General features: G+C 39.3%; 1 protein-coding gene across 7 annotated transcripts; it reads right to left on the bottom strand.

Moving 5' to 3' along the window:
* Positions 1-42,889: 42,889 nt before the first annotated feature.
* PTHLH (parathyroid hormone like hormone) lies at positions 42,890-55,439 on the bottom strand. Of its 7 annotated transcripts, none has more exons than XM_015871172.3 (4): positions 55,306-55,439; positions 52,986-53,107; positions 47,205-47,627; positions 42,890-43,420 (listed from the first exon to the last, which is right to left on the bottom strand). In XM_015871172.3, the coding sequence occupies exons 2-4, from the start codon at positions 53,087-53,089 to the stop codon at positions 43,411-43,413; spliced, it is 537 nt and encodes a 178-aa protein (XP_015726658.1). In that variant the 5' UTR covers positions 53,090-53,107; positions 55,306-55,439; the 3' UTR covers positions 42,890-43,410. The 7 variants fall into 7 exon arrangements, with proteins under 7 accessions (XP_015726658.1, XP_015726648.1, XP_085399618.1 ...); XM_015871162.3 differs by lacking the exon at positions 55,306-55,439 and adding an exon at positions 54,175-54,259; XM_085543492.1 differs by lacking the exon at positions 55,306-55,439 and adding an exon at positions 53,973-54,086.
* Positions 55,440-72,089: the final 16,650 nt, after the last annotated feature.

The raw sequence follows: 72,089 nt of genomic DNA, 5'->3' as shown, positions 1-72,089 counted from the left end.
CCTCCTCTTCTCCAGACTAAACAATGCTATTTCCCTCAGCTTTCCCTTGTAAGACTTGTGCTCCAGAATCTTCACCAGTATCACTGTCCTTTTTTGGGCATGCTCCAGGACATCAATATATTTCTTGTAGTGAGGGGCCCAAAACTGAACTCAGTACTCGAGGTGCAGCCTTATCAATGCCAAGTACAGAAGGATAACCACCTCCCTAGTCTTGCTAGCTATACTATTCCTTGTTTTGTTGAAACTCATACAACTGGCCTCAGCCCATTAACCTAGCCTATCTAGATCCCTCTGTAGGTCCTTCATATCCTCACGCATATAGACACTTCCTCACAACTTAGTGTCATCTGCAAACTTACTGAGGGTGCACTCAATCCCCTAATCCAGACCATAAATAAAGATACTGCACAGGGCTGGCCTGTGGAGCACCACTAGGAACTGATGGCTGGATTTAACTCTGCACTTGATCTTCCATGAAGAATGCACCTGTTCAAGCTGTGAGCTGCTAGTTTGTCTGGGAGAATACTGTGGGAGACGATCAAAGACTTTGCTACCAGCACACTAGTTAGACTCTAGCTAGTCTACACTCTAGGTAGACTAAATCCACAGCCTTTTCCTCATCCACTACTTTGATCATCTGGTCATAGAAGGAGATGATGTTGATGAAGCCGGACATGCCTTTCATGAACCCATTCTGGCTTGGCCGGATCTCCTTGCTGTCCCACACATGCCACATGATTGCATTCAAGGTGATCTACTCCATGACCTTCCCTGATACCAAGGTCAAGAAGAAAAGTAGGTAAACAGAACTTGGTGCTTCTAGAGTGTGTGGAGAAGGAAAGAGTACAGTCTGCTCTTTACAGCTTACTGTCCAAGAGGTACCCAGCAGTGCAGTTTAGGTGGGAAGGGTTGAACAAAATTGCCCCTGCATGTGGGATGCTGTCGTTCCCAATCTATCTCCCTGTTCGTTTGGGCTTCCTCCAGCCTCTTAAGAGGTGTTTCCTCTAGCCATTCAGCCTATGCTATAAGCTGGAATAGGACGGGATGAACTGTAGAGGAAAGGAAGCTTTGTGGTTCAGGGATTGGCTAATCCACTGGCAAAATTCCTCTGCCCTCCTACTCACTGCACTTACCACTGATGCCCATGGTGTGCTTACCACCTGCTGCTTGAATGCACCTTGTGCCTGCAAGTAGGCAACTGTTGTGCGTTGCAGTAATTCAAACCTGCATTTAGGCAGTCATTGGAGACCATTTAGGCATGAGATTGAATATGAAACATCCTATACCCTATCTCCAGCCCTGCTATTTGCTTGCTTGTGCTGAGGGAAACTGATTATTCTGACTACCATGCTCCTCAACTTTCCTGTTTGTGCAGTGGAACTGATGGTGTTTATCATGAAAACGTGAGTGTCTTGAAGTTTTCATTGTGTTTGGAGAAAGTTTTGGTTTCTTGAATTTGAGATCCCTTTGGAAGTGTCAAGTAGTATTAACATAAAGAGAATATAGTGGTTGTTTTTTGTTTCTTTTTCTTTTTCTTCACGTATTACTCACTGCTTGGCTTCAGGGATAATGTTGCACATCTTTTTCTGTGCCAGTGTTCAATATTGTCTGTGCCAAGAAGTGTTATAGTGTCCATATTTACTATGTAAAGCCTACATACAGCCTCTCTGAGTAAGTATGGCAGCAAGGGGAAGCAGAGGAGTATCTGTGTGTCTGTATATAAGATCATATATTTGTACAAAGTGTGCGTCTGTGGGCTTCAGAGACTGAGGGGAGTCTGTGGTTCAGACTGTCTGCCTGCTTTTGCTTCCTTTTTTTTCTCCAAAGGCAGCAAAATATGTTGATATGGATTTTTTATTTTTTTTACAGGAGTTTTTAATGTTCTAATATATTTCCCTCACATCACATCTTGCCAAACATCACTTATTTACTAGTACTGTAAAAGCAGGTTACCAAAAGACAGTGAGTACCATTTCCCTGTAGCTTTCATCCAAATTGCTCAGAGACATACTGTAATGGGACTCCTAGTTAAAAACAACAGAATATCAGTATGAGTAAGAGTTGAGCAAAAATGCCTGTGCTTGTGCTACATACATGCTTAATTATTTAGCTGAACTAGCAGCAAGGCTGTGTTTTATACAGCAGAAGTTGCTCTGTGCAACTGTGACCCAATAACTCTGTGAATTCTGTCCAGTGTTATGTTTTGGTTCAATATCCCACTGATAAAATGAGGCTTTAATCACAGTTCAAATGAATGAACAAGAGAATCTTCATTGAGGCTAGTCTACAATTAAATATATATTTTTTTACATTTACAAGAATAATGTGATATTTTTTCCCCAGAAATGAAATGCTTGCACGAAAAAAGTACAACACAAAGGAAGTGAACTCTTCCTGACTGCTGAAAGTTGTAATTGCTTTTCCCCCTTTTGTTTTTTTCTTTTCTCTTTTCATAACTAACAAGATTTCTCGGTGGAAATAAACTATTTAGCCCATGTGTAGGTGTTCATCAGAGGGATTAAAATACATTCTTCAAAAGCATACTCAACATGCCCAGCCACTAATAACAAAATTGTTAGTAATGCATAAAACAAAGGGTATTACACATTTCCAGTGGGGAAATTGATTTATCTTGCTTTGGTTGTTTGTTCACGTTAGGAAATGTCACACATATTTGAAGTGCTTTGCATAGCTACTGTCTTGTGTTTACTGCACAAAAATCTCTGCTAGACTACATCTTGGCATCTTTTTCCTCATTTCAGTGTGGAAAAAACTTCGAATGAGTTACATTAGCCGTTTTACTTACATATATTTCAAGTATATTTTTACCTTATATATAAGTATATATATATGTTACACATATATATGTAATTATGCATGTGTTTAGGTATTTTGATGAATATGTTAAGCTAATAATAAATTATGCTTTCTTATTTTTTCCTAACACGGCCACGCTGAGATGTATACACATCAAATTTGCTTACAGTTTCTCACCAAGGAGAAATTATTGGCATACGGGAAGACTTGCTGCTTCTGTGGGTAGAGCTATGGAGAACTTCTATTACGGGAGCATACTTTTTTCTATTGAAATCAGTGAATTTAAGATAATTAAAAGTTGATATATGGGCTTAGAAGATAGCTCACAGAATGGTGCACAGCCCCTACAAGTGGAAATCTGTTTGTGTAGGTCAACAAAGCTACTTGGTGCACTGTCAGATGAGTGTAAGCAAACTGGTTGAAAAAAATGTGCAATCCACAATACAGCCATAGAGGCAGGATACAAGGCATGTTATGGCAATAGACACTGTTTTTTAGAGCTGTATGAACACATTCTATGAAAACGGTGATGCTGATTATCCCACTCTAAATATTTATAAATTTTCGAACTGCACCTTCAAAGACACAAAGTATTAAAGTTGCATCCTGGAGGTGAAATTTAAAACTTACAATACTGAATTGTTCAGTTTTGATATTTGGCTTGAGGTTTTCATTTTGTTTTGTTTGCTTTTCTAAAATCATTGAGATCAATGATATGTACAAACAAAATTTGGAATTCTTTACTGTGGCTGAATTTGAGTTCATTGAGCAGAAAATGTCTGATGAGAACATATACTGATTTATATATATATATATATATATATATATATATATATTTTGCTTTTGTGGCTTTTTTTGTTTAGGATGCTAACATAAGTAAACTTCTTAAGCAATTTTATATAAACTTAAAAAAAAAAAAACAAACACAACAACATCAAAAAGAAAAACACAAAAACTCAAGCATGGAAAATTTCGGCCTAAAATGGAGTTTATTTGAGAAAATTATAAGCAACAGAAAAAGAAGGTTAGGATGGAAATCTGAACTCCTCATTAACTAGAGCTAAGCGCCAAATCCAGTGCCAGGTTTTTTCTGTTAATATTTGGTTTAAAGTTACATACAGGTTTGGAAGAACTTAACTCTTTTTAACCTCTTTTTATTACTGTCGCTGACTTAGTTGTGTTTCAAAGTGATGTCATGATTTCAGGGCTTAGAAACTATCTTCACCATGGCAGGAGACATACTTTCTAACATTTTCTTTCAGATCATTGCTTGAAATCATGTTCACACAGCCTTAAATTCTGACTAAATCTCTCTGTGTGGTATTCACTGTTGGTCAGCTCTAAGTTACATGTACTGACACAAGCCAGTAGAGATCATGAGGATAAGGAAGGCCTTAAGTTGTCGGATTATGGCTTCTGGTTTCCATTACATATCTGTGGCAGTTGAAGAAGAGAGAAGTTCTAACTAATACTGAAAATTTGTTAGAATCTATGCATGAAACTCTGTAAAACACAATGTAGCAGTAACAATGGAGTACTGTGTTTTTAAGCTTCAGCTGTGGTAGAAACCTGCAGAATTTCATGTCTGAAAATGATGACTAGTAATGTTTTGAGCACACGTCATACTTTTCATCTGGAAATCTCAGAGCATTCAGTAAAGTTAGAAGATGGTTAGTATTCGACTACTTTTGCTCTTGATTTAACTAAATATGGAGATTGTTGTGGTCTAATGGATAGGACCCGTGCCTAACTCCTTAGCAAGCAAAATTCTGTTCCTGGCTTTGCTGTAAATTCTGTATGTAACCTCTGGCAAAAGTTCCCTTCCTTTGCTGATTCCTTTGGAAAAGTTCTCTGAATTCAGGGGGGCATCCTGTTGGGGAATGCAGGATGAGGAGTCACTTCACCAGATTTTAAATCTCTTGCATCTTGAAGACTCAACAAATCAGTTCTGAGACCAAAAATGTTTGTCTCCACAGCAGTTCTTAAGAGAATTATTTTGTTTTCTAGCAATGTAAATTTTATTTCCATTTTACGCTCTCTGCTTTTATAAATCTTCCTGATTGGTCTATTTTGTCTCAAAGATCTTAATCCAAATGGGCATTGAAATCAATGAAGTTGTCCATTCCAAAAGTAAAGTCTCCAGTTTATTTCCATGGAAACCATAGTAAACACAAAGATCACAGTAAAGCTATTTGATTGAGCTAATTCCTAGCTATGAAACAACATTTTTCAATATAGTTACCACCGTTAGCTATCGTTTCACCAGCAATGGACAAGAGCTTGTATGCTGTGCTCATCAAAATCTGCATTAGTGGAGATGGCCCACTGTTGCTTTCACCAGTGCTGAAATGCACCACGTCCCATTTCACTGTGCTGACATCCACTGCTTGGTCTTTACAAACATTCAGCAAGCACTGATGAATTCTTCCATGCAGGGGAATTCAATCCCATATCTTTACTACATACGCACATCCATGTCACACTTTTTGTTAAACTGCCCCTCTGCTGCCATCTGTTGCATGACAAAAAATGTTCGTGGTTCAGTCTCAACTGCATTTTCAACAACATCCACCTCTGATGTTATGGGCCAATATAATAAAATATGAAGAATTACTTCTGGAGCAGCATTTGCATAAGAAACCTCAATTCTACAAGTGACTGTTGAAAATATTCACAAAACATACAAGGGGTTGATGAAGCTCTATGTGTGTGAGTGCACAGTGATTTTTAAGTTACAAAAACTTTAGAACTGCATCTCTGAAACAGAGCTCCCTGCTGTGTGAAATAAAAGAAGACTTCTGTCTAGCACTGACAGATGATAGAAGCATGCATAGAAGCTAAAGGTCAGTACGCTTACACACTAAGGCCATAATCAGACAGGCTAAATCCCATGAGTGCCTCTGCCTGGCATTTCCCATTGGCTGGTTTCCAACATCTCCAAGCTCAGCTTACTTCAGTCCTCTCATTCTTACATCAGAGATCTTCAGAAATCCTTGGCTCTCTTCACCTAGTAAGAATAGGGACTTAAGTAGGTTATAGACTGTCTGAATGTGATCCTTAGGGACTTACATTCTCACTGATATTAAGCTATTACATTTAAACCTTCACTGCTGTCACTGAAAGCTGAAATGGTCTCTGATCTGCCCACTGCAACAGTTGTTATAAAGGACAATTTACTCAATCATTTGATTAGCATTTTAGATGAATTCAGATTCTTCTGGCATATAACCCCTCATAAATAGGTTAAACATATTTCTAGATTTCTGAAAATGCTCTAAATTTTCAGTCATTTCTTCACTAGCATACTCCTCTTCAAGGGCATCTCATTATGCAGAAAGTTTAAAACTGTTGTAACAAGCTGTATTTTGCTGTTTCCATTTGTTAGTAATGGGGACAAAAATACAACCTAATGAGCAAAACATTTACTTTGGTCCAGGATTCTTCCTGCTTCCTAATGCTCTTTCCTTCTGCTATTTCTAGACTATATGGTTTTTCACATTGGCAGGACATGTGTGGACTTGGGCTGAATATGTATTTAATCTTCAATTTGATAGCAAGCACTAAGATACTGAACAACAGTGCCTACATTAAGACAAAATTATGCCAAACCATAGATATTTCTGATGGTTTCTAAGCTTCTTGTACAGACTCCATCTTGCTTTCAAAGAGTCCAGCATTTTTCGAGTTAGCAATAGTTTTGTTATGAACACCTAGTTTCAATAAAATTCTAAATAAAAATATTGTTATTCTTGTGAAGAAGGAAAAAAAAAACAACCCCAAAACTAATGGAAATACGTTTTTGGTATATATTTTTTCTCAACAAATGGTCACTGCTTGAGCATGGTCAGTACAGTCATGATGATTAATGTAACCTGTACTAGGAAATGAAGTGGCGATTCAAAGATTCTGTGGGACATGCATTGATTAATGTGGACTTGGGATATTAATAGAGACACAGGTTTATGTGAATAATCTAGTGCATAGACACTTGGCTGCCAGCAACTCCTTTTCTGATCCTAAAACAAATCTTATGTACAATTTTCTCCACTTCTTCATAGTGTTTTACAGCTGGGAGAAATGTGGTGTGTGTGGCTGCTCTAAGAAATAGTCATAGATGCCAGTTAGCACACTAGCATTCTATGACTGGTACTATGTACTCATTTACATTTGAGATATTTTCATACCCTAACCAAAAATTCCCAACTGAATCCAAGTTTTAGTGTTCATGGAAGAACCCCTCACAATGTTATTCCACTCACTTTGTGGTCCACCTGGACCCACAGCTTCTTTGGTTCTGACTTATACAACTTGATACAGTTATTCCTCTGCAGATGTTTCCTTCTTGTGATGAAAATAGCTCAATCTGTTGCCTTTGAAATTAGTGTTATCCTCTCACAAACACTCTTGAGTTTTGGCTTGGGAGAGTGCAAAGTCATGGTGAAGGAAATTTGACATTCACAAGCTTATAGCAACACAGTTTTTACTCATGCTGTCATTGTTCTCAGTCTTTCCCAGATGACTGGGTACGCCCCAAGAGAGAGTTGCTGATGGTCTGCAGAGAAGGAACAGTCAACTAGAAAGCAAACTTTAGAATTTTAAAAAGAGCATTCACAAAATGTAACGCAACATTTCAACTTGCTTAGTTGTATCTTACATTTATTGAAAGGCATTGGATTTCTGAAGGTTTTTAGAAGATTAAAAATCTAGTTATTTAATAAAGCCCTAGCAGATCTCTCTGCTTATTTAGGTGCTTAGTTACTTTTACAAATCTGATCATCAAATTCTTCTTTCCACATAAATTTTGAGGTACTTTTTCCTGTGTTGGAACTTTTATCAGCTGTTGATATGTTGTCACCCACAACAGAAGGGCACATCAATTGCTCAGAACTGCTAGGTATCCTTTCAGAAAATGTAAGGAAAGATGAAGAAAGATAATGACATATGGTTGAAACATGGATGTAATACTGATGCTAATGTAAGTGACCAAATGCCTGTAAGTAATATATAAGATGCCTTCTTTTCCTTGTGGGGATCTAAGGATGAAACTCCATCAGTGTAAGAATGAAGCAAAGAAATATGACAAGTGAAATGTGGTTATGGGAATTTCTAGCAGGCTTATGGCTCACATGTGCATTTCATGTGAAAGAATGTCATGTGCCTGTCCAGGCTGATCTTGTGAGTCTGTTGAATGAAAGTATGTAAAAGAAAGCTAGCATACATTTTTTTAGTGTGTGTGTTTGTGTGCCTAAAAGGTGTGCTTTCAGCCCAGTAGATGCAAATTACTGGAGCATGGCAAAGAACTTTTTCTCTGAGGAATGGCAGGTTTTTCCACTTAGAAAAATTAGCTTTTTATGTATCTTTTTGTTCCAGAATTTATAGAGCAATTTGTTGTGCATATTATTAAAGTTTGAATTGTGATGCTGTAAGCCAGCAGGAAATCTTTATATTTCTAAGAGAAAAGGTTTTATAAAGTGTACTGATATTTTGCATGCATACATCTATCAGGTAGGGTAGTAAGAAATACTAGCAAGGTCATCAGAAGAAGAAAAACAATTCAGTTCTTAATTTGTGTACACTATCTTTAATTGTTGTAATAGCTTTCCATTATCTGAAAAGGAATTTATCATGCCAGTCATGAAAATTGACATTCTACTTCATGCCTGTAAGCATGTCCTTTTCACCATCAGAGTTTCTCAGAGGTGAGTCACTGTAATCTGCAAAGATGGATTCAGGCACTGTAATTTATTGCTTATTTTGCTTATCAGAAATCTCTGATGCTTGTTGTGATATAGATCATACACGAAGTTGCAAACGTATTATTCAGGTGACTGTCATAGTTTCTGCGTCTGTGCGTATTCAGATCATCAGTGTGACCTGAACCCCTGAACTTCTAATAGTGAAGGCATGAATCCTGCCAGACTGAAATAAAGAGCTAGACTTGTAATGGGGTAGTTTGTGTTTAAAATCTTCTGCTGAACATGCAAAATGGTCAAAAAAGGTAGGAATAAGAATCTTATAATGAAGAGTATGCTTTTCCTCTGAGATTCTGTAATTTGCCAGGTAGGTGGAAACTACCTCTTGTCTATGACTAGTTGGTTTAGGTAGAACAGATGATATTTTCAAAAATATCTGTGCTTATTCTGACTTCAAATGATTGCAAAGTTTTGAGAAATTGTAATTGTGAGAGAAACGAGGAGGGAAGTCAGAAATAATGGACAGAGAAGAACAGGTAGGCTTGATGCTTTTATGACCATCCTTAAATAATAAGGAATAAATAATCTATCCTAATAATTCTGATCTCTTACCTTAGTCAAAAAACAAAAGTATTTTTTCTTGAGGAGATGAACATCGAAAAGCCTTGATTTCTGAAGTGAAATCCTTTCATGACTCCTCACCTGTAAAGTTTTCCTGATTTTGAAGTTAAGATATAAGTAAAAGTCAAGATTATCTCAAATGCACTGATTAGGCAGATGGATTAGAGAATGTTTCTCTCAGCCTTACTGATGTGACAGTCTGTGTTTATACGGAGTCAAATTTAGGAAGTCTTAAGAAAACAGAGAGACGAACCAAAGAAAATTTTAGTCCATGACATTTCCTTCCTTCCCCCACTGAATTTGTATTATATAAATACTCCCTGAAAATATTGCTTGGAGTGGCCATGGACAGGTTCTCAACCTCTGATGAATTGCTTTCAGGTTGTATTTCTGAGCACTTTGCAAAACTGATATTCTTGGGGGATTCCCTAGGAAGATCTGTCTATCTTGTTATGGAGTATATTTCTTGTACTGCCACATGAAGAAATGAGGGGCTCCCCTGACAAATATATAAGCTATGTGACAACCCATCTATTTTTAGATGGTTTAAATCAGTGAAGAAAGAAAAACATTTGTTTCCAAGACTGTAATTTTCCAGATGACACCATTTCATTGCATGGTGCCATACCATGAGAAAGAGCATTCTTGTGGCTTTTGAACTGGAAATCCTGCAGAAATGCCGTTTCTGGCATTTATTTGCTGTGAAGCCAGGCACACATGGAGAGCAGTCAGACTGACCAGATACAGTTTGTGGTATTAAGGCATTCAGAAAAGTCCCTGCTGCACAACCCTTTTCCAGTATATGAAGTGTTGAGTGAAGTTGAAAAATTATCAATGAAGATCAAATCTGAAAACCATGATCTGTTCAGACAGCCAGGCTTTCATGCTATTACTGTATTCCTTCCACTTGCAAAAACATTACTTTGCAAATTCAGCTTTTCAGTCCTCTTACATTGATGCTTATAACATAGTTTTTGGTAATTAACAAGATTTTGATACAAAGTGGGAATGAAGATCGAATGCATGCTCTGGTGAAAAATGAAATGCACTCACTCCATTTTAACTAGGAAGATAATTTTTTTACTGACCTGAGTACTGCATGTGATCATAAAAAGAATAGTGTTAAGTGAAGAATGAATAAAGAGGAGTCAGCTTGGGCCCATTCTTCAGTAGCCATCACACTGAGTTTACTGTGGTTACCCATACAAGAAGGCTTTGAATGGATAAATGCTTACTGGAGGAAATGCTCTGCAGTGCAAAGATTTGTATCTTCAGGTATATTCTGTGTTTAGATAAGTAGGCCAGATTTTTTGAAAAAAAAACCAAAAAAACAAAAAAACCATACTGTTTAATTTCTCTTGAATGTAGCGTCTCTCCACAGTCTCTCCCACAAGAACTGTTCTAAAATGATAGTCTGCCTGAATGAAGAAAAAACCCTAATAAATATGGTGCATTCCTCTTTAAAAAGTGTATTTACTTAGTAAGTTTAGAAACCACTCTGAGGTTAGGTTACAGCTATTGGGATTAGAGGGCGTCTCGTGGGCAGTTCAGACATCAAGTTATAGGTCCATGGAGCGAAGCTGAACTGTTTCTTGCCTGATGTCTGAATTATGAATTAGGTTCATTCTAATTCCAATGGGGTAAACCTCAGAGCAGTTTATATACTTATGGCTAAGTGCTCCTAAAATATAAGCTATTTATTTAAAACATACATGTAAAATTTAATATCTAAAAAAGATGTCTGGCCTAGCAAAGCAGGAGCACAGCAGCCCAGCCAAATAAAATCTGAATTGCAGCTTTGGAACCCTTCAGAAGGGGATGGCATAGCTGGCTTTATGCCAGATGCTAATACTATCAGCTAAGTCAGATCCCAGTCTTGGCAAAGGATGAACTGGAACAGCCACAAGGCTGAATTAGTTTGCTTCAGCTCAAGACACTTGCTACTTCCTCAGCCATGCTGATGTTAGGAGAGCTGTGGGTCATGATACCTTCTGCTGGCCACTCAAAAAAGTTCCTCAGGATAAGAATACTCTGCAGGGTTAGCTCCTACCATTTTCTGTTGCTGGAGTTGTGTGAAGAAGCCCAAATCTATTTTGATATTAGGAGAGCATGATGGAGCTGTAGAGAAAGCACAGGAATTATTTATACAATCAGCAACAATTTCCATGGCCTCTGAGCTCATTTGAGCAACAGTGCTAGTTGGTGAACCTCTCACCTTAGTCATGTTTTTGACCCCTGCTGCTAGCAGACAAGTAACTGTGCCAAGCTGCAGAATACAGCTGGTTTTCCACTTCTGACTTCTTGTGAGGAAGAGCAGGAATGAGTCTGTGGGAGACTACGCCTTCCTTTCCTCTGTTAATTTTGCTTAGACTACTAGAAAATCTGAGGGAGAGACAGTATCTGATGTGATTTTCCTGGGAAGGGAGCGAAACAGAAACTACCCATCATATTTTAGAACAGCTGAACTGGCTTCATTATTATACCAAAAAATAAAAAAATAAAAAAAAAAAAAATCAGCTTACACTTTGGTTCCCTCTTCTCTCCTTGGTATCCTCCTTTAATTTTCATCCCAGGACTGGGATAGGAATAAAAATACCTCTTGAGTTATAACTTTTGCCTTGGTACTGGGAGAGAGGTGTAGAGAAATCTGGAAACAGTCATTCCCGGGTTTGATCAGAAGGGGGATCTGTTGCAGATGCAGAAGAAGCAGGATCATAGTGGAGGCAAAAGAACAAATTCTTTGAATGCAGGAGAACTACCATAGAGTCGGAGGAGTGTGTAGTTAGTTAATTCCCGTGGGGACTAAAGATCACTTGTTACAAATTTGCAGGAGTTGGCAAAACTAAATGTCACAAATGAGCTAGTGGGAGTTAAAAACTGAGCATGCACAAAACCCGCTGTTATTGTTTTCTGTTTTCAAAGAAACTAAATCTTGCCTTTTTCCGTGGCAGCGGAGTGCTTACTCATAGTTCTTGAATGCCTGAGGCTGACCATGAGGCACTAAGTATGCATGAGAGTAATGACAATTTGGAATAATCACTCTTCCTCAGCTGCCTTTCTCCATTCAGAGAGACTTGGGAGACTATTTTCCATTTGGCATAAATGAATTTTGGGCTGGGCTTCACTTTGCGTAGGAAAAGAAGAAATGGAGTGCTTTCAGTCAACTGCTAGGAAAACAACAAACTTCCTGTTTCATCACTGAGTATGAAGGTAACTCAAATGAAGAGTTTTGGAGAGTGCAATAAAAGCAAATAAAGATCTGAATATTGGATATCCATCTAGTCCCACTTCTGTCCTTTGTTCTGTGATATGAAGCATTGCTCTTCTCTGGATGTTTCCACACATCTTGATTATCAACAACGTTTTACTGAGCTGTAGCACTCAAGTAGGTAGGCAGTAACATCAAGTCCATACTAATGCTTTTTTTTTTTTTTCTTTTTTTTCAGAAGTACTCCAAGTAGTGGAGAGAGATCGGGTCTAAAATTGCTTGAATTTTTGGCATGCTCTCTACCAGTAATATTTATGCAATATGGTTTAGTCAGGTGAATACGTCTTTGCATTCCATTTAGTTTTAAGAAGCTACCCATTTTTCTTCAGTTCTATCTGGATTAGCATCTGGGTTGCTTCAGAGGAGCTAGAAAACACATCTTTAGGGTATGGTGGCACTATAGAACAAACATTATTGCTTGGTAGAGATTTCGACATTGTGCCTACTATGAGTTATAACCAGCTACCATAGAGGTCATTCTGGAGATCTCAGCTTCTGCTTCTAAAGTGTTATTTTCCTTCTCTTTTCATGTGAGAGCATCCACTATTTTGTTCAAGGCGTGGGATTTGGTGCCCTGTCTTCAAGCAACGGCAAGTCACATAGAAGAACTGGAAAAGGACATTGGACATTCACAAAACAATAAAAAAATTCATAGTCATGAACATATAGATTGCAATGATGTTCCTTCAGGTTCTCTCTTGACATCTGGACTTTCGGTCTCTTCCATTCAAAAACTTAACATAACAGGTAGACCAAGATGATACAGTTTTGGAATGATAAGTCTACAGATGAACGCATCTACATAAGAAATAACATAAAGCATCTCTGATATCTCTGTCAACATGACTAATGTTTTGAGACAGTCTGGAAGGCATTCCATAAAACAGGCTTCCATGGCTCACTGCTTTATGTTGATTACCCATATTTTCTCTTTGTAGTAATGTTTTTCTAAATGCATTTCATTCAACATAGTATTTCTTTGGCTAGAAATGGCAGCTCATTGTTGAACAGCTATACGCTGCTTTGATGATTTTGTTACTTCAGTTTCCATTTGCATAGCAGAATCCTCTACAGAACTAAGGCAGGCCTTTGTGTCAAAATTTTTAGAAGTTTGAGTTTTAAAAGGGCACAACTTTCAACACAGGAAAGATGAGTGCTTCATTCAATGAAAGTGCTTGAGGTTCACAAAAGATTCCTTACTTTTTTAGTGGTGAGGCCAAGGAGAACTGAAAGACCTTGTAAAATATTTTTACACACATGTGCAAAGACACCTTGGGACAGCTAAGTCTACTTAGGGCACTCTTGTGGGTTGGCAGAGAATGGTTTAGTGGAGGTTTAAATTTACTTTTTTATATCCTAGCTGACAGTCTCAATCACTACGCTGTTGTCTACACTGAATTTATTTGGTCAACCTCTTGTGTGTCTCTCCTGTTTCACATCAGCATGGTCCTTAGTTTTCCTGTTTTCCAAGCCCTCTAATATCTGACACATGGCTAAAGGATTTCCATGTTCAATTTTTTTTCCACAAAGAGAAAAAGATTTCTACTAAGCTTCCAAGCAGAGTAGTTTTAACCTGTTTCAGACTACTTCTAGCTTCTAAACTTTTCACAAAATTCCTTTGAAAATCTAGGAGTGATTTCCTGGCACAAGTTCATTTTACATTAAGAAGTTCCCATTAAGATTTCTGCTTTCACGGAACTCATATTTTTGCCATTAGAAGGTATGGTAAAAAGAAGATTTATGATTGCTTTTGTTTTTCTGCAGACACAAAAGAAAAAAAAAAAAAAGGTAGGAGTTGTACTGAAGAACTTTGACATAGCGGCTCTAAGTTTTTAAACTGCTAGTGAAATGCTCCTTCTCAATCAAATAGATCTGGCTATACTGACTATACTTGGAGCTGGTTTGCCTCTGAAACGTAAGTATATTTATGGTAGCATCCTGTTTTGGTTTTGATCTATAGAAATAGTTCTGGATATCAGATCTTGTTTAAAGAGATGAGCACTCCAATATAGCACTGTACTCCCACTAACTTTCCTTCTACCCTGGGAGGACGAGTAGGCCAGTTCACATTTCTTGAACTTTCTCACATACATCTAAGATGTTTAGAAACTTCAGTCTTAATCTCTATTTTCAGATCTAGTGTCATAAACTAAAGAACATCCTGGTGATTAGGAGTTCTTTGTTACTAGGCCAGCTTTCCTTCTGTAGGATGGGAACTGACTAGGTTGTAATTAACAGGAGATTTCTTTTTATCTTAACATGCTAGACATTGCAAAATGCAGATTGTGTTTAGAGCTCTCGAAAGGCTATACTGTCTAAAGTGGCATCTAATCAACCAGTGGTATTTGTTGCTGTGGGACATGAAGGCAAACAGTTTGAGAATCAGGGTGAATTAAATAGGAATTGAATAGGAATCACACCTGCCGTTAACTTGTGATGTTAAAGTATTGTGATGTTTGTCAGTTCTTTTGCTTCTGGGCATGAACTGCCATCTCAGCTTGTGAAAGAACTTATTCCTGCTCCTGCTTTTTGCTCCAAGCTGTTTGTGGGATGTTTTTAAAGGGTGTGAAGCACTCAAGCAAGCTGGAGGGGGAGGACAGAAAAATGGATGGCCAACAGCTCTATTGTTGGACAAGCACTGCCCAGCTCATTTTCATCCCCATGGCTCTAAAGGATTCCAGAGCCCATGTGGGAGGCAAACAGCACAGCCAGTGGGCTGCCTCTTATTGAGTCTTCTTTGCAGAAAGTTGTCACGACTGCAGATGATTTATTATTCTGTCACTGTATGGCCACTTTTCCATACAAAATATAACCCCGCTTATGCATGTGTCTTCTGCCATATGAGTATACTAAAATGAATAAAATATTCCATCACCATTTACTCTATGATCGAGATTATCTGTATGTTATCTCTCTACCTCTTTGGTAAAGATAGAAAAAAAACCAAAAACAACAACAACAAAAAAACAACAAAACAACTTGAACATTCTTGTTTCTTAAAAACAAACAAATAAAAAACCCTGTTTATCCACAGATAGAGATGTTACATATGTGCATTATGGCTAGAAGTAAATGCGCAAGCATTAACTAGTGCAGCAGGTGTTTAGAGGATTGTTCACCGCTGGAATACTTGACAATGCTATTTGAACAGTTAGCTGTTTGCCCTCAAGGGCTAGGATTTATAATATGGAACACATTGTAGCAAGGGCGGCTCTGGCTCGAAATGCTACAAAAGGTTTTTTTATTTGCTTACAGCCTTGGAGCCTAAGACAAAAACTTTAAGCATTTGATTGTACTGAAGCAGATATTTACATTTAGATTTCAAAACTGTGTTTAGGCTGCAGGAGAGCAGAGAGACAATACTACTGGTAAAGACATTACATCAGGAAACAGGGCTGAGTGACTTTCTTCAGGCAGAGTTACCATGTCTTCAGACAGGCTTGCAGGAGCATCTGTTGGAGCTATTTCATAGAGTTCTTTAAAATAGCAGAATGGTGGGACAGCTTTGAATGATTAATATAGTCACGAGTGTTACCTAAAGCTCTAGCTGAACTCTAACAATAGAAAGTGATGCTTTTCTTTTTGTTGACTCCAGGGAGTCAGTTGAAGTGTTAGATATCCTGTTCTCAAAGCTCAGGATAAAAAAGGGCTAGGGAACCTAATCTAAACTGTTCTCAAATTTCCAAACTTCTGCAAATTTCCATACTCCATCTGCAGCCCTAAAGAGGGAAAGGTGTTGGAAATGCTGTAAATGTATCTCCCCTATTGAGCTGGGTATCCACATAGCTGGGTTTTGTAATGTACACTACTGGATTAGTGAATGGAGATAGATGGACAGACATTAGCTATCTTCATGTCAACTACTGTCTAAAAATGTAAAATGGATCTACTGACTTTACCAGTCCCTCAAGTGATCTTCTCTTTCAGTCACTGTGTGCTGCGATGAGTTGAGCAACTGGACAGGCTACTACTACAGGATTGTAATTTCCTCACATTACAAGCTCTATTTGCCCTGTTATAAAAGTCACAGTCTTGAGGGTACCAAAAGCCCTTTGTCACCCTAACCAACCTTACCCAGGACTCCACTCATGCAGCCTCAGCCTGTGGGCCCACAGTATCACAGTATCACAGTCTGATGCTGGTTGGAAGGGACCTTAGAGATTATCAAGTCCAACCCCCGGGATTCGAGCCCCTGTGTAGCAGAGCGGCACTTCTACCACTTGCACCACAGGAGGGATTCAAACACTGGCCCCAGTGTTGCAGCGCGGCATTCCTACCACTGCACCACCAGGGCACACAAGGCTCCATTAAGTTTAATCACTGGCCCCTAGAGCACCTGAGTGATGCTGCAGATGTGCCTGTATCTTGCTGTTCTGAGGTGCTGACTGAATTTCCTGGATGATCACCAGGCTTGTGTTGTAATCCTGTTTCCAATCCTGTCTCCAGCCTGAGATACTCTGTTAGTAGTCTTTCCTCTGGCTCTGTCTCCTCCAGTCCTTACTAGATGTCTTGAGTTCCTGGACAGACCTCATTCCATGCAGGTAGCCTTGTCTGTGTTTTGGTCTGCAGCTCTGTTTCCTGAGATTGTTGTGTTAGACAGGAAATGTGGAATAAACAAAGGTACATGTATTAATAACCTAAAGCTGTCAAAATTTAGAGAGTAAGTGAGAGAGAACTGCAGCTGTGGTGATGTGCTGCTTGATGTACTGTAAACTAAATTACTCATTGTAAACCACCAAGTGATATCTAACTTCACTGTGCCTATTCCTCTAGTCCAGGCATGTAGATAAAAAAAAGTCCTAATTCTAGTGCAATGCCAGAAAAGCAGCTTATAAACAATTCCTAGACAATGTACATCATTCTCCTTCCTTCCTGAAAAATCTGCTGGGGCTCAGTATGCCTGGTGGTTGTGGAAAAGAGGAAGAGGAAGGGTGAGAGGAGTGAATATCCTCTGCTAGCTATACCCAATGGTGAGAAAGACTGTAATGATGAATGATGAGTTTTATGATAGAAAGAAAATACCTCCATCCAATGATCTGCAGCTGTTTCCAAGCACCCTGGCCAAGGTTCTGGCTACCTGAGAGGAAGGGGTAGGTGGTTTGCTGTATTGGGCCTGATGAGAAATCTGCAAGATGTGGGGAGTTTACCCTCATGGACATAAAGTACTCAGAAGTGGTTCCTGCTGCTTGATTCCAGTTTATTGTTAGGAGGCAGAAGTGCAGTGAGCAGATGACGTGGTTGTATCTGGGAGTTCTCAGTTACAGACAACCCCTTGGAGACTCTCACTGTGAGCACTCTGGAAGACAGGGAATGAGGTGGCTATTTTAGGCTGTGTTTTTCTTATCTAGATAAGAAGACATAGGCAAGGAATTCTTCCAGGTCTTTGTGGAATTTCTTTTGTCTTTTTATGTTGCCTAAAATGCAATTTGAGTCTTGTCTTGAAATTATTATTATTATTTTTCATAATGTTAGAGGCATATCATGATAACTCCTATGAATTCCAAAGAAAAAGAGGCTTATGCTACATCTAACAAAGTTTACAAGAAAAAACACTAAATTTTTGCAAAAAACATTTTCTCTCAAACATCAGGGCTTTTTTTTCTCTCATTTCTTTTTCTTCTTCATTCTATTTACAGCCTGCCCTTTTCTTGGCTAACAAACAAGTAAGCAAGCCTTTTCTCTTCTGATAATAAGGTGGAGTTTGTTTATGGTACACAAGTTCTGAAAAAACAGCAGTGTGATTCTCACAAAGCACCACCTCACTTTCAGTGAGGACATAGGACTGCTTTTCTGCAAGACAAAATACTCTGGGCATTTCTAGACAAAGCTATTTTGTTTATATATGATTTTCCCTCCCTTTTCAACCTTTTCTCCTCCAAAAAGAAAAGGAAAAAAAAAAAAAAAAAAAAAAAAAAAGAGTAGAAGGAAAAAAAATAAAAAACAAAACTGACAGGACAGCTGGGAAACCTTAGTCTAAAGGATGGATCACATTTCAAAACACTGCAATCTAAAAATAACATTTCTAATTTCCCTTTTCCTCTCTCTCTCCTGTTCCCCTTCTTCCAGTGCAATTAATTTCCTTTAAAGAAAATCTGCATCTTAGGAATATATGAATTATGTAATCCTTCAGTGAGATTAATTTTATTTACAAGGCACAGTTGTGGTTTAAACAATTCGGAACAAGGATAAGAGCGAGGCTGAAACTCATGTGGCTTGTGCAACGTTGTTAATGTACATATATGCACACACATGCATGCGTGGCAATAGGATTAATAAAGATAAAATTCATGTCAGATTGTGTTAGGACTCATATTTTTAAGGTTTATCACATTAAACATTTGGGCTTTGTGTACGTTTTTCTAGTCCTAAAAGTACAGTTACTACTGAAGTTTATGTGTCTGCCCTTCTTGAATAAAGTTTATAGTTTTTCAGTTGTATGAATTAGATTAGAAAGTTTTGTTTTGTGGTTTTTTTTGTTTGTTTTTTGTTTGTTTTTTTGTTTGGTTTTTTTTTTTTAACTTTCACTGGTGTTTTCAAAAGCAAAAAAGAATTTTACACCTTTTTGAGTGTCTCTCTGCTGCAGGTAAAGAATGTAACAGCTTTTGAGAGTGCAGCTAGAGCCAATAATAATTTGACTGACATGTCTTGGCACTGAAATGCCTATTAAAACTCACACTGTTTTTTCAAGATGAATATTTTAATGCTGGGCACTTGTTTGAGCTGAAAATTCATTCCCTTTATAGATCCAAGGAGCCTATATCAATGCTTACTTCAGGGCTTAGACTGAAGATAGATTCTCAGAAGGATCTAATATTTCTGTTGATGATAGAATAAATCCTTCAGTGTCACGGTTTCCAAAGCATGGAAGTTTCCAAGCCCAATACATACTGAAAGCATGTTTCCATGCATAATTCATTGTACTTTTCCATACAGAATCCCAATGATTCCTTGGAAAACTGCAAAGCACAGTGAACTATGATAACATTGTAACTGTTTTAGACAAAAAAATGTATTTACTTTTGAGAATTTATAGGAAATAAATGCAGCAGTTTGTACTGGGAGTTGACAGTGGATTCTAGGAATAACGAAGTCCATCATGGGAACAAATGTCTTCAGATATTTCATGGGCATGATTTCAGTGAAAAAAAAAAAGGAAAGTTCTGTTCAGAACAGTTTGACAATGCATACAATCTTGTTTAATAGAAAAGCAGTTTATTTTGTTTTATGTCAAATGTGCATACTTTAAAAGCCAGTTCCAAAGTAAAAGCTCTGATATTCTTTCCATGGACTTGAGAGGGTTCCAGTAGGTGGGAGGTTAGCTCTCCTACCTACACTGCCAGTAACCAGAAGAGGTTTTTTGAAGAGCTGTTTATTACATGGTATGATAGAACAAATTTCTTCAGTGCAACCCCCTGTCTCCTGTCGCTTGTGTTGCTAACACAGGTTTGTGGTGCCTTCTGGAATCTGCCTGGATTTTAAGGCAGAATTTTAAATACACTATGTTTTTGTTTCTCTCTTTGCTCACAATCAAATAAAAGCTTGCATTAACATTTAGAAAAATCTGCATGTGTGAGAGACCATGGCATTTATTTACTTCTGTGTTGATTTCCCACAGCACTGATGACACTTTGTTGTGGAAGATACTATATATGTACAAGCGACTGTATATATATAGGCATAGCTCGTATAAAAAGACTGATATCCCAAGTACTCAGTCTTATTGCTCTCATTATCTACCTTGTGATGATGGCTTTTTACCTGTAAGTAAACATCATCGCCAAGTTTCTGAAACTGTTTTCCAATCTAATACCTGACAGCTGCATTACAGCACTGTGCTTTCTTCAGAATCATAGAATCACAGAATCATTTGAGCTGAGATAAAAGAGACCTTTAAGTTCATCTAGTTCAACTCCCCTGAATGAACAGAGGCATCTACAGCTGGATCAGGTTCCTCAGAGCCCCATCTATCCTGACCTTGAGTGTCTCCAAAGACAAGGAATCCACTGCATCTCTGAGCAACCTGTTCCCGTGCCTTACCACTCTTACTGAAAATACTTTTTTCCTTGGAAACCAGATACCTGTAGAAATTTGGAGCAGTATAATGCTTTACTGGATAACTCTACTAAAAACCTGTTGAAACAGAGATTAAATGACACTATGGAGAACAGTGAGGTAATTGTATACATCCAGAAAACTGGTGACTCTAATTGCTATGCAATGGCTTGTATTCATCTCTTTGCTGAAAAGTCAAATGTAATCATTTTAAAGAATTTTAGGTACTGAGTTGGTATGGTTAAGTTAGCTGTGTCCCTGGATTTCTTATATAGACATTCTGGGTGACAGGATTTTCCCAAGGCCAGCACAGAGAAGGAAGCTACACGAGGTCAGTGTAACTGCTTCTAGCAGCACCTGCAGAAGGATCCCAGCAAGACTGAGTGCTTGTGATCATGTGTCATAATGGCTGTCAAAATCCTGTATGACGGGGATCTTCTCATAGGAGGTCCTCCATGGAGCCTACTGAGGACTTTGCTTCTCAAAAAGGGAGAGTGATTATGATGCTGAACCATAAGTGGTCAGCCGTGAAAGACAGCACAAACAAACTTCTTTGAATAACAAACCTTTCTTTTCAGCAGTCTCACAGTTTGTCAAAACCCCCTTTTATTTAGCAGAGAAGAGCAATTGTTCCCCCATGTCAGCCTACAGGAGTAGCAGTAGCCACATGCAAGCTACCTCACTGCTCTGCAATTTGCACTGCTGTAGAACATCTGCATAAAGCACACTGAGACAGTCTTTGTGATTTCCATGAATTCGATTAGCATTTCATGTAGTCTAAGTTCTAGTTACAGTCAAGTATTTTTACATATTTGTGCCACAAGCAAAAATCTTTTTTTTTTTTCCCTAAGCAATAATAAAAACTCTTAAAATTCATTGTGCCTCAACAAGACTCCCTTGAGGAAAATATTTTATTACTATTCCTTTCCAACACAATCTAACAAAGATTTACAAACAAGTATTATACTACACTTATTTGGATTAGAAGTCATGTTTGTTAGAAACAAAATAGTAGACATAGTTTCAAAAATATTTTGGATGATTAAGAAGTGCATTTATACAAGGAAGTTTAGGCAGAATTAGGAAAAAAACATTTTAAGTTTCCAAAGAAATTAGTAAGTTTATAATTTCCTTCTATGAATTCAAGCCATATTACTCCTCAAACATTCTGAGTTTAGGCTGTTTTATCTTTGTGCAAAGAACTCTGACAGTTCTCATACGTTTCAGCTCAGTCATCCTACACTGTGGTTCTAACTGCACTACTGATACCCCTTTAACAGTTTCACAAGGAGGATAAGAATAAATTCTGAGGTAATTTTTCAAGAAAACAGCTAGAAACCCATTAGCAGAATGCCCCACTCTGTTTGTGGTAGAAGTAGCTGTTTATTTTTTTTCTATCAGTGGAATTTTTCTGCTGTTCCACAGACTTGCTGTGAACCATCTCTGAAGTTTGAATGAAGACAAATCTTGATCTTTGTTGTGCATGGAACTATGGCTACCCGTCATTTAATTTTTCAACAAAGAAAGTAGAATTGATGTAATTTTGCTGCCAGCAGTGCCATGAGAACCACATCTCTCTAGTATCAAATTGAAGACCATATCTGATCCCATCAGGCTGGACTGCGTTTGTAGTCAGGATCAAATCAGTATGATTACTGGTGCCCAGGGCATCATCTACTCCATCTGAAGTTAGGCAATTAATATTGGTCTATAAAAGTGCCACTTTCTGTTCGCTAGTTATCATGGGAGCTCAAAGTGACTGTTTAAGCTATCAAGTAACATATTCTGTGTGATGAGCTGCTTCAACTAAACTCTGCTGTATTTGGTAAGCACAGCAAATCTCTAATATAGAACACATACCAGCGGAAATAGACTTGATAACATTTATTGTGACAGCTGATGTTGATGATTTGACTTCTATTAAAATAGATGACTCATCTGTAGTTTGTTTTTAGATTGTGTAGATTATGTGTATTTAAAGTCCTTTGGAGATTTTAATTCTGAATTCCGTCTGTGACAAGGAAAACAGTAGGCATGTTGAACATATGAAGAAGCAAAAAGGGACAAATGTATCTCAGATTCTGTGAAAGAGTTACAAGCTCTAAGAAGCCAGATAATACACACACATATATATAATCTCTTCTTCATATTCTGTTTTCTAAAGTCTTCTGCTTCATTAAGCAGCAGCAGAAACATGCAGGTGGCCTTTCTGACAATACTGCGGCTACACAGTTATCACACTGGAGTTAATCTGCCTTCCTGAGAAAAGGCAACAAAAGAAATTCTATGGTTGGTGGTATGATCACGCGGTTGAAGAAAACCTCCTCAAGGTACCCTAATTTTAAGATAAGAAATATATAGTGAAACTCAACAAATAATAGCCAGCATTCAAACCTAAGCCAGTGTTCTTTGCATATACACCTGCTGGTTCTTCAGACATGAACTACATCCCGGGTGGTAAGTTCTCCTCTGTATTATTTCTGTGGTTTCAAACATTTCACCTTTCCTGCAGCAGTATGTGCTACAGTTTGGAGCACCTCTCTTCACTGTCTCCCCAGAGATGTACCTCTCTTCAGGAAAAAAAAAAAAAAAAAGAAAAAAAAAAAAAGAAGAAGAAGAAGAAGAAAAACACTGAACCTTCTTTCTTCCACACTAAAAGACCTTTGTCCCAAACCACACATGTAGATTTTAAACAGAAAATAATATGAAAGCACAGTGCTTCCTTTATAGCAGACCTTATGTGCCTTATGCAGTTTTCTGAGTTCCTGTGTCCATGGATTTATGATGTGCTCTACACTTTCCACATTCTCAGTGTTGTTTTCCCACATTTGAAGGAGAAATGATCAAGAGATTTGTGCTGGAGTGAAATTTATTCTGTCTTAAGCTGTGTAAAGGTTCCAAATTCACCACAGCATGGAAAATAGAAATGCTGTAAGCATCTTGGGCCCTTCCCAGGCATGCAGACACCGTGCTTTCTGTAGAAATGAACGTTATATTCTTCTAATTACTGTTCTTGTCAGAACTGCTTTTGCCTTTAATAGATCAGATAAATATGAATGGAGCATAGGCATTAATGCCATGGAGATGATTTCTGCATGGGAAAATAGCCCCTACCCCACTGAAAATTTGCCCCCAATGAAAAGACTGAGGAGCTTGAGCCAGCTTTCAATTTCGGGTGATCTGTAGATCTGGACTACTAGGACTCCAAGAGGATCTTTTGTCTGGGAGCAGGAAGACCTGTAATTTAATATTTTTAAAAATTCTTTAAGAAACATTTTCAGTTTGTGGAAAATGGGGTCACACTGACCAGTTTCCTTTGTGTGCTAGAAACCTGAGTGGCCACCAGGGCTTAGGTACTGAAGGCACTGTACCACTCTGTATAAACTCTGGTAATGCCCCTTTTCTACAACAGTTCCTAATAGCAGCACTGCCAAACTTACCTCCAGATTGCTTAACAAGGAACCTCCTCACTGCCTACTTCGTGGCTTTGAAATTGCTTGGAAATGGTGGTTATTACAGACATACTCCAGTACTCTCTGTTAAGGAATATTCTAATTTAGCTGAAATTTCTCTGTGCTTTGCCAACTGCTCTTTCCACGGAACAAACAGAAAAACACAAGTGAAAGTAAAGAACAAATTTCTTCTTATTCATAACAAAATAGAAGTACAGAATTGAAATAAAATCACACTTCAGATTCATTCTACAGATCACATATTAACCATGTAAAAGCACTCAAGACATTCTCAAGACATTCTCAATCGTAGCTAATCAATCATTACTCAGGATTCCTGGGCATTACTTACACAGAATTAGAGACAATTAGGAACTATTTATATATTTCTTTGCTCCTTCAACAAGTAGTTTCATATCCAAAGACCTTTTGTAGTTAATTAGGATGCCAAGTTTTAATAGTGTTAAAGGAACAAATAAATTGATAGCTATGCTTCATTCTCTTTTCTGTGTTTGCACATTAAGAACAGTTCTTTATTATCTCTCAAATCCCATCAGAATGTGACAGTAATCAATCAAATCTGAGGCAACAACAGGTTTAGGGAATAAATGTGTCTTATTTTGGCTTCAAGGGATATGGTGATTTGCAGCCTAATGTGCTCCCCATTGCATTCCTTTTCCTTTTTGTTATTCTGCGGAGATTTTGAGACTACAGGCACAGCTAGCTGAAATGAAAATCATCCTGTTCAGCACAATCTAGCCACATAGTGGTCAAGTGTTAGATAAGTAAATCTACAGCTACATATTCTATGGTCAAAGTCAAAAGTTTTTTGATATATCCATCAGCAGAACTATATTGGATAGAATAACTTTCCAAGTATAGTGAAGTCAGATGATATTAGATATTCATTTTTTGTACTACTTTTATTCTAACATATTAAACCTGATAAACTGTTGAGATACTGAAGGAACTCAGTCAAAATACTGATTTATATTAAGGTAGATAGAGATCGTCTTAATGGGGACACATTTTCTTACTGTGTCTCCCTGAGCCTTAATACTTACCAAAAACAAAAATGTTGAAATATCAGACTGTTGGGGTACTAAGTTGTCTTTGTAAGGACTTTTGAGTGCATACATTAGTTCTGAGTAGATGGAGTGTTCTAGAATAGCTGAATTAGGCCAGTAGGTTAAGAGTTAGTGGGCGGGGTTTTAGGTAGGTGTGTGTACAGGCTCTCTCACATGCATTGGGTTTTGCATAGCGGGTGTACACATCTGCGTGGGATTTAGGATAGTATATAAGGAGTGTGAAGCAGCAATAAATTGAGAGAAGACATCATGGCATCCATGTTTATGTCTCTCTACCCCTGACAGTCAAGGTCCCAGGATAAGTCGGGTTAATTGGAGGTTACATCAATCAGACCATCAGAACCCCATCTCTACAGTCCTCTTGTATCAAACTAAAGCATTAGAGTTCCAAATTTTACGTTAGTGAAGCAGTTCACAATGTAAAATTGAAAAGCAACACTTGTGAAAATTGGTTGCTTTGATCCATGTGTCAGGTCATGCTAGAATTGTCAAAGTAGACTCAACTCTGTTTGCTTACAAGCTGAATAGCAGGTCTCTCCTAATCTCTTGCTTCCAAGGCCAGCAGAAGCTGCAGAGACAGCACGTTTGGCTCCCTCAGGAAGGATGTTATTTCTTTGCTTGGTTTGAACCTCTCGCTTCACCCTCTAGCCAGTGAGTAAGCACAATAGGCAAGTTCTGAAAAGAATTTTCTCAATATCTGCTTGAAGGAAAGATGATGCCAGTGGTCTGGAAATGGGTCTAATCATGCTTTAGAAGCCAACATGTCTCTACCACACCAATCCACAAAAAAATAACAACATGAATGGTAAAATAAAGTTTGGAAACAGGTAGTGTAACGATATGGGCACAAGTGCAGCATAAAAGAGAGCTAGAGAAAATGGGATGGTAACAAAATGTGTTGGATCATAAGTAGGGGAAAGAGACCTTGGAATAGGTCAGGTGGATAAGATAACTGAAAACAAAAACCCAAACCCCACAAACAAACAGAGCCCAACAGTACTACATTATCAGTTGTTCTAGTACCTTGCAGTAGATGGCACTGTGGAACTCCCATGGGGTGCTAGGATTTAAGAGGCCAAAACTGGTGTAACAAAAAAATCTTTATTTCCTTCTTCAAGGAATGTGATCAAGGATGTTAAAAGCATAAAGTAACCTAATATAGTAGATTCTTCCTGAATGGATAAATTAAAAAAAATAAAATAAATAGATAACTATAATAAATAATAGAGATGTAGTTTCTGCCACAACAGTAACTGAATAGAAAACAGGTTTTCCTGTCTATCACATGGGCACTAAAGTCACAATATAGGTCTCAGTGATTTGTATATGAAATAGGAAACAAATGAACTTCAGAAAAAAATATAAATGTTATATTCAGAATGTGGGGCACAAAAAGAACTTTTCTTTGTTTTGACTCAAGATTTTTGAATGGCAGAGGCTGGCATTCTATATCCTACTCCAGGAGTACTTCCCAGTTTCACTACAGTGATGCAGTCTTGGACCATTTGGATTTTGGTGTAAGCAGGACAATAGGGCTTTTGAAAACACATCTACAATTTAAATATCTAAGACAGAGTTGGAGACACTACCAGTTGGTCCATTTTTTAGCAAAAAGACTTCACTGTATTGCAATAATTAGAATTGACATCTTCCACTCCAAAGATCTGCCTTATTGCACACAGATACTTTGGAGTTTTATTGTATTCCACAGTGAATACACAGTAGATAGACAGAGTAAGGATTCTGTGCTAGGTTGTCTTTTTCATAATAACTAATGCCCAACCAAATGTCCTAGTTTGGTATGTCATTGTAATAACTCCCCTTACAAATGTTCCTTTGTGTGCATGAATGTTATACTTGTGTATGCAGACCAAGAACATATAAGTGCCTTGGCATATTTAAAGACTAAATTAGAATTTTATTCTATTCAATGCCATCAACCTGTCTTCTAAGGCCTCCACAACAGACTTCGTGCAGTATCCATGGAAATTTTCTGAAACCTAATTTGTTGATGGACATAAATTTCCCTACTTTTATTTATGAAAACAAAATGTCTCATTAAAAAATAGGAATCTCATTGTATTTCATACTGGTTTAAGATCAAAGAAAATGTATTCAGTAGTGGAATGTAATCTCTGCCTCAAAGACCTTGGCACATTTGAACAGAGAATGTGTTACTTGTATGTACTAATGCATATGCACAGGATTCCACTTCTGACAAAATGGAAGAGCATTATGAGGAAGCCCTGCAGAAAAGGACTTGGAAATACTGGTGAATGGCAAGCTGATCACATGCCATTGCCACCCAGAAAGAAAGCCATATCCTGGGTTGCACCAAAAGAAGTGTGGTCAGCAGGTTGAAGGAGGTAATCCTGCTCCTCAACTCTGTCCTCACCTGGAGTACAGCATTCAGATATACAGTCCTCAGTACGGGAAAGACAGGGACATGTTAGAATTTGTTCAGAGAAAGGACACAAAAATGACCCAAGGAATGGAACAGCTCCCCTGCAAGAACAAGCTGAGAGAGGCTGTTCAGCCTGGAAAAGGTTCTAGGGAGATCTAATAGCAACCTTTCAGTACCTAAAGTTATAAGAAAAAGGGGACAGACTCTTTTAGCAGGGTCTGTTATGGTAGGACAAGGGAAAACAGTTTCAAACTGAAATAGGGAAGATTACAACTGGATATAAGAAAGAAGTTTGTTACAATAAGAGTGGCACATAAATGAGGCACTGGCACAGCTTGCTCTGAGAGGTAGCGGATGCCTTGTTCTTGGAGACAATCGAGGTCAGGCTGAAGGGGGCTCTGAGCAACCTGATCCAGCTGTGGATGTCCCTGTTCATTGCAGGGGAGTTGAACTAGATGACTTTTAAGGATCTCTTCCAACTCACACAATTCTATGATTCTATGATTCTATGATTCTAAGATGCAAGGCCCTTTTAATCATTCTTAAGATAAATTAATTAATTACTGTGGTACAACCGTTCAGAGTAGGAGTTTTCAAAAGCATACAGTCAAGAATACATATCACACATATCAAGAATACTACAGCTCCTGCTATTTTGGTTCTAGCAGAGAGAGTAAAAGAATAACAACAGATTTTATAGCATTTTGAGTAAATCAATGAAATACTGGATGAATACAGAAAGTAACCCAGCAAAAACAAACTCAGTATCCCTTTGCAAAAATCATCTCCTACTTGAAAAAGTGCAGTTGGAAAAGGATGAATACAACTATAATTGTTTTTTAAGGAAACCATCATTTGTTCATCTGAAATCTCTGTCCATGCTGTAATAGCTATTAATAGAATCTCTTACTGTAAACACTATTTTTTCTATCCTTATTACTTATTTATCTATTTTGTATACATAGATGATCTATAGTACTAGTAGTATAATTAGTACTAGAGTGTCCTGAGATACAAAGCCACTTTTTTTGTGCTGCTTGTATGACAAGGCAACATATGGGGAGACAGAAATATATATATATATATATTTTAAAGATATTTTCAACACAGGACCAGGGGCAACTCTATGGCACGTTTCCTTATGCCTTCTAAATTGTATCATTTTTAGGTGCCCTTGCTTAGTACTGAATTCTTTGATTAAATTTCAGTGATAGTAAATTCAAGAACACATTATACAGCTTCAAAAATTGTGCAGGCAAATTCACGGGAGAAAGATCTACGAAGACTATTACATACAAAAACAGAATGTCCCTAAACTGAAAATTGCTGGAAGTTGGAAGAGTGTTCCAAGGAAGTATCATGGAATCTTTTTCTTCTAATTTTCCCTGGGCATCTGTTTTTGGCCTGTGTTGGAGACAGGGCATTAAGCCAGATAGATCTTTAGCTTGAGTCAGTACAGTTGCAGTTTTATGGAAGTGTCATGAGAGGCGTGACAAATGTAAGGATGCAAGGTAGAGCTGTTTTTTAGTTGCAGGAAATTCATTTGCTTTTTTTTTTCTTTTTTTTTTTTTTTCTCACCCCCAAATGATTAATATGCTGTATTTTGCAGTGAGAAGCCATTTAGCTTCACTCATTGTTTTACCAGAGCTGGCCTTTGCAAATGCAGCCTAACTGCAGATGTCGTGGGGAAAGAGAACTCTCTCTATCCCTGGAGGAATTAAAGCTCTCAGTGAGAATTCACTGGACTGGTCCTTTGTGTAACCACAGTGTTGTTGATGGTCTCCTGCTCTCTATTAGCCTCCTGTGCAGTCTAGGGTTTAACTTGGCAGAGCTCAAGGTTTTCAGAGAAATTGGTTCAGCTTTTTAAGCATCACGTTTACCAGCCCACATGCAAAATCCCCAAATATCAAAAGTCATGGATACTTTGAAAGCACATGAAAATCTTTCACTCATATGACAGCTGCGTCAAAAATGCAGTGTTTTTTATTGCCCTTTTGCTTATAGTCTTTCAGCCAATTAGTCTAACAGTCTAGAAGTTCAAGGCAATTTTCAAAAAATGAGTAAGGCTCCAGAGTAATATGCTGAATTCTTCATTAAGACTCAGATACATATTTTGCCATTTGCATCATGCTCTTTTTAAACATGGAATAATAATATTAAAATCTATTACTTGACTGAAAAAAAAAATTGCATTTATTTGTATATTTAAAAGCTCTTTTTGCATGCATGTTGGTATTTAGAACTATTGGGGTTTTTTGCATCTTATTTTAAAGACACTAGTAGAGTGCCAAGCACTGTTAAACGGGAGAAGTCTTTGACCAAATGTATGATGGTAAATTAGAAGAAAACTGCAAAGCCTGTCAACACTTATCAAAAGTTTGAGAATATGGCACTTCAGGAACAAATTCAGTTATCATAGATTTTTGACATCTCACCCAGTTATTGAGCAGTCATTTTAATTTGGCACAAGTCCATAAAATGAAAAGGAGCGTCTCTGCCTTTCTCCTCTCCATTGCACCCTTCTCTCCTGTAGCGGTAGCACTGCTCTTCAGCCTTAACATTCACATGGGCACATGAACTCTAGCAGTGGACAAAGGACAGTAGCAAAAAAAAAAGGCTGAGTGTTTGTAGAGCTATTTCTCAGGTAAAGCAGAGAGCTCTGTGTAATTAAATTTTGCATGTCACTATGGCCCAAGTCCTTGGCTCTTCCATCAAGGATTGTGTGGATGTTTCATGTGGGTTATTTCTATTTCAACATGAACAAGGTTATGCAGGGGAGGGAGCAGTCTCTGATTGGGAACCAGTCCTATAGGGCCTGCATTAAGCTGATATCGAGGCCAATTTTTGAGTTTCTCCCAGAGACTGAAGGCAGCAGCGGAGTATGTACAGCCCAGCCAAGCTGCGCTTCTGCATCTTACTGTCGCCAAAACAAGCAACAGATTGCTTGTAAGTTAAACATTTAAATGGATGCCAAGGAGATCCAAAGCACTGTTTGGCAATAAACCAGGTTTGACAAGGTCAGTTGCAGCTGTAATCTGGAAAGAGAGTGAAGGGAGTCAGTGAAGGCCTCTCATGCAATCTTGTGTGGGCACATGCTGTGCTAGTCAGTAGCTGCTGCGGGCCATTCCCTTCTTTCTTCTATTCTCCCTCACTACTAACTATTAATGTTCACTAAGAAATAGTGAGGAGCAGAGATCTTTCAGCAGGCTTTTCAGTCACAGCAAAGCAATGTGCATCACTGACAATGATGTCTGTGAGGAGATGGAGTCCTGTCCTGCTTCAGGGCCAAACAGCAGAAGCAGCAGAACTGCTGCCACTGTCAACTCCTTTAACTGAAAGAACAGTCTCATGTAAGAAATGGATGAAACAAGGCTTCCTGTGGCAACCTGGAACCCACTTGTGTCATTTCCAACTTGGTCTAACACCTTTTGTTTTGAACTCCCCACGTGAAAGTGCTGACAGTATTAAATATTATCTGGAACAAAGTTAGGAGCAATGATAGCAATAGTGTAAGGGTGACTAATATAAAGGTGTTAACAAAGATGATGGTAGATATTCAAAGGTTATTAGCAAAGGAAAACTCACCAATGTCAACACCTTGACCAGAAAGCTGAGACAGCCTCCCCTGAGGAACAATCTCCAAGAGATGCTGCCTCAGTGGTGGTCAGCCCTTAAATGAGGTCTTAGAGGAGGTGGAGTCGATCTCCACCCCTTCCGGGAGCACAGCTAAATTACTCTCGCCTGTGCTCCCGCAGCTGACCCAACACTTGCCTCAGCTGATTAATTAGAGGTTCAAGCTGTGATTTCCCATACAAATAGTCATGATCATCTTCTGTCATGAACAGCAGTGAGTTAATGATATCAATGACTATGGAGGTGTGAACACAGTCTGCAGGAAGCTAGGTATTCATTCTGATGAAGTGACTGATTAAAATGTGGAGGCTGTAGAAAATAGAGCAACAGTTTTGCTTGTTAAGAGAAAGATTTGAAATCAGAAAACACTTAGCCACAACCGATTTAGGAACCATACTCTTATTCCTGAATCACCTACCACCCTCTTAAAGCTGTAAATGTTTTTCTGAGTAGTTGTATCTTTGTTCTAATTATAGACTGAAATTACGTTTCCTAAGTGTTAATTGTCAGCATTCTTCTTTCCTTTCATTGTTTTAATTGCACCGTAGAATTAACACTTTTTTTTCCCCCTTTTCTTTCCAATTGAATGTCCTAATTAGCTCAAAACACAGGTATTAGCAACCCAGTTTGCTCACTAGGTGAACTGCTTCTTCAACCTGCTATGTGATGCCTTTGAGGAACAGGTCATATGTGTGTTTTCTAGTCATTTCTATATTTGTCTTCGCTTTTTGCCATGCTTTGCAACTTTACCATTCATCTCTCATACTCCTTATTGAAGAGAGATGTGAAAAGTCATTTTGGACTTCTTACTTCCAATGGCATTTCTTAACTTTTAATTTTTAAATTTGCATGCTTCCTTTTCTGTATTGCTATTACTTTCTTTCTCATGTGTTTTCCCCCCCTCATTTTACGCCTTGATAGAATGTTTTTTATCTGTGAAATAAGAGCAGAACTCCTTTTTCCATCACAATGTATTTGAGAATCCCATCTCTGAGTAAAAAGACCTGTTGGCTGGTTTCATGGCTTGACTTTTATTTTTTTGGAGAAATTGTAACCTGTTGAGCCTTAATTATAACAACTCCAAGATTCTCCAGCTGCCTTGGATTTTACTGTTTCCTCTTTCTATATTTCTTCCACTACTCCACCTCCTCTTTGCCTCCAACTCTTCTGCTTTTCATCTGATGAGCTGAATTAAAACTTCCATTATGAGAAATTATTGTGTGCAGCTGTGCACACCATTTGCTGATTCCAGATTCTTTCCCCCTGTTTATGCTTTTCACACAGATTGTTGCTGCCACTGGAAAAACAAATTAAATAAAACTGGCATTCAGCTTACTGGTGAGACTATCAGTAAACAAGCTGAGGAATGTTAGAACTGTGTGATAGCCTTAAGAAAATTAAATTAAATTAAAATTCCAGCTGCACTGAACCATTCAGCACAAATGTCTAGAAAATATAATTAAGGTGAAACATCCTAAAGACCAGTGACAGTGATTGCATTTTATTGAGCTTAATAAACTTTAGTGACTTTCTCCAGATTAGGGAGCTAGCAGGTTGACATGGAGACCCTGGGAAAGATAACTTGCAATTTCTAAAAGGCCGGGATTTATTTCAGTTCTTCTATTCTCAACACACCATTTTTTCTTGCTTATTTATTAATGAGTACAGAGGATTGGGGGGATGGAAAGGAGGCTGGAGGAGGAGGGGGTCAGGGGGAAACATTCCCTATTCAGTGTTCAGATGCACATATGGATCTGCTAAGATATTTCAAGTCTGGAATCTAACTGGCAAAATATTGGGTGTCTTCCAAAGCGTGTCGCCAACTACAAGTGAATATGCATCCCTGAAATGCTAGCATTTGGCAGCCATCAAGATTTGCAAATATTAAAGTATTCATTCTTGGATCTACCTATATGTTTATAACTTGCCTCCCCCAGCCGTGTGTGAGTGTCCAAAACCAAAGAATCTCCAAATACCCTTTATATGCTCTCTGGCTCTGACTCCCACACACACTCGTACGTGCATGTGCATGTATGCATAGTTATTAGTCAAAAATACATACAGACTTACACTAAAAACAAGGCAGAAAGAAAAGTTACTCTTGAAGGAAAATGGTTTGTAAAATGTAGTATTTACAGTTTTTTGTTTTATATCACATATTTTGCTTTCTTTCTGCTTTTATAAGATATTCCGTGTTGCACTTGGGATTGTCAGAAACTTGTGGAGAGCATGAGGGTGGAATAGGGGCACAGAAGAGATTAGAACAAGAGACTCTGAGGTTGAAAGGAAGCTAAAGAAAAAGACTGGGCCTCTGAGGGGCAGAACAAAACAAAGCAATTTTTTTAAAAAAAGCTTGTATAGCTTTTTTATAGCTCTTATTCCAAATAAACTTGCAAACCTCCTCTCCTGTGGGTTCAGTCAAGTGATTTCAGCCATTGCAAGTGATGATTGCTACACATACCTCTGTCACAGAGGCAGAAGGCATTTCTGGAGAAATGTGGGATTTAACATCTGTTGGGGGGAAGGGTGAAACAAAGCAAAAAGTGACCCCCTACACTTGAAAGGCACGATGTTTCTTGCCTTGTCCCCTTCACCCCCACTGTGCTTCCTTCCCCACCCTCCTACACATGCATCAATAAAGCGAACAAGGATTTCAAGCTATGCAGTTCTCAGAAATAGGAAGAGCCAGTGATGCTGCAACTGATTTGCAATTCTTGTGTAAGGAATGTATTCCATTTGTTGAGTTCAGCAGTCTTCAGTTAACATCACACTGAACGTCTGAAAGCAAACAGGCTTTATGTAGGCAAAATATGATACAAAAACGCAACACATTATATGTTATGTTTTACAATAGCATCCATTCAGTGATGTGTGTAGCTGGGAGATGGTGAGGCCAGGACACTTGACTGTTAGGTTGAAGGCTCTAAACACCTAAATATATGCAGCAGACACAAGCTGGAGATTCTTTAGATGGAAATCTGGTCAGAAATCAAGCTTTTGATGTGGACACGAGCCTTGTCTTATGCCTTGCTTCTGCAGACAGTGCCTCCCAGTTCCAGTAAAGACATACTGGAGCTGCAGCCTATTTCTTTGCCTCTCCAGCCCCTGCTGTCTCCACCACCTCAAAAGGGTGGCTGGTGCATTGGAGGTCCTGCTTTCATTTGACTCATTCTCCTTTTCTGTCACAGTGACCTCCAGTGGTTCACTACATTTATGTCCTGTATTCTGTACTAAATACACAGGGCTCCCTTTTTCCTTTCTTTTTTTTCCATTTTTTTTTTTTTTAAAAAAACAACAACAACAACAACAAGAACAAGAACCATAGAACAAAACCTGTTGAAGGGGATAAATGAGAACACATGAGGTTTTTTTCTTTAAATTGTTGTTGTTTCTCATGTGGGCACTGGATTCCTCCTTGCTGAATGTGCAGGAAAGGCATGCATCTGTGGGACTGGTGAAATAATTAGCTGATGAAAAAGAACCGTTATTTGTGACTATTAAATGAATGAGTAAAACTGTTCTGAGACCTGCCAAAATCATCACTTAGAAGAATCAGACTGCTCAAGGGGAGGGAGGTGGTGAGAGGCTTGGAAAAACTGATTTGCTCAAGTTTGAAGAAGGCCAGGGAGGACTGGGGGAGGGGAAGTGACTAACTTCATCTCTGAGGTGGTCCCACTTTCAAGAACTTCGAGCCCTCTCACTGGAAGTGGTTCTTTATACATTCAGACTTGGCTGGTAGCATTCACCTTGCATGGCCTTCAAATTTAAAGAAACAGCTGCATATATCAGTGTTTCTGATGCTTTTACTTTGTAACTTTTGCCAGAAGCCAAAGCCTGTTCACCTCGTATGCACACCGTATAAATCTGTCCTCAAAAGAAGGTCCATGGGACAGTCCTGGAGGACAGGAGTGAAGGGCTAGGCCTGGGATACCTCTGTATGCAAAGAAGAGACAGATCATTACAAATAGGAAAAGGAATTGTGTTGAAAACAATTCACAGTTACTGACAAAATTTGACAATCCCTTGGGAATATTTTTAAGCAGGTGAAACTACCAATGAATGGAAAACTTATCCAATTAGGAGCTTTTGAATATAGCCCTAGAACATCTTCCTGCATGCAAAAGCCCAGCAAAAAGCATAAATTAGCACATCCCCTTGCTCTTGCAATTGATATGAATAGTCTGTTGACAGATTTGTCTCTTGAGGTACCTAATTTCACCAAATCCAACAGGCACAGAAGTCTGGGTGCTAAAGAAAATGACCATAAATTATTTCCTACTATCCTGTTGAAAACAGTAGCAGAAGCACTTGGCACATAAATTTTGCTTTTTGGAAGTGTTTGTGGTCTTCATTTCTTTTCTGACTTAGCTATGCATGTATTTCATCTGCTGAGGAATGTTCCTTACTCTTGCTAGTTCTGTCTAGTGGCAGAAGGGAAAATATTGGTGAGATGTAGGATGACTCTCAAAAATCGAGTGAGATCAACCTCTGGTTTGTGCACTGGCTACTGATATTTTTTTTCCAGTTGGATGAGAAGCCTACCCTCAGACTAGCTGAAGGATGCCTGTACGGAGATGAGATGAGCTAGTGAGTGCAGCCCACAGCACATCGGGTGCATGTGTGCTGGTCCCTCCTGCTAACATCAACAAAGGCTCTGCAGGGTGTTTATAGTGCACCCAGACAAGCATTCCTTCACGATACCTAACAGACATTGTATATACCAGTGTAGATTGTTTTGTATAATCTTGCCTAGACTCTGACAAATGGGATCACATCGTGGCTTGCTCTTTCCAGCTTCAGGCAACTTGCCAGTGTGCTCTTTCCACTTAATGCACTAAAAATCACCCAGAATAAGATGCATATTTTCCTGAGGTTCTTTTTTCAGTCTTTGTATTTTCTTTTCATTACACATGCATATGTTCTCACTATAACGCTGTTTAATTAATGACACGCACAGCAAATTGTTCATATAAATGTGTTCTAAATTTACTGGTGATTTGGGATTCTTGTTATGTCTGTCTCTTTTGTTCTATGGTTGCTGGCTTTTTTAGTAGTAGTGTAACTATTAATGTTTTCAGTCAGTTGATCTTTGTCTGATAAAAACAACTCTTAAATAAATTATATATATATGATATCTGTTGTTAGAACTGTTCCTAACTGTTCAAGAACAGTGATTGTGCTATATTTAAGTTTTCATTCTCTTCTTCTGTCAATAGTGAATCTCTGAAACTGGGCAAATCTGGGAATTCTGGTTCTGCTTATTAGCTTTATAGAGTCCTGATGTGAAATTAAATGCAATGTAAAAAAATAAAAAAAAATAAAAAAAAAATTGATTTCAGCTGCATTTCATTAACATAGATAGCATTTTCTGTATATCATTCCATGATCTGATGTTTCAAATATAAACAAATATATCCTGTCCTGTAAGGAACTTCCTTTATACATTGCCCAACAGCTAGGCTACTTGAGGAGAGATCTTTTAAGGAACCTTCTCTCTATATCTTTTACATTTAAGAATACACTACATTTTGTTAACTTTGAATACTGGTGCCAGCTCCTCAGCATACTGTTTGGAACTAACCACCATGCAAGGAACTGTAGTCCTGTACTGCCAACTGTGTTGAGAAGGGCCTTCTGATTTTCCCAGATACTCTTGGAACCTCTTTACCTCTTCGCAGAAGACTCTCAGCTTAGCAGGGTCTGTGCATTGCCACACACATGCAACTAGTAGATCCTATAACAAGTAAATTTGTAGGATGTTTCCATGATCCATGCTTTGAATACCAAGAACTCATGTATGCAATCAGGCCATCTCTGTTCAAGGCGACCATCAGATCATTGCATACTATAAATAATAACGTGGGGCACACATTGGTGTATTAGACTCAAAGTGCTAGAAGCTGTAAAAACAGTATCAATCCAAGATACATTTAAGCTAACTTCTCAGTATAGTTAATGAGTAAAAAGGACACTTTTCCGTCCTCTCTTAAGTTCGTTTGTGTCAGCAGAATATCATAACTATGCAATAAGAAGTCTCATCTTTATCCCCAAAAGTATGATAAGCCCATTTTGTTTTCTGAAAATTTTATGGAGTTTATAAGATTTCCTGGTAAATTTCTCTGGGTTATTATTGGAACAGAATCTGGAGATGTGTGGAAGGTAGAAAGGAAAAGATTCTATTTACAGACAGTCTTTACCAGCTAACACTGAAAACAGTAGACATTTTAAGTGGGTACAGCAAAGCACTAAATCAACTCTGCTTTGCCTCAGAATTGCAAAAGCAGACTGTCCGAAGGTCCTGATTGAGGAGCCCCAGTCTGAATGACAGGAATCTTGGGGCTGTTCATATTTAATGCTAGAGACTGATCTGAACACAGGACTAAACCACTGACAAAGTGGAATATAGCCATATTTTCTTATTACTGTGAAAATAATTTTTCTTAAATAGACCAGGGTTTATCTGCACTTGGTAATTTAGTCTGATTTGTTTATGTTCCCAGGCTCATTCATCTACAGAAGGGTGAAAGAGGACAAGACTTATCAGAATATATTTCTAAGCACATGTAAAGTGATTCAGCAGGGAAACTGGAACTAGGTGATCTCTAAGGTCCCTTCCTACCCAAGCCATTATATTATTCTATGATATGTACACATTCATGGCAAGAAAGGCTGCTCTAATAGCTTGCTACTCATGAATGACTTTCAGTAGTGCATACATAGAGCTTGCCTTCTTCTTTCTCCGGGAAGATACATGTTCTGAGGCTTTAAGGGAAACTTGCCCACAATCTATATAGCGGTCTTAAATGTGCCTTCTCAAGTTCCAAAAATGTATTCAGGTGTAGCAGAGCACCTGGTAAAATGTAGAGAATGCATATGTACATTGTTAGAAAAGAGAATCAAGCCCATAGAAAAGGCATGTGTACTGGAAATCACTCTGTTGGATCACTAACTCTTATTACATGGGTTGACTATAGGGGATATATTTTCAAAGAACTGTGTGGGAAGTTCTGAATATAACTTCCACTGAAGTCAATCTCTAGAAAAGTATCTTGGTGGATTGATGATATTTTCTTCAAGCATAGTTAACTTGAAGCTAATGACTGAAGCCAATGACTTACTGTCTGATCACCGTATTCATAGCCTGAATGAAAGAACTGGGAGTACCAACCATTAAAAATAATAATAATAATAAGTAAATAAAATAAAAATGTGGGAGGGAATGGAAGGGTCATTTGTGACACTGATTTTCCCTTCCACACCTAGGTTGCAGTAGATCTCAGAACATTCTAGGCAAGTGGAAAAGAATGTTTTGACTTACAGTTGTGATAAGGAAGTAAAAAGATTTGTCCAAGGTGCTCTTAGTGTTAAAACTGAAGGAGAATTAGTTCTTTCCCTGCTTTGTTCCTGAAGCCCTTGACTTTGTTGATCACGTGACATAACCCCTGCTGATGGTTTCCATTTTATAATGGTAGACATAGTTGTGTGATGTTTTTAGAGGTACTTTGCACATTCTGTATTGGCGCTTTATTTTTATGCAACTGAAGACCTTCAGTCTCCAGATGTACTACAACATCATCTTTTCTCTGCAATAAATTATAATCATGTAACAAAATGTTTTAATCTCATAAAGTCTATGACTAAGAACAGGCAGCATTTGCCTACTTCCCAGACTGCTAGCAAAACAGCCACATTCTCTTTGGTAGCTTAGTATATGAAGGGCACTTACTCATAAGTGAACATGTACTTTTACTGCAATGTAGGTGCATTGTTTTGGAAACAGTGTTATATGAATGTTGAGACCATGAATACATAAAACTAAACCAAATCATGCCTTTGCCTGATGTCTCTTACTTGATATTTCAGAGATACTTGATATTTCAGATACTAGTGCAGATACAAAATGTATCATATTTTCTCTGTGTCTTGAATATCGAACGAGTGTCTGTATTTACAAAGAACCTCAACAAACTCTGTGAGTGAAACTACACTGTCAATCGATTTCTACTGCCAAATGCACAGAGCCTAAAAAACATCTGTTATCGAAGTCTAGCAATAGTGTATCTGCTATGAAGAACTGCCATCATCTGATTTATCTTCACAGCTTTTAAGTTCTGTAGTAAACATGATGATTACTTTAGAACCAGAGCAGCACTGTGCAAAACGTTATCTTTGAGGTCTTAACCAATGTTGAAATGGGCAGCAACAAGATCTTTGAATGTGTTAGCTAAATCTGAGAGGCAAGGTAGCTGTTCAGCACATGTCTGAGGCAGTGTCTCACCTCATGTTATGATGTCTTGCTTTCATTCTGTTACAATTCTCTTTCATCTTTAACCCCCTCAAGCTGAAAATTTGTAAAATGCTTTTTATTACTGAAAATGTCAGCCAAAACAGTCATATCATTTTTACATGAAAATGTGTTTTATGCGCTAAAAATACTCTGGAAACTCTTTTGAAAAGCCCTAGTAGCTCTGTGGCTAAGGTAAGAAAATGGAAATTTGGAAGAGCATGTTCTGCATCAGGAATGCTATTTTATCACTATGAAGAACAGCCAGCCCTGTTGTGTGACCCTGTGAAAAATCCTTCATTTAATGAAGGCCACTTTACTGCTTTCACAGCAAAAGCCTTAATCACTTGACATGGTGTGATGTGTTCTGCACACTGAGCGCACATCTCTTACCAAACAACTGAGGGTACTCCACTGCCTGTCAGCTCTCTTATTCTACCAGGCTGAGCGCCTTTCAGGAAGGTATAAGGAGGAAGGTGGTATGCCAGGACAGAGACCTGGAAGTAGAGGTAGAAAGAGAAGAGGTGGGTGGAGGGAAAAGAGGAAATAGGTGGCAGAAGTAAAACATCTGATAATGTAATCCCAGAAATTACAGTAATGCAGTAATGTGTAAGCAGAGAAACCAAATGCAAGCTGTGCGAGAAATCTTCCCTCTAATACTTCAAAACCCCTAGTGAACCTCAGTACCCATAGTACTGTCTATCTTAGATGTGCAAATATGCCATGTGGAATATCAAGTGAGTAGTAATGTAAGAGAGCAGACTTTCAGGAGGTCATATAATGGTATAAGTTCTAGCATCACTTTTTTTTCCTCCTTTGAAATACACATACTTTGCATTTGACCTGTCTATCAGAAAATACCGGGGTAAGTCCTGATTACTGCAGTCTTTCTGAGGTAAGTTGAATCACTAGGCTTGAGCTGTCTGAGCAACTGAAGTTTCTTGAAGATCTTAGTCCCCTGTAGCTAGAAAATCAAAACTGCTTTTGCTTTTTCCAGTCAGCAGTCTTCTGGATTTATTTTCCTGCAAAACAGAGAGCCTCAAAAGACTTGATTTTAGCATTGCAGAATTAAATCCAGTGGTCTGCAGAAGTGACTTTCAAGCTATAATCTGAGAACCACCGGGTCCATAGATGGAATTTATAAGGACCATTGCTTAAAGATGTAATTGCAGACTTCATAAAAGTCTGTAAATCGGAAGTCCTTAATAGACAATGTAAAGATACAGGAGGGACTGGAAACATTTCACAGGAAGGCCTTCTCTTAGAAGTGTCTAGTTCTACAGAGACAAGGTTTCTTGTCTGAGTGTATGCCTTTGTTATACGACCTTCAGGTTCTCTCTCTGCCAGGGGTCAATCCTTCCAACAAAACTCAAGTGCCTCTGCCCACTGGAGTTCTAGATTTCAGTTCCAGCTGGGATACATTGTAATCCTGAGATACAAAATCTTCTTCTGACTGTATTGCAGTTAATTTCAGTTGTGTAAATCCAAACATTAGCTGGATACTATAAATAGGCAGGATGTATAAGGAGGCCAAGTTGAAAATGTGCAGGAATCATGCCTTTTTTTCTTTAATGCAACCCTGAAGTTGTGCTACGTTTCATCGTGTATATAATATTTTTCATCTGAAAAGGAAACAATAGTCATATGCTTAGTGGGTTTAGTAATTAAGTAAACATAATGAAGCGTTGGATATCACACTTCAGAGAAACAGATGCTGGAGGATGGGTAAGTTTTTCTCAAACTTTCTTGGGTTTAGTGTTTTCTTGGAGGTAGTTTTCTGCAAGATTGGGTAGAAAGCAGAAAGACATCTGGTTTATATTATATGATGGTTGTACTTTGGCAATGGAAAAAAATGGCACTTAAAAAAAGGAAAGAAGAATAAAAAAGAAAAGCTTGGCAACTACAGAATGGAGCAACAATTACAAGAACTATCTCAAAATTCCCAGGATTTGTAATTTATTTTCCACGCATGCATTTTTCTGATGTTGCTGATGTTAAGGGAGCGAGACAGAAGAAATTCAGTAGGATTTTACAAAGTACAGCTATCTTCACGAAACAATCTCCTTTGTTCAGGTTGCCCCCACAGCAGCTGTTGTGATTAACATGTGGGTGGTAGAAAAAGGGATAGGAAGCGGGACTCAAATGTTCAATTCTAAGAAGCGATTCAAGATCATAACTTCTCTGCTGTTTTCTTCAGCCAGTGACCATCAAGTAATGAAGACCATCCCGTTTCCCCCCACCCCCACCCTTAACTGCCATTATCTATGGGTGTAGGAGAGAAATACAATTAAAGCAGATGTTTCTTTTTTCAGAAACACAGCCATGTGAAGCATCTTTATGGTGGGAGAGGGGAAAAAATATTTCAGCAATATAACAGCACAGATTGCTGTGTCACCTACTACATGTCCCAGTATACATTTTTTTCACCTTCTACAAGAGATGCTCCAAAAGTTATACCTCCTATTTTATTGTTTGCTCATAACATCAGAGGCAGATGTAAGTGGTATAGCAGTAGAGGCTGAACCTTAACAACAATATTCCCTTATATTTTGTTGCCATGCAACGTATGTCAGCAGAGGAGCAGAGGGGCAGTCTGACAAATTGGCATGACATGGAATTTTGTCTGAAGCAAAAGTATGGAACTGAATTTCTCTGTGTGGAAAAAATTGCATAAATTGACATTCATTGATGCTTGCTGGATATTTATGGAGACCAAACAGTGGATGTTAGCACAGAGAGGCAGTGGGTGTTGAAACATGGTGAAACAATTTGTTACCTCTACTAGTGCAGATTTTGGCACGTACTTCATGCAGGCTGCTCATTGCTGGTGAAAAGGCATAGCTAATGGTGGTGACTATGTTGAAAAGTAGCATTCAGTAGCTAAAAATTTTCTTTACCAAACAGTGTTTTATGCTCTTTGTATCCACTGCAGTTTCCACATAGACAAGTGGGAGTCACTACTTTTGGAGCACCTATATGCATTCACCCAGAAAATTCTCTTTACTTGCTTTTTTTTGTTGGTGGAGGTGTTGACTGGCTGTTATGCTGTTGGTGTTGGTTTTTTTTTTTTTCCTTTTTATTTATTATTATTATAACATTAAGATAGCGTAAGTCATAAGTGTAGACCCATGAATCTACTGCTGTGGTAGGCAGTTTCATCTCTGGGTAAAGTCAGCGAGAGCTGAGGGTATCATATGCCTCCTTCAGACAAGACAGGGAGGTGTAATGTGCAAGCATCCCCCCCACATGTGCAATAATTGGTTCATCCCATTGAGCTTTATATATCCTCTCACTTGTACAGCAGCATGTCTTAGGCTCTGCAATACTGGAAGCTATACATTTTAAGAATCATGCTTTCAGTACCCCCAAGTCATTCAGCTATTGAGCTGACTTGAAACAGACCACTGGAACAAAAAAAGCTTGGAGTGATTTTTAAGTGAAATCTAATGTGAAAATGTGGGAGCTTGAACCAATGAAAACACATTAGATTTAAAACCATTTTCAAATGTAGTGAAGAAAAAAATGGTGTTTCTGGTCTTGAAATTCCTCAAGGACACATTTTCTTTCTGAGTCATGATTTAATTAGATTATATTTTATTAAACATTCTTTACAAATTTTAAAATACTGCTATTATACATGCACAAAGGAAAATCAGTTTGAAAAATTTTGTGTAGGCATTCATTTGAAGTCAACCACAAAACAGGAACATTTTATATCAGTTCTCAATATATATCTAAAGTGCATTATGTTACAAAAAATAGAGAAAGTCAGCAGCACCAAGATACGTTCACAAAATAAATACACCAGTCAACAAAATAAATTAGGGTAAATGTGACAATAATAACTGTCTTAGCCTTAGCCAATAAAAAAAAAAATAAAAGGGGGGGAAAAAAAAGGAAAAAAAAAAGGGAAAAAAAAAAAAAGGAAAATTCACAATAACCAAATGTGCAGTTTCAGAGAGCAATGGGGCAAAAAGATTTTATTCTGAGCATTTACAATATTTACAGGTAATAAATATTTTAATACTTCCCATATGTTCTATGTTTGCTATTACAGAATACTGCAATATGTCTTCCAAAGTTGTCTTGCTGAAAATATCAGCGCCTCCTGCAGAGAAAACAAACAAACAAACAAACATTAATTTTCACTTTACATACATAGACCCAATATTAATAACAAGATTTACACATACTATGGTGAGTGCACCTTGCTAATAAGCAGTTGCACTAATAAGAGCTGTTTAACAGTGCACTACAGTATTAGAGATATTTTCAGAATCTATTACTTTCAGTTTATCTCATCTGGCAGTATGAAGACGTGTAATTTATTATGAAACTTAGACCACCTACTCCACTATACAGTAATCTCAGACAAATAGGAAAGAAATATAGTTTTCTGTAGGGACTAAAAAAACAACATGCCTGAGTGCTATGGGTAGAAGAAACTTATTAGTCTATAACAAACATGCTAAGGATGTATAGTTGGAGAAATGAGAATTTTGATGTGAGGATAAGAAAAAAATTCCTTTTGAACATTCTGGCAATCACGTCCCTCCTGTTTTAGCAGCTTGGGCATTTGCTGGCTTATGATTAGAACTGTCCCACAGCATTATTCGGTCTCCCTTTCTCATGGAGAGACCAACAGGTAGACAGGAGTCTGTTCATGATGGAGCTGTGTATTTCTAAACTGTCAAGTCCATGAGTTCTACTTTGTCGAATTCAGCTTAGGTCTTGAAGTGAAGAGATCCTTTACAGCATGTCTCTTTAAGGACTTTAATAAAAGAAGAGACCTTATTCCTGAAACTTTCCCTTTGTGAGCCAGAGTGCTAGGACTGGAAAGAAAATGAGTATCTTGTGTTGGGCTATGACTCCTGTTGCACTCAGACAAAAACAAAAAATTCAGTGTCTGCTGCATACAGACCTAAAATTTGGGAGCTTTCTAAGGGATACTGGTGGGCTGGTGTGAGTTCTGTAATCCTCCTTTTCTTGGGAGCATGGGAGAACAAAAGCAGAGCCTGCTTCTATCTGGCCTGAGTAGTACTTGCTCTACATTATTTCAGTGCTGCAGGAAACGCTGAAGGGCTGGGCTTTTTTCCCTTCTGCTGCATGAACAGCACACTTCTGTAATGCACCTTGGTTCCCTGGGAAACAGCTATAGAGTGGAATGCAGTGCTATAGGACAGAGCGTGATTCGCTCTGCTTCTGGATGGATCACTGAAGCTGTGGGTAGCGTTCCACATGGCAGACGTGTGTGGGCGTGAGACACACACAAAACAGCAAATCCCTGAGAGTTTAAGAGGGGATATTTTTATGTTCACATTGCAAGGGAGACTACATTTAACACAAGGGAGTCTGCTTGTTTGAAAAGTTTCTTAGGAAATTAGGTAATAACAGTTTAATTGAATTGGAATGGGAATAGAGCTAGAATGTTCATGAGAAAGAATTTTTAAGTGCCTGGAATGGAACTACTAGCACGAAGTGCCTCAATAACTAGGGTAGTATTGGGGTGTATACAGGCTATAGCATAATAATGGCACACCATTCATACAGTGTGACCGTATATGTGTGCCTGTACTACACAAGACTGTTTTTAAGAAGGTGACATTTTCACTCTGGCTTGGATTCTGGGCTTTATTGTAGAATTTAAGCTAAACCACAGCTCAACCATGAGCTCTGTATAATTACTACTTGCAAGATGTTTTCTGTGATTTTGCCTCGATTGTCTACTTTTATGAGGTATTTTTTGTAGTAATTAAAAGTTTTGGTCTTTTTTCTGATCTAAACTCAAAATGTTGGGACTGAGATTGGGCAGAAGGAGTTGGCATGAGGATTTTAATTCAGTCTGTTTAGCTGGAAGGAGTAAGATGTACAAGGAAAAGCAGGCTACTGCATTATGCATATCCATTTCTTCATAGTAAGGAAGTTATGTTCCTGCTGAGCTGAATCTAGTCTTAAGCATGCTACAAAAGCAGTTTCTACTAATGTAGTATTTGGACATCCTGTCTACATGAGCCTTCCTTGTACAGCACCAGTAAATAGAGGAGAAGTTCCTGATTTAGCTCAGCATGGCTGAGGAATCAACTTCCAAACTCAGTCATCCCTCCATCTAAATTGCCCACTATGCACCAGTAACAGCAGAGAAAACTCTACTGAACCTATCTTCCCCCATCTAAAGAAAAGACAGGGAGTTAGGCCTTACTTTCATTTAAAGCTTAAATGTCTTGTCAGCCTTCAGGGATAACTATATCTTCATACTTAAGCTGGGCAGAACCAGCATAGTATACTCTGTCCTTGTGAAGGAGGAAAATTATTTTCCTGTTTCAGGGTTTCTCTTCAATTATTATTATTATTATTTTTAATTAGATATCTACAGTGTTGGGCTTCTTTGGGAATTTGTTCCTGCAGTACTGTAATCTTGGGCATCTTGGGCAATAGAATCAAAAAGGTTAAACTAAGTCAGGATTCCAAGGTAAAGTTGACTTCCTTCAACTGTTTCTGTTTCATGATTGAAACAGAAAGACTAAATTTAGACTGCTGTCTAAATTCAGGCTTGCATCTGTCATTTTTTTACAGCTTTTTATGGGTATACCCAAATAAACAGACAAACAGCCCTTGGATGTTTTTCCGTACATTGGTGATCTCTATATGTTGCAGACACTTCTGCCACTGCAATTTCTTAAGACCTATTAAAAGTTCAGACCTCTCCTGACAGGGGTATCAGAGCGTGCCTTTCCTAGGTGACTGTGATGAACCCATCGTCTCTTACAACACTACTATTGCTGCACTAACTGGTTTGTTGCCAGGGATGCTGAATAACTAGCCTTGGACACTAGTAACTTTGTAGTTGCCAACAGAAGCTGAGACAATGGAGTATGCCGCAAACTGCACCCTCTGAATCTTAACAGAAGTCTGAATTTTAGTAAGTTGCACAGCTCGTATCTCTTTCTAAGGGACATACTGTGATCAAGTGGCATTTCTGTTGTGTCTCATGAAAATACTTTAGGATAACTGAGGAGAGGACTACTCGGCCTTGTCCACAAGTGTACAGACTTCCACCCAAACTGAGATGACCGTAAGAGAATGAGTCACCTGGGGCACCTCTGCCTGAGTCTTAAGTTCACCTCTGCCCTGAAAACCCTTTGTTTTCATATGTGAGGAAAGCGTGTCTCCTTCCAAAAATAAGGCTCAACATTTTTCAGCATCAGTGTAATTGTTTCACAAGCTGGTAGGATGGAGCTGAATTAAAAAATTCTAATTGCATGGAAAATTTTATGGCAAAAGACTGGTCTGAGTTGTTTTCAGATATTAACACAAGAATTTTTCCATTTTCTCTTCTAAGATTAAAAGTGAATCTTCTAAGATTAGTAAAGTGAAAAAAACTGCAAAGAAAGGGCGGGAAAGTTAACAAAAAGGGGAGATGATGAGAGGAAAGAAAGAAAGCTTTGCCATTTCATAAATGCAGAGCCTTAAATAAAACTCAAAGTTTTCAGTATGTGGTGGCTCAGGATCTAACTAGAAGGTTATGATGACTTTGATGTGTTTTTTTTCAACAGAAATTATTTTAATTGCTACACAGTTTCTAAAAGCTCATTTTGACGATAAGCAGTTTTCTAGAACTTTTCTTAATCAGGAATGAAACCTGCATGGAATATACCCTGCTATGATAGTGACTCTGTCACCAGAGGTAAAATACTTCCATTCTGGTGCAGATTTACCAGTGGGAAGTGGAAGGGGTGACTTACCTTGACACAGTGCACAGCTGAAAAACCATTGAACACCTATGGCCATAAAGGTGTACTACTACTCCAGATTCAAATGAGGCTTCGACCTCACACACAGAACAATTTCAGTAAATGTATGATATGCCTGTGGAAAAGATATAGCAGAATTACCTTAAAATATGATTATGTGTAGTAACAGAGTTGTCCAAGACTGGGTTCTCAGTTACATTGCTTCCATACATGCCAAAATTTAGCCAAGCTGAGCGAGCTCGCCTCTTTTTCTTCTCTTGTTCCTTACGTTTTCCAGGCTTTGTTTTCTTTTTCTTCCCTGATACCTTCAGGGGCTGCTCCTTGTAGGTCTGTGATTTGTTTGTCTCCTGAGTTAGGTATCTGCCCTCATCTTCACTGCCAAATCGGACAGGGTAGTTCTTCGTGTTGGTAGCAGGCTTAGGGTTAGGTGAGACCTCTGAAGTTGCACGGATTTCTGCAGTGTTGACACCTTCAATTAAATTTTGAAGGAATATCCTTCTTCGTAAGTCTTGGATTGATTTGCCCTTGTCATGCAGTAGCTGGTGCTCTGATACAGCCCGTTTGCTAAAGAAAGAGAGGAGCAGAAAGAAGCAGTTATGATTTGGTGACTGCCAAGCACTTGGCAATGGTACTCTCTCCTCTAGTGGAGACTGTGCACCAGATCTCAGAGCTGGAGACATCCAGTGAAATCAGACTGCTGGAGTAAATCCTGATTCTCAAAGTAGCTGCTTCCTACAGAGAAAGGGAAGGACTAAACTAGTAGCAATTCTCAGCTGACTGATCACTGGATCTGGGGTTGGATTACTCACTAATCTGTTCTAGGAAAGCTTTTAAATTCTTAATATAACACACTTCAGGCAGTAAAACCAGGAAGTCAGTTGCCAGAGATAGGAAAACTACAGCATCAGGTAATGAAGTGCAGCAGCCAAATAAGAGAGGGAATAACAAGTTCTGAAGCCAGAAGCTATATTTATACAGCATCATTCTAATAATTTTCTTCCGCACAGTCACATACTTAGTAAATATAAATAAATACATGAAAGTGCATTTCAGTTCTAAATTTAAATAAGTACAATTGTAGGAGTATAATGGAAAACTTTTCAGATTTGGGTGCCTGAAGCATAAGCGCTTCAGTCCATAATGATCTACCCAAAGAGGCAGCCTGCTCAACAGCAGTGATGAGTATCAGCCACTCGCGTCGACTTTATTACTTGGTCACTTATGTCTAATTACAGTTTTAGGTGTCTCCATGGCATTACTTTAAAATGTGAACTTTATGGGACAGACTTCTTGTCTTTGCTAAGTTTTACATTAGCCTTCTTTGTTCTATCACCCTCCAGAGCATCTTGGTTTCAGTAGGTCTCTGGTATCTTTTAAAGTTCATGATGTTTTAGTTCACTGACCTCTTTCTTGAGGAGATGCTTATAAATCTGTCTTTTAGAGATCTTGAATTGGCAGATTAGGCATGAAATGTTTGAAGAAAGAAGATATAAGCGGCACCTGGATAATAAATAACTGTGAAAAATAAAGTCTTTTTTTCTTGGTGTGGGATTGTGTCACTTGGTGCAGCACAGCTGCACTGTGAACCACAGAAAGAGTGCAGGCTGGGATTTTAGTAGTGTTCCCATGCACACTATAATACAGTTTATCCTTCCAATTGTCCTACTTCATATACTGAAATTGGCTACGTATCCTCTCATCTTGTATCGGGTACTGCACATGACTGGATTCTTACTGGCCAAAGAAAGTCATTTCATTGCCTAGCCTGTCATGTAATCATTTGGTCAACTGGAAAGATACATAGCTGTTTCTGAGTGTTGGTGAAATGGGAGAAACTCATAAATGTAAGCGAGCATTCCCTTCCTTCTGTCCCATCTCTAATCATCCTGCAAGGTTTCAAAACATGGTGGACAATGGCAGTGTGCTAAGCGACTGGAAGTGTCCTTAATTTATCTTTCAGAGTCCCTTCATTCAAGCACTTCATATTTGCGATCTGACAAACAGTAGAGCTATTTGAACTTGTTAACCTCATGTAGCATGGGTTTAAGAGCATCCCCTTCCCTATTTGTCTTTGTTAATTTGCAATTTGTTAGTATTAGGTTCAACTGATTAGTTCAAGCAATATTGCATCTCCATTACTCCACATAAAATTCAAACACTTCACCCAGTCTACTAACAGATGACTGTTTTTGCATAAAATGATGTAACCAGGGTGCTTGCACAAAATCAGCTCTCAAGTTTGTGAGCACACATTTAGCCAAAAATTGTCTGTGATGTTTTAAGTGTCCCCAAACCAGATGAACATCAAATGACTTCAGGCCTTAGGGCAAGTGTTTTACATCCTTCAACTCAATGTTTCTAAGCAAAAATGCAATATGATAATACTAAACCAAACCCGTATTTTTTCATTCTCTTCAGTGCAGCTGTGACCATTAATGTAAGCTCGAGATCTCTCCCAGGATAGTTTTTTTCTGACCAGCACAAGTCTCCAATAGTCATCTCTAACAACCTTCTCATTAAGGTCAGTCTGATCTGCAAGTGCACCAATAAAACTAGCATTTTAGTCTCCTCTGAATACTACTTCTCTGCTCTTTGTCAAGCTGTCTATGGCAGTGCACATTACTGTCCTTGCTTCAGTAATCTATTTTCCCGGGATTTTTGCATGGAAAATGTTTCCTTCTTCTCTCTGAGTCTGTAAAAACATGCAAAATCTTTGTGATTTACTGAGATCAAAATAGCATGCCTCACTATTTGTCACAGACAGCCTAAAGCCACCCTGATTCTGTAAAGGTTATTTGGTTAATTTATCCATTATGACAAAATTTTGAATCTCTAAAGCCTGTTATTAAAGTATTCTCAATTGAAAAACGATTCCATTTTAAAGAGCTGAATCCTAAATATTTTGTTCTGGACCACATAAGACAGTCAAAGAGCATTATACAGTCTACATACTGTGCAAGTAGGCATTTCCAAAATAATTCAAAGATTGACACATGAAGGGTTAGTGTGCCAAACAGGGTGGGTTTCTGTTTAAACATCTGTATAATACTTAGCATCAAGACTGTCCCCAAATAACATTCTGCTATTCCAGATAATTGTATAACACTACATAGTGCTACATTTCATATGACTTTTATTACTCAACCAGGCTAAAGGATTACATTTTGCCTACGAATTTCCCTTTTATGCTGTAGATCAAAACATGCTTAAAACAAAGAAGATATGGCAGATATATATCCCCTTGACTTTCTACCTCCTTCTACTCAATTACTCAAACAACTCTTTTGTTTATAAATCAAGGAAAAATACTTGCCCAAGACTGATGTAAGAAGTACTTCATACTGCAGATATCTTACCCCCACACACCAAGCAGGAACATAGTGGAAAGCAAAATGATTGTGTTCACACATCAGGGACAATATGTAAAAAATATTAGACTGTTAGGGTTAAGATGACCCACTGGAGGTTTCTTCCGTCATTCTATAAATGCATCTATCATTCAAGGAAAAAGTCTGACATGAAACCAAGTACAGTAATTATTAAACTAACTCGAGGTAGGTGCTTTTGAGAGAAGGATGGTAATGGTTTGTATTTGAGCAGAGCGCCCAGATCAACCACCATACCCAAGTACTCTGTGTGCTTATGAGATGATGGGAAAACATTAGAAAGCCATTCTGACTTTAAGCATATACTTCCAAATAAACTGCTCTTTTCAGGCACAATTTTCCTTTTTGTTTACCACTAAATATCTAGAGTTACCAAGAAGAAACACTTTTCAAGCAACAACTTGCTGTTTCAGAGTTGCTCTTATTTAACTGTTATCCTTGACTGTTCATGTTGAATCTGATCAGCAAATAACTGGAAACCTTTCAGTCAACTCACTGTCTGGGTTTTGCAAGACAGAGTGCCCTTGCCACTGGCTCCAATGGTTCAGCAGCTTTCACTCCCTATCTCAGAGTTAGGAAAAATATTTTCAGCAGGTCTGGGGACATGGTGCTGCAATGTTTGGGCATGCTGATAAAAATATTGAATTTCACTTTGAGGCATTATTGGGTTTCTCAGAAGTTCTGTAGTAACTAAAACATTTCTATAACAAATAAGTCTGACGATCTTTTCTTGGAACAATTTGATATGGTTTTCCTTGAGAGATTTGCCCTAGCAAGGCCTGGAGAACCAGACCTGTTTCATTTTGACTATTTTTGCATGGCTATAAGAACATGCTTTAATATTTTCATTTGCTACTGGGTTAAGCCTTTGAATAAAAACAAATCTACATAATATATCTATCTGTATATACATGTATATATACATATATAGATAGGCTTAAGTGAGTTATTATCCATTAACTCTAGGAATGGTTTGTGGTGATATTAAAACAGGACACATGTTTGAGTGTGGTGTCTGTGTTTGTGCTGTACCCACAAACAAAACGATGTGAATGCCACTAACTAACAGCTTACTGGTTTCTTGTGCATGTTTTACATGCCATGGCAAAGAGGTAGCTGAGTAATATGTTCTGAGTGTTTAACTTCCACTTTTTCTCTCCCGCAGCCAGGATGCAATGGGGTTGTTGGGAAGACCTCTAACCCTGACTTCTATAAACAAATGCTAACCTCTCTTAAGAAGAGAAAAATTATTTCTTAGCAATTTTTTTTAAAAACTATTTTTATTTTTTCACAAATTTGGCTTATATCCAGTTCATGGTTTCTCAGCAAAGGAAATACAGAATTTTAGTGCACTTCAATAATTTTAGTATTTTATATATGAAAGCAAAGATTTGATCCTCTGGGCAGACAAAGATTATGCTCTTAAATGAAAAGAAATAGCTCAGTGGTAGCTTTCAGGAGTATAAAACAGCTAAGCACTAACTGATTTGGTAGAACACACTGTAGCAGTAACAGCAATATAATGTTTTACACAATTTGCTATAGCAAATAACTGTCTGCTTCGTGCTGAAGTTCAGGTTTGAAGCTGCTTCACCTGGGGAATATTCTTGTTAATTAAACAAGAGGGGAAGTGATATTTGAAAATTTTGTCCTTGTGCGTGTAACAAAACAGTTACAAGGAAACCCATGTGAAATTATTTGCTGTGTTATGTTTCCCCACATGTTGCAACTGAATTTTCTAACCCACTTTCTCTAGCCCAACTTCCTCCTGAATTCTGTGAGAATAAAGCCCTCCACAGTCTGTCTGAAGTGTTTCTACTTGAGAAAATCTGATGCAAACCCAGTAAGAACCAGTGAAGTGCACGTGTGAGACAACTCCTTCTGCATCAGCTCAGTGGCTTCTCTTCTGTATTTTGCTTAGGATATATTAGTATGAGCCATGATGATTATTTTGGAAGGAGCAAAAGGATCATTTCCTGAAGAGAATCTCTTGAGTTACATTATAATTTGTCAGAAATATGCTTTTGCTTCTAAGTCATATACTGGACTCTCTTTGAAAAATAAATAAATAAGTAGCTGAAGTACCAGTCCAAATAGTGTTCAGTTTCCCAGCTTCATGATGGCTGTAACTGATATGCTTTTTCACCACCCTTGTCGATACTGGCTCTGTGCCAGCACTAAAGAAGTACATGGCATTTCGTATTACCTGCAGAACCTGCAGCAGCACGATGAAACGTACTACTCCTCTCCGAAGTGCAAAGAGGTGCACCAGCAATAGCTCACCTCCGACAAGCATGCAGCTGCACGCCGCTCCCCGCAGGTCGGAGCCCCTCTGCTCCGGCACTGCCTTCACAGCGCTCTGTCAGCGTAGCAACTTCCCCGAACTCCCCTTGCCATTGTCTCAGCCCAAACCGTGTCCAAAGCACCTGAGGCAGGCAGCCCACAGCCACGCTTGCCAGGACTCCCCTTCAGCACCCCCCGGGGTCCCGGGCCCTCCTCACCCACAACCTGACCGAAAGAAATTCAGGTAACTCACAGTCTGCGGCTGATCCCCTCTACTGATCTTCCGTAGGAGGGCACAGAATAACTCAGCAGAAACACCGCGAAACTCCACTGCTGAAAGAGTTTCGTGAACATCATATCCTCCGGGGCTTAAACCTGCAAGGAAAGGAGGGGTCAGTCCTGAGCGACACATGCGCGAGCTCCGTCCCCAGGCAGTCCCTTGCTGTCAGTTCTGCCAGCTCGCAAGCTGGGAAGGATAAACAAACTTTTGGAACTCTCGGCAACAGCTCACTTCTTCCAAATTTCGCTCCGTCTCTCGCCTTTCCTTGCTGTCTGCCGCTCTCTCGCTTCCTCCCTCCCTCCGTCCGTCCCTCCGCCCTCTCTCTGTCTTTGGCCTCCCGGAGGCAAGATCTCCCTTAACATAAGTTTTAAAAAAGTCTAGCTCGTATTTGAATCGTTTTAAAGAGAGCGTCTCCCCGAGCAGTGTTCGATTCTAGGCTGGAAAGCGTCTGTCCCGAGGCTTTGTGTTACAAGAGAAGCCCTCTTTTCCGATAAGGAAAGACTTCCAAAAGTCATCTCAGCTCCTGTCGTAAACACACAGGTCCAGGCGGGGAGAAAGCCACCTTTCTAAGTATACCTCTGCAAAAGTTAGATTCACGTCCTCTGTTCCTGAGAAGCTCCGTTCTCACTGTGGCGAGTGCCCCGAAGAAAGTAAAGAGCGCTGCCCAGCATTTCCATGTCTATGCGGGGCAGCGCGGGGCCTCACGAGGGTTGGTAGGCATGCCCAGCCCCGCAGGTTGGAGGCCGCGACGCTCACACGGCCCGGGGCGGACCGCGGGAGAGCTGCGGGAGCACGGCGGACTTTGCAAAGAGATGGCGCCCGAGGAACGTGTGCGGAGCCAGTGAGAGCCCTGTGCAAATTTGCAGCCAAAAGGGAGGCTGGAAAGCAGCACTTCCCGGGACCGGGATCAAAAGGGAGCGGAGAAAGGGAAACACCCGACAACACAGGCACGCAACAGACCCTGAGCGCTCCGGCCAAGCAATCCGCATCATCTGCAGCCGAGCTTTTTCCTCTCTCTCCCTTTCTCTTCCCCACTTGGTGTTTACCCTCAGGTCAGCACCACCCCTGCCGCAACACGGATCCTTCATCCGAGGGGCAACTTCCAGCTCAAGCCCCAAAGCCCAGACTAGGATCCTCGCCTCCTTTCCTTTCTCACACCTACCGTTGTTCGTCTCAGTTCCTCTATTAGCTGGAGGGCTGATTCCTAATGATGTTAATTGTACGCTAGTAAAGGCGGGGAGGGGGAGGGCTGGGGGGGAGGGCTGGGGGAAGGACTCGGTGTCGACGAACACAGGCGCTCTTGGCCAAAAAAGTAAGTTAGTGGAAAGTTTTCTCCTCCTCTCTCTTTAGCCTTCAATTTCTCCCCGCGTGGAAGTGGCTCCCGCCAGGGAGATTCAGCCCCTGGGTCAGGTCGCTCGGCAGGACGGCAGGGTCAGTGGGAGCGGAGCCAGTCCGGAGCCCCCTCTAGACCCAGTCTATCCCGTATCCCTCAGAACAATCCCGCGTCGCGCCACTTGGTTTTCCATCTCAGGAAAACACTTAAAATCAAAGGTACCACGATCCTCCCTTTTCTCCAGCCTACATGAGCAAAGAAACTGCCCCTGGCTCTGCTGAAGCAATAAGAAAGCCGAGGAACCGCGGTGTATCCCATTCCTCTTTTCCCCCGACAGCTCGATTTACAGCAAAGGTTTCCCCAGTGCCCTCACAAGCCGCAACAAAACGCTGAGGTCTGCCGGGTGGTAGCTCCTGCTCATCCTCTGCCCACAGTCAGGAATGTTTTCTGGGCAATTTTAGGTGCAAGAGAACCATTTTTATACCTTCAGGTTATTCTGCATTAAGTGGCACTTGCTGCCATAATAAACCCCCCACGTCCTTAGCCAAATTTCATAGCATGCCAGCAAATGAAACAAAAAACGTAAGAGCTGAAACAGAAATCATGTTGAAAACAGTAAATCGTTTATGCTGTAAATAAACTCCCTGAACACCTGGTAGGTTATAAAAGTATAGCTAATAGGCTTCTTTGAATTATACTGTCATTTTGACTAATTAAAGAGAATTGTGAAATTCCTTGAAAACAGCCCCCCCACATTCTCATAGATCTATTGTATTCATAGTAAAACAGCCATCAGATATTTTTGGAATTCCCTTTTCCCCCAGGAATTTTAAAAAGAGGAAATAAAAAATAAATAAATAAAAATAATTTAAAAAAAAAGCAACCTTTTCAGATTGAGGAAAAACAAATAGTCTTTATAAACCCAGAATGCTAAAGTTTCTTCAAAATTTATTACTTCACCTTTTCCTTGAGTTACAGCCCTCTGTGCCTCTCAGAGATCACCCTGGCCAAAAGTGGTTGATCTTCTCAGCAACTACTTCCAAAACTACTTTCTATCCTTAAGGAAAAAAAAAAAAAAAAAAAAAAAAAAAAAAGGAAAAAAATAGTGTTTTAAAATATATCCAGATCTGCAGACTTTTTATTCTGCCTGCAACAGATTAGTGCTAAGTAAAGGGTTTTAAAAGCAGGTGCAGGTGCCTCGCTCCCTTGCTGCTCTTTTTATTATGAAGAACAGAAGCTTCTCCTAATATATATAGCGAGGGTGACCCTTCTCAATTGCTTTTATTGAAAAGACTGAACTTGTGACATCACTAACCACCTTCCTATGGCTGAGTTTGCCTCATCTTGCCTCAGTGGGCTTGGAAAAAAAAAATAAATAATCTATGGCTTTGCTAATATGTCAGGAACTGAACAGTGCCAAACCCTTTTAGAAGGCTTACTATCGCATCATGATCCCATGCCCTCCCCCCCGCCGAACCCTCGTTTGTCATCCGCAAAATCTGCTCGGCGCTTTTCTCCTGCCACCTACACAAATGCCTAACCCGTGAGCACACTCCTCCCAGTACCTAGCCTCACCGCAAGCCTGAGCCTCCTCCGGGGCAGGACTTGACAGAACTCCCCCTCCACTCTTGTCTAACACCGTTTTTTCCCCCAAAAAAGGCCTGGTTCCGCGTCCGGGCTCCGAGAAGAGACGGGGCTCAGGTGCTTGCCGAACTGTGCCCAGGTGCTGTTCTCTTCATCCCCGTAGGGATGCTCCGGGGAAGAGAGGATGAGGCCGGAGGAGAGGAAGGACCAGTGGAAGGATCCTTTGGCACAGGTACGGGGTCGGGAATGATGCTAGGCGGAGCTATTTCCGTCCCCACATCTGTGCCGAAGCGTCAGTCCTCGCATCCAGCACCCCTATGAGACAATGAGATTTTGGAGGGATGCCGCGCTTGGATTCTGTCTCCTTTTTCCATACGTATAAACAGGCATAAATCAGCTTGCCTACCATTAAGTTGACCCGGGAGGCTGGCTGGGAAGGTAAGTCTCTGTTTCAGGTTTGATACATAGTTCCTGAAGGGGGATTAGGACCAGGGGCTGTGGGTGGGCGAGCTCCCCAAACGCCACTCAGGAGCGAAACTTTCCCCTGAAACCAAAGCAGACAAGTGGGACAGGTTCAGCTAATCGGGGAGGAGCCGCAATTACAGCCCGAGTGAGACAAAAGGAAGTAATGACCCCCCGCCCGGTGCTCAGAGGCAAGCTGAGTCAACTCTGCAAACTTCCCATCCTTCACCTTTGTGAAGTCCTGCCTCTCCTCCTCCTCTTGTTTTACTCTCAATAAAGCATTTTCGTCATTTCCCCTCCCGGATTTCTTTAACCTCAGTTGCACTCGTCCAGGGCTTCGGTTCAGACGGGGAATTTAACCTCCCTCATCTTCCCAGGGTGGAAAAAATGGTGTTCAGCAAAACACAGCCTTACTGACTGCCTGAGAGTCTGGAGAGGAAGGGAAGGGAGCGTCAGGACAGCGACTGCTGTACTCGTCCTGCGAGGACCAGAAATTCCCTGAGATTTACGCAGCCGCGATCCAGCAAGGTTCAAAGCCAGTGATATCAGCTATAGAGGGGCATAGTGCAAAGTCACGGCGTTTTTTCGAAGCTCTGCGAACTTGGGTGGTCTCGAGGGTGAGCCTGCTACGCAGCTCAGGTTGCAGATTTAGGTGGTCCGTCTAGCACACACATTCTCTCCCTCGACCTGTTATCTATCACCCTGCTATCTGCAGCTCCCACTGAGAGTCCGTTGGCTGTTAGGTGTGACTAACGCCCTAGCTGGTGACTGGGGCACTGCAGCTGTCTGGGTGAGGACATTGCTTCGAGAAAGAAAATACCGTTTTCTCCCCATCAACAAGCCCTAGGCGTGTCGTGACAACCCATTCGTGCACAGTAATCCCCTTTATTAAACAAGGATAGAGGATCTGAGCAGGGCTGCCCCTCCCACCCCAGAGGCAACCGGAGGTCCACAGCTCAGCTATTGACACTACGAGTGGTTTATTTAGACAATATGCATTTAATTTAACGCATGCAAGGGAAGAGGAAAAAAAAAAAAAAAAAAAAAAGAAGAGTCTGCGTGGAACTGAACAGAGTTTTGCCAAATCCTTCCGTCTGGTTCCTAGAATCCAGTAGACATCGAAAGGAATAATTTTCAAATTTGAGGGCAAAGAGTCAGCTATTAATTCATAAAGTCTGTCCTACTATATATAGCCCCGCGGTGCTCGCGGCTGGCATCCCGCGGCGGCGCAGGCGGCGGAGCCTGGGCGGGCTCCAGGACCCGGGGCGGTGAAGTGCGATCGCGGGTCGGGCGGAGGCAGGCGAACAAGCAGGCAGCGAGGGAGACCGCAGCCGGGCTGGCCCAAGTGAGCTGTCCATGGTGGTGCCGGGAGCCGCCTGAGATCGCCACCCGCCGCCGGCCGTCGGCACGGGGCCGCTCCGCACTTTCTGCCAGTGGGGAGCGGCGCACGGAAGACTGTGATGTTGGATAGAAGGCTCTGTGTTCAGGACCCCGCTGAGGTGTCGCATCCATAGAGGATAGGGGCTCCCTGCCCGCAACGGGAGTTGGCTGCGGAAAACTGAGCTTGTCTTCTCCATCTCTACCTAGGGTGTCTTCACTTAAATCAGAAACTGTAGGGATTTATTTTCAGCCTCCCTTCCAAGGATTCTTACAAACATGCCCACACTTTGTGCTTTAAATGTTGACAGCAACTCTTCTTTCAGTAACTCACGTATTTTAACTTACTGCTCTGAAACCTTAAGCTATTCAACTCACTTCTTCAGGTCTCCACTTTTAAATGTATCTTAACAGTGACTTGGATGTTTCATTTGTTCCGTTTTCTCGCCTACTATCTACTTAATACCAGCAGAAAAAGAATGTCTAGCCTATTTAACTTACATAAAGATATTACCAAGTTGGACTGGCTAGAGAACAAAAAATGTAATTTGAAGGGTTGTGAGAGGGAGAAGGAAGTAGCTTTCCAAACTCTCTTGCAAGCATTTTTGTTCAGTGTTGGAAGAAATCCAGTGCTTTTTATATATACGTATGTATTTTATTAATAATAATATTATTTTCTGAGAGGATACAGACTCACCTCCTGCCTTGGAATAGCTTAGTGGTTAGTGTACTCATCTGGGATGTGGGACACCGGAGTTCAAGTCCTTCCCTTCTCTGATTCAGAGCCCTAACCTCTGGACTGTTGGCTTCTCTTAGTTCCATTCCAGTTCTAAAAACCTTTCCAATTACACTTGTGATGAATTGATATTTTCCAGTGGGTGAAAATGAATGTTTATTTAACTGTTTCCAATCCAATAATCATGCTGAACAGCCTCAGATTTTTGGTTAAAAAAGAACTTGTGACTACAGTCATACAGCAATGAAACAGAATTGCAGGTTGTGAAAAGAAGTGATATACTTGGGAAAAGGAAGGACTCTGTCTTCCCTGATGGCATGTGGTAGTGTGGTTTGTGCACACTTTCTCTGACTTTATATTTGTAGTTTATCTGGAGAAAAGGATTCCGTTCTTCTCAGTCAGTACATGGGGCTAGTGCGGTAAATGTATGCTTTCCTTAGGTACAAGGTTGTTTGCTTAGTTTGTCATTTTGTTTGGTAGTTTCTTATTTCATTAGCAAATAGAACATAAGTTGAACCTAGGATCATATCTTGTCTTGTCTGACTTTGCAGCTCAGAAAATCAATCTGCTTTCTATGTTGGGCTAATGAAAATAACTTGCTTGTTTGAAGCTCTTGGTCTCATCTATGAATCTTTGCCTTTCAGGAACATTTTACTTCTTTCTGTTTGTTTTAAAATACACAAATGACTGGAACTTTTGTGTGCATTGTCTGCTTTGACTCAAACTTTCTTTGATACTTTATATGCTCCTGTACAAATAAATATTACTCACCATTTAAACCCACATTCATTATCCATTTTTCATTTCCTTAATTCCAATGCATCAAACTGCACCTTTCAACTTTTCTCAGAAGTCATGGAATCTTGTCACTGAAGCTAAACTGATTCTCTTTATTCACTTTATTTGAATGGTGGTCATCATGGCTAGCCCTTTTCCAAATCTTGCACCATGGTTGTTTTTTAAGACATTTTGTCCTGTAAGGAAGTCCAGACTGCAGTAAACACAGTGGAATGACCACCTGACTTGCTTTGAACAGATAATGCATAGTAAAATGGAGCCTGTAGAGCTGCCCATGGCTCTCTGGAGAATCAAATTGGAAAGCAGGAGATATTAGAGAACATTTTCAGAGGATCTACAGTTAACCCTTACAGGATAAGGTTATAAATTTACTAGCTTATCAAATAATAAATTCAACTAACCTGAAGAAATAATAATAATAATAATAATAATAATAATAATAATAATAATAATAATAATAATAATAATAATAATAATAAAGCCAGCTATAAAAATTGTGTTAGCTTAGAAGGTGATTAAACTTCTTTTTATATCAAACATCTTGCCTTGCACTGAGGCTAATTTCTCTATCCATCTCTGGGTTTCGACTCATTTTAAACCAGAAACTATACTCTGTGTTTGGCTTGACTGATCACTGGTGTTTTCTGAGTGGTCTAAAAGATGTATTTGTATTTCTTAGAAATACCAATTACTTGTTTTCTTCCAAGCAGTTTTAGTGTATTTGCAAAGGTTACAAGTAGTTGATAAAGCAGTACTAACTTAAGCAAGCTGAGATGACAAAGCCTAATTTCCTGGTAAAAATAAAAAAAGACATTGGAATCTTGGCTCTCACCAGGACTAGACATTGACAGTCAAACATCCTGGGTTCTGCTGCCCTCACTGTTGTAACTCCACCTTTTGAGCCCTCAAGATGACTTCAGTCTTGTGCAGGTTCCTGAGCTGGCAAATGAGGGAATGACTCACCTTAGTTTTTTGTAAGCAGCTCGTTTGACACAAGAGTGGCCCTTATAGTCATGGCGCATGTACTAACAAAGGAAGTTATACTTGGTACAGTCTAAGGACATTTCAGGGAAGGATTTACAGGTTGTTGTGCTGGCAGGACTGAGATCTAAGGCTGTAATACACAATCTTGACAAAAGGAAGGCTGTAGTCATCATTTCAACCTGCAGATCAGAATAGCAGTGTTTGATACCTATTTCACTGAAAATATCCAGCTTTCTCAAATGCTTTGAAGACTATCAGGTTTGAAACAAAATCTTTAAGTGGTGTTGATCACATTTTCTCATTGCTGTCCTGTCACAGCACTGAGCTTTCTGTCCAGCCAACTATACCCGTGCAACATAACAAGCATGCCTGAAGTAACCAGAAGGTGTCTTACTGGGGCTGCTTTCTAGAAAGTGTGACAAGCTTCTTGCTTCTGACTCTGAATAGTGTATCTGTTTTGAAATTATCCATTCACACAGCCATAAAAGTCTCCTAGCCTTCCCAAAATGAGTTAAGTCATCAGGGCATCTGGCTATTGCAGCCTATTCCAGCAAGACCTCTCAGACCTTAGTCATAGTAGAAATTCTTCATATGCAGTCAGACCAGACACATTTTCCTTGGTTTATTCTTTTCTACCTTTGAAAACACAACCTTGACACTCCTACAAGAACCTCACAAGACAACAAGTAGAACAAATGAACAGAGGAATTAAGGATCTCACTTGCATGGAAATAAAGACCCAGGAGAGATATGTCAGATCTGATTAAATCTGTATAGCTTTTCTTTAACAAGCTATGGAACCACAGGCATGAATAGAAGAAAATTGTGCAACAGGTGATGAGACTTATCAGATGTTGTTTATCACGTATTGCCTCACAAGATGCCTTTATCCTGCTTTCACCAAATATCACAATTTTTGTAATACCATGCCAAAACGAAATCCACGATAACAGCAGCTGTTCTGTCACAAAGGAAGGGTTTGTTGGACTCATCATTTATGAGGTCACAGTCACTGTCAGATTCTCCCTCAGACATTGCTTTGAAGATATACTCATAAACTCCTCACATGAAATCAACCACTTTGCAGCCAGCATAAAAGGCTGGGTTGGTGCGGGGAAGGAAAGGAAATGAATGTTATTTCAGTGACTCCAGATATCAGAAATATCAACAACCCATGCCGGGAAGGCCATCTGCATACTATGCAATCTGTCCTGCAAACTGACTCCCAGCAGGTGTTTTTTTATCAAGGTCTCCAGGTGCTTGTTTGTGAAATACTTAGTTTTTGAGGGACACATGAGCAGTCTGTGCAGCTCTCTGGAAACCTGTACTCATTAGTAAGTAGTGATGATGTGCTTGTCAACACCTATAGGAAAGCCAATTTGTACTAAATTATTTAATCCCTGCTCAAACAATGATGATCTTATTTGAGTTGCAGGTGCTCAACTTCAGGCCCAAGCTTGTGTAAGTTGTTTACTTGCTATGTCTGAAAATGTATTTACTGAAAAAAGGGAAAAAATGTGCATGCAAGACTGCAGAAAACACCGTCATTGTTAAATTTTATAGTCTTTTTCCATGAACACAAGAAACATGACTTTAGATTGCCCCCCTAAATTCTGCTCTGAGCAGCATTTGAGTCTCCAAGATTCTGTGTACATACTATGGAGCTTTTGCAGAATAGATAGTATCTATAGCCTACAAATGAGGACATGGGTTTTGCTGTGCTTGGTGCTGTAGTACCCTGTGATATAGAGAGCTTCTGCTTTACAAACCAATTGAAGTAAAAGTTGCAACAGGTATATTAAACAATCAAGTAGGCAGGGGAGAAATACAGGATCAGTAAAACACAGATCTGTTTGAGTTAGCTTTATGTAAGTCCAGTCCACTGCCTAAAAGGCAGAAGCTTCTGGACATAAGACAATAGTAAAGCTTCAAATGGAATTTAAAGTTATGTAAGGAAGTGCCTTTATGGCATATGGAGGAAAACACAGAGGGATGGGAAATAGATGTGGATGAACAAACAGGAAAAGCTGGCAGTACTAGAAGAGTGGAGGTGACAATACAGTAAGAAATGAAAAGCCAGGCAAGCTGCAGTTCAGCTGTTACAGAATTTAAAGGAGGGATAAATTATATTTTCTCTCCTTTTTTCTCCTTTCTTTTCATTTTAGGGAAGAAGCAGGGGAGCCATCAGAAGGTCACATATGGTGTAAATCACATGACTGAAATAACTAGCAAAGAGGATGATTTGGGCAGCTCTTTAGGAAGACCAGGTGGTGAGCAGCTTGTAGTGGATGAGGTTTAAGAAGTAGGTGTGAAGAGCCCAGGTGAAAGCTTTCATAGTTAGGATACACTTTGGAGCTGTTGAAAGAGGGAAATTGTTGAGTATAAGCCAAATGTTGGAAACATCCAAATGCCCCCCAAAAGTTTGAATAAGTAAATAGATAAAAATCAAAACTCATTACCATGAACGCAAAGGAATGCTTGGTAAGACTGTTAGCAGCAAGAAGAAAGAATTAGCATTCTTGTTTAGTTTTAACTCAAGCTTATCCAAGTAACAAAAAGAATGTAAGATAGAATTAGATGGAGGAAATTTCACGTATCATTACCCTGTTGATATTTATAGAGTGAGTAAAGATTCTGTGTTTAGCGCTGTCTCATAGTGTGGGTCTTGGTCAGTAGCTCAGACTCTTTGGTGTTATGATAATGAGAATACACAGTAATCATAGCTGAAAGCTTCAGAATCACAGAATGGCCCAGGTTGGAAGGGACCTCAAGGATCATGAATCTCCAACTTCCCTGCTGCAGGCAGGGCCACCAACCTCCACATTTGATACTAGACCAGGTTGCCCAGGGTCCCATCCAACCTGGCCAAGAACACCCCCAGTGACAGGGCATCCACAACCTCTCTGGGCAGCCTGTTCCAACACCTCACTACTCTCTTGGTAAAGAACTTTCCCCTGACATCCAACCTAAATCTTCCCTCTCTCAGTTTAAAACCATTTCCCCTTGTCCTGCTGTTATCTACCTTTTCAAAGAGTTGACTCCCCTCCTGTTTTTGGGCTCTCTTTAGGTACTGAAAGGCTGCAACTAGGCCACCTTGCAGCCTTCTCCAGGCTGAACAAACCCAGCTCCTTCAGTCTGTCTTTGTAGGGGAGGTGCTCTAGCCCTCTGATCATCTTTGTGGCCCTAATCTGGACTCTCTCCAACAGCTCACTGTCTTTCTTGTATTGGGAGCTCTAGACCTAGACGCAGTACTCCAGATGGGGCCTCACAAGGGCAGAGTAGAGAGGGACAGTCACCTCCCTGTCCCTGCTGGCAACTCCTCTTCTAATGGAGTCCAGGATACCATTTGCTTTCTGAGCTTCAAGAGCATACTGCTGGCTCATGTTAAGTTTTTCATCCATTAAGACCCCCAGGTCCTTCTCTGCAGGGCTACTCTCATGGACTGCTCCTTCCAGTCTGTATATATGCCTGGGAATCCTCTGGCCTGAGTGTAAAACCTTGCACTTTGCTGTGCTGAACCTCATTAGATTCACCCAGTCCCACCTCTCAAGTCCGTTGAGGTGCCTCTGAATGCCATCCCTTCTTTCCACTGTATCAACCACACCAGTATGGGAGATGTAAGGGTGGCTAATATAAAAATGTTGTAAGGGTAATTAATATAAAGATGTTAACAAAGATGATGGTAGATATTCAAAGGTTATTAGCAAAGGAAAACTCACCAACGTCAATGCCTAGACCAGAAAGCTGAAGCAGTCTCCACTGAGGAACAGTCTCCAAGAGATGCTACCACAATGGTGGTCAGCCCTTAAATGAGGTCTTAGAGGAGGTGGAGTCGATCTTTACCCCTTCCCGGAGCACAGCTAGATTACTCTCACCTGTGCTCCCACAGCTGACCCAACACTTGCCTCAGCTGATTAATCAGAGGTTCAGCTGTGATTTCCCATACAGGAGTACAGAACCAAAATATGTTGTGTGTTGTATATACATCTGAAGCTGCTACAGTGCTTACACTAGAATGCTTCGCTGTGTTGAACTTCAACAAAGGAGCACAAGGCTTATGAAAGGGAAGAAAAGAGGAATGATCATCTCAGTAAGGTTCTAAATGGCTAAATGGTTTCTTTAAATGTTGGAGGAACACAATCAAACATAACGCCCAGTCAATGTGGAATTTATGAAGGATGTTATTAGCTAATGTTGATTGTTTACCTTATCCTCTGTACTGTAAGGTTCCCTAAGAATGTTGGCCAAAGGACATAACCACAGCTTTTCTGTGCTTCTATCACTATTTCCAGTGTATTGCTGGAAACACTTTATAAATCTTATAATCACTTATAAGCACCAGAATTCTACATATAGAGTGCCATAAACACTGCTATGAGAAGAAATAGTGATATTTTTCCCCCAGTCTCTTTTAAACAAGTTTAATGCTGTTGTAATAAGACATGTGAATACAGTGCTTGGTGATAAACATGACAGAATCTTTAACAATATGTCTTAATTTTGATGTATTTATTTTCTCTGGTATATTTTGCTTTATTGGCCTTTATTACTATGATTTTCTTTTCTTTTCTTTTCTTTTCTTTTCTTTTCTTTTCTTTTCTTTTCTTTTCTTTTCTTTTCTTTTCTTTTCTTTTCTGACATCACAGAATAAACAAAAGCTCTCTTTCAGTGAAGTAGAAAGGGCAATACATGGATATTTATTGAAAAAATGTGAAGATGACCTTGTTGGAATAAAGAATTAGATTGTATGCTTTTTGTGAGAAATTAATAAGAATACATTCTGAATGTTGGTCCTTTTCCTGCTTCAGAAGTTTTCTTTCTCCCTGTGTGTACTGCACTGTAGAGCACAGAGAACATTTTTCTAGCTTTGGGATTAGAAACAGTTTTCTCCAGACTACCTTTGATTTTAAAAGCTGAAATTTGGTTTTATCTGTCAAATGTAAAAGCTCATTTTTGTACTGGAGGTTATTTTTTAAAAAAAGAAGCTAAGCTAAGTGGAGGCCGGTAACGAGCGGTGTCCCTCAAGGGTCTGTCTTGGGACAGGTGCTCTTTAACATCTTTATTAATGACATCGATGAGGGAATGGAATGCACCCTCAGCAAGTTTGCTGATGACACCAAGCTGAGTGGTGCAGTTGATACAGTGGAGGGAACGGATGCCATTCAGAAGGACCTTGACAGGCTGGAAAGCTGGGCTCGGGTGAACCTAATGAGGTTCAACACGGCAAAGTGCAAGGTTTTGCACTTGGGCCGGAAGAACCCCAGGCACCTGTACAGGCTGGGAGGAGTTGTCCTTGAGAGCAGCTCGGCAGAGAAAGACCTAGGGGTCCTGATAGATGAGAAACTTAACATGAGCCAGCAGTGCGCTCTGGCAGCCCGGAAAGCAAATGGGATCCTGGGCTCCATCAGGAGAGGGGTGGTCAGCAGGGATAGGGAGGTGATTGTCCCTCTCTACTCTGCTCTTGTGAGGCCCCATCTGGAGTACTGTATCCAGGTGTGGAGCCCACAGTACAAAAAAGACATGGAGATTTTGGAAAGGGTCCAGAGGAGGGCCACAAAGATGATCAGGGGGCTGGAGCACCTCCCCTATGAGGACAGGCTGAGGGAGTTGGGTTTGTTCAGCCTGGAGAAGAGAAGGTTGAGGGGTGACCTCATTGCAGCCTTTCAATACCTGAAGGGAACTTACTCCCAGGAGGGGAGTAAACTCTTCGAAAGGGCTGATAATAGCAGGACATGGGGAAATGGTTTTAAGTTAAAAGAGGGAAGATTTAGGTTGGATGTTAGGGGGAAGTTCTTCACTAGGAGAGTGGTTAGGTCCTGGAACAGGCTGCCCAGGGAGGTTGTGGATGCCCCATCCTTGGAGGTGTTCAAGACCAGGTTGGACAGGGCTCTGGGCAACCTGATCTAGTAAATGTGTATGTTTGGTTGCCCTGCTAGGCAGGGGGGTTGGAACTACATGATCCTTGAGGTCCCTTCCAACCTGGGTCATTCTGTGATTCTGTGATATGCATACTTAAATTAAGAAAGATAAATAATTTAATTATTCTTTATAGTACTATCAACAGATTGATTATATAACTAAAACAAATTATTTAGTAATTATAGGAAAAAATGCAAGGGCCTTCTGCTGTAAAATACTTAGCTAAAAAGAAAACCAACAAATTCTATTGAGACTGTTTCTTTCTTAACCTAAAGCACTGGAAATTTTCAGGACCAGAAAGTTCACTTGGTTCATGATGAGGGGTGTAAATGTATTGTTCAGTTTAATTTTTTCTTCCCAATCATCATCAGACTTCAGTCTCAGTATTTCAGAATAAAATGAGGAGAGAAAATAGCTGTTTAAGCCTCGCAACCAGAAATCTATTTATGATTAGAATTTATTAATTTAGAATGTAAGAATTTTTTTTTTTCTAAGACTTCTATGTGACTACCTGTTTGCAAAGTAATATAAAGTGTTTGGAGATGTATCGTTTGAGCTGTTGACATAATTAATGATTCCATTAAGGGCATGAAAAGAGGCACTTGTATTTATCTGGCATAAGCACGCCAAGTTCATGTCCAAACTGTAATAACCAAAGTTGCTTTTGCCGATCTAGTCTGTTGGTCCTCCTGTTGCAAAACAAAAATTCAAAAGCCAAATATTATACTGGGCTGTGATACTTCCCAACATGTTGGGAGTGTGACATGTTTAAAATGTAAGCAGTTACTGCTGTTTACAGGCTGGCAGAAAACTAAACAAACATTTCAAATAACAATACAAGGGAGAAAAACGTAAAGAGGGAAATGATTTACTTTGAACTTCAGAAAGCACAATTTGAAAATTATCACTTTTATCTCTCAGTTTTCATATAAAATGCTTGCTTAAGTAGTCTGCAATCCAGAAGTAATGTTGATTCTTCAAAATTTATGGCAATCCTAAGAAAACTGCAGTAGAATTTGTTATTAATGAATAACGAATTTGGGACAGTGCCCTTTTAGTTATACCCTGACTGACTTTTCATCTCATGAGACTTGGGCTAACATCCTGAATAAGTTGACATAAGTTTGGTTTCTTCGACTTCATACCTCATGAATAATAAAGATACAACTGTTACAAAACCCATACTTTGAAGTAGTCCAGAGAAGTGGAACTGAAAGTGTGATGAAAACCAGATTTGTGCTCTAGACCTATGAGAAAACAAAGCACTTCAAGAAGTACAAAAAGCCAAACTGACTTCACAAGGGCTACCCAAGGGCTTCAGCTGAGGAAAGACTGCTGAGCTTTTCTGGTACAGAACCAAGAACAACAGTAACTGAATTATTAAGGGTACTGACACCTATGTCAGGATTAAGAGACACTGCAGAACTATGTGGAAAAAACTTTCAGTGCATGCTTGGCCCTAGGCAATATTAGCTTCTGCACTGAACACTAAGGTCATGCAGTGCCCTGCATCAGTCTTTACTGTACATTTCTCGATTTTATAAAAAAAGCCAAATTTTGATGATGATATAGTTATGAAGTCAATGAGCGTATGATCAGTATTAAGCCTGCAAATAGTTGATATGAAAGAAGATTTCATTCATAAATTAAAACATGCACATATCTAAAGTAAAGAAACTGTGAAACAATATGGAGATCAGAGGAAAAATGACCCCAAAATGCATGTTAGGAACTCCTTTACTAATTCTTCTAAATGGATAAGGTAAGTCAGTCTCTTTATCAAGGATAAAGAATATTAAATAACAATGAATATGAAAGGAAAAATTCTTAGTTTTCTGTTAGTGGGTATTATTACATAGGACTTGCACTTCTTCATCCCTTGATATCTAATGGCTTATGAAAGGGTGAAGAATAACCATATTAGGCGAGAATCAAAGTCTATTGAATTACTTGTGGCAGAGACAAGTAGAAGATGCACAGGCTAATAATTGAAAGTGAATGATATCTAGTCACTTGATAGTCACTGATTTAATGAATGACTAGAGGATACATTTGTACCACCACTTGGAATATCCACCAATGAATTTATTCTTTTCTGACTCTGGATACATTGCTAGCTTCCATGATATCATGTGGAAGAATTCCACACTTTTATTATTGTGTTGTTTAAAAAAAAATTCTTCCTTTTGTTTGTTTTTAATGCAGAAGAAACAGAATTATCTCAAATTTTTTATGTTATGAGAAATAGTGAGCAATCATTTCTTTGCTCATCTTCTTCATAATTCTGTTGATCATTTTACATTTCTCCTCTGTCATCTGTTTTTCCAGCAGGGAAGCTCTGGTCTATTTTGTTTCTCTCTGTGTGCAAGCCTTTTCTTAATTCAAATAATTCTCTGTGTGGTTGTTTCTATTGTATAATTTTCCAAGTAGGACAATCAGAACTGTTGAGATTGTTCAGAAGAGTGTAAACACACATTTAAGAATATGCAGAACTCAGGTTCATCACTTTCGGAAAAGAATTTAAATTCCAAGATCCATTCACCTTTTCTTGGAAGTCCATGTGCTTAAACTATTAACTTTTGCGCAGATATTTGGTTTGCATATATATGTATCCTAGTGTGTGTGTATGTGTTTATGCCTGCTAGTGTGTGAGCTCATTCACTTTGTGCTTGTGTTAGTAAAGATATGAGGTCATTCCTTCTTGAGAAAGGAGTTTGTGGTTTGGCTAAAGAAAAAAAGCTATATTCAGCATTCTAAGCTGTCTCTTGCTGAGAAACAGTTCAATCTTTTTGAGGAGTCCACTTATCACGGAGGGATCTGGATATGGAACAAATGACTACCCCTGGAATTTATGGAATCATTGTGTGTAATAAAAGGAATGTGTTTATTCATATACGTGTGTGCACGTACCTTGATAAGTCATAATTCATATGTGATAGAAAAAATGTTTAACGTGTATTTTCTATGTGTATAGAGTATATAAAGAAGAACCACTGCTAGGTAAATAACTGAGAGACAGTGTTTATGTTCATTCAAAACTCTGTTTTTGACAACCTAAGATAAATTCACATGTTGCTCAAAAGAGTTTCAGTTTGGTATTGAGTACACTACAGTCTAGAATACATTTATTCTCTCTCCTTCCTCCTTTTAGTTTTGCTGTTACCATTGGTGTTGGTGTATGCTTGGATGTCTGTTGCATTAATTTTTTTTTTCCTCCCTAATTCAGCATATTCTTTTATTTCTAGATTTTGGCTTGTTACAATAGGCATACTTTCATCATCTGCTTGAGATGCCCCATGAAATTTGTTAGCATTGTTTGATGACATTATTCATGTCAGGAGATGTGAGGACCTTTACATTTATCTGCATGCAAAAGCTATGTGGATGCAACACTTGAAACATAAGTGAAGTAGGTGAGTTCAAAGTGGAGATATGCATACATGATCTTTGTTTAAAAAAAAAAAAAAAAAAAAAGAAAAGTCAAAGAAGACATCAGCTTCTGGTGGAAAAAAAGGCACAAGGAGGTTCATTCCAAATTGGTTTGAGAAAGTTATAAGCAACTGACAATTCAAGATGAAAAATGTGTATGGAAGGAGAGGACTCGGAAATGATCTGATTATGGAGAAAGGGCTGGAAAAAGGTTATGAAACCTCATGTCTGGGACTGCATCTTGTGGTAGGGAAGCATTTACCACATGAACCAGTGTGTACCAGAGGAAGCTTTCCTCTTCACTTCTTTCTCTCTATAAATACATTTTAAATGAACTTCAGATTTTACTGTAAATGAACTTTCACTTAATACAATTCACATATGAATTGTGACATTGTAATATGAATTAATACATGTATTAAGATACATGTATATATGTAAAAAAACTAGATGATACAGATGTAGACTGCATGTCTGCAGGTAGAAAGCACACCCTGTGAGGTTTTGTGATTTCTCCCAGCATAAAACAAACCTAGAAACATACAGCACTGATGAGCAAGAAAACAAACAGGTGTATCCATAATGTGTAATTAAATACCAAAATCTTAATAAAAAACTGACATTTACTGTATAAATAGATATGACTGTGTGTCTCTTTCCAATAACTTTGACTTCTGAGTTGAACTTCAGTTACAGTAGGCTCTTTTTTTAGTTGACACATTCAAAAATGGGCACCACATACTGCCACTTGCTGAGTCAGTACTAATGTACAGTGGGTGAACAGGAGCTTGTGTCTTTTAAATATTTTTTCAAATATCTGAAGTATTAACCATTGTAAGTTTAATGCAGAGATGAACCAGCAGCTTACCTAAATTTACATGTGTTTATTGAAACTTTATATCCATCTTATAATCGATTCAGGCTTTCTCCAAGGCTGTAACAGCTAAATGAAAATAATAAATTTCAAATTATAAATGTGACTGTTTTGTTGCATCCTCTTGTGAAATGTGATTAACAAATGTTCTAACTAATTTCTTGTTTTCATACTAGTGTGCTCTTTTGCCTTTTTATTTTTTTTCTAAATGTTGTTCTGTGGATTACTTTGAATGTTCCACTCCTGAATAATTCTTTAGTAGAAATAGTAGTTTAGTAGGAACAGCTCTACCTTACAATGACTCTTCACCCCCTCTTCCAGAAACTTTTAAAATACCATGCAGACTTGGAACCCAAGAAATGACTTCCACTAGCTTTGATGGCTCCATGTGATACTCTTCACCTATCGGTAAATCTTCACCTATTGGAAAAATGGATGAAGTAAAAATGTAATGTCTCAAAAGCAGGTTAAGGTGGATATAGGCATTATCTTCTCCCAGTCTACTTTCACATGCTGTGGATTTTTGTATAGAGCAAGCTTACTTCTGCATTGCCAGATCTTTGAGCAGTATTTGGCATATACAGATTTCAGAAGCAGTTCAGCCAGGAACTGCTTTTGAACATGGCCCCTTGGGGAAAAAAAGAGTTTGGAACATTGCCGTGAAATAATTAATATCTAATCACTGCTGGGAAATGAGTAAACAGTAATCCCAGAGGTAATCTTAATAGTCTCAGCTGGAACTGGAGTGGTGTTTCCACATTCTTATCTGCAATATTCTTTCCTTTTGTTAGATGTGCTGTGGAGGTTCAGAAGGCCTCATAAGATTATTAATTTTTTGTGTGTGTGTGTCTGTGCTTATACAGCACACAGAGTTTAAGATTTCTATCAAAATGACTTAGAGATTACATGGAAATTTTGGGAATATAGCTACTCCTTCCTATGCCAGCCCAGGCCACTGTTAGTTCTGCATTGCTGGAAATCTTTGTGTTTAATTCCTGCTGAACAACTACAAAATCTGACTGCAAGCTATCACCATATCCAGAAATCTCAGCTAAGCCAGACGTAACACTCAATTACTATAACTTCTGTTATATCAACTCCATAAGTGACTTCACAGCTGGAAATGTACAGTGATATCCTGGAGCTTTTGAGCTGTGAAGACAGTAGCAGAGCAGCATCCTGAGCCAGACTGCTGGGCCTGGGAGTGCTCAAAGTATAGCTGCAGTGCTTGTTTGGAAATGAGGAATACGAAAGCTAGAAATCTGTGTAGGCTGAAGTTTTATGCGAGTCCCCAGGGCTGTGCTAGGATGCTTAGCTACATGGCTAATTGTAGCTAAAAGCAACAATTCTGCCTAGTTCAAGGAAGACTAGATTTCAACTCTGCTTTCCATTTTCTTATGTGTAGGCACTGTGCCTAGTCCACGATGCCTTGGAGGTTTGCCATGGCCTCCACCTTCCATCAGTGATGTGACTGCCTCACAGTTCACTGCTTTCTAGCAAACTTCTGCTGCTCTCTTCCTCTAAAAGGGTGGAAAGACTTGCTGTTCCTGAACTGAGGGCTCCTTTTAAGAACAAAAACGT

Source organism: Coturnix japonica, chromosome 1 (assembly GCF_054131305.1).
Source record: "Coturnix japonica strain WE chromosome 1, WE-NBRP24, whole genome shotgun sequence".
Classification (NCBI taxonomy): domain Eukaryota; kingdom Metazoa; phylum Chordata; class Aves; order Galliformes; family Phasianidae; genus Coturnix; species Coturnix japonica.
Note: the sequence above shows the minus strand (reverse complement) of the source record. Positions and strands in the feature narration are given on the sequence as shown.

What these genes read in the sequence shown, in the direction of transcription:
- PTHLH (XM_015871172.3), bottom strand. Translation starts at nt 53,089, where the DNA reads ATGATGTTCACGAAACTCTTTCAGCAGTGGAGTTTCGCGGTGTTTCTG. An exon ending in GAGGGGATCAGCCGCAGACT is followed by an intron (nt 47,628 to 52,985) that starts GTGAGTTACCTG and finishes CTCTTTCTTTAG; the next exon opens with CAAACGGGCTGTATCAGAGC.